The 72,089-nt window shown below is 45.0% G+C and overlaps 1 protein-coding gene, 2 long non-coding RNA genes and 1 pseudogene across 9 annotated transcripts; 3 read left to right on the top strand and 1 right to left on the bottom strand.

The window, feature by feature from the left end:
- Positions 1-34,592: 34,592 nt before the first annotated feature.
- On the bottom strand, positions 34,593-55,012 carry LOC141041613 (uncharacterized). Its single transcript, XR_012202281.1, has 3 exons — positions 54,551-55,012; positions 48,632-48,699; positions 34,593-35,742 (listed from the first exon to the last, which is right to left on the bottom strand). It is a non-coding gene; the product is annotated as an uncharacterized lncRNA (long non-coding RNA).
- On the top strand, positions 50,246-54,521 carry LOC120973241 (uncharacterized). 7 transcript variants are annotated; one of them, XR_005767653.3, is made up of 6 exons: positions 50,247-50,657; positions 51,180-51,254; positions 51,707-52,420; positions 52,774-52,959; positions 53,061-53,879; positions 54,220-54,521. It is a non-coding gene; the product is annotated as an uncharacterized lncRNA (long non-coding RNA). The 7 variants fall into 7 exon arrangements; XR_012202280.1 differs by having other exon boundaries at positions 50,246-50,657; positions 51,707-51,784; positions 51,925-53,879; XR_005767654.3 differs by having other exon boundaries at positions 50,246-50,657; positions 51,707-52,238; positions 52,323-53,879.
- A 4,481-nt stretch (positions 55,013-59,493) lies between the features above and the next one.
- LOC120973240 (uncharacterized) lies at positions 59,494-60,482 on the top strand. Its single transcript, XM_045233765.2, has 4 exons — positions 59,494-59,719; positions 59,785-60,038; positions 60,114-60,189; positions 60,266-60,482. Exons 1-4 carry the CDS (start codon positions 59,603-59,605, stop codon positions 60,377-60,379), a joined length of 561 nt encoding a protein of 186 aa, XP_045089700.1. The 5' UTR covers positions 59,494-59,602; the 3' UTR covers positions 60,380-60,482.
- A 345-nt stretch (positions 60,483-60,827) lies between these two features.
- Positions 60,828-62,352, top strand: LOC141041996 (uncharacterized; annotated as a pseudogene).
- The last annotated feature ends 9,737 nt before the right edge of the window (positions 62,353-72,089 follow it).

Genomic DNA, 72,089 nt, shown 5'->3' with positions numbered 1-72,089 from the left:
TGCAGAAATCAAAGTTCTTCAAATGCAGCAAAACTTTTTGATGATTTTTTTGGAAGAAAAGAGGCACTAGAAGCTTCGTGGGAGGGCCAAAAGAGCCATGAGGGCCCCACAAGGCACCAGGGCGCGCCAGGTGGGGCTAGCTCGCCCTGGTACCTTGTGGGCCCCTTGTGGCCCATCTTTGCGTGATTCGAACGCTGAAAATCCTATATATATATAACCCCCCCCCAAATAACCCTAGATCAGAAGTTTCGCTGCCGCAAACCTGTGTAGCCATGAAAAACCAATCTAGACCCCGTTCCGGCACCCTGTTAGAGGGGGAAGTCATCACCGGAGGCCAGCTTCATCATCCCAGCAGCCACCATGATGAGGAGGGAGTAGTCCACCCTCGGGGTTGAGGGTTTGTACCAGTATCTATGTGTTTAATCTCTCTCTTGCTCATGTTCTTGATTTGGCATGATATTGATGTATCGCGAGCTTTGTTAATATAGTTGGATCATATGGTGTTTCTCCCTCTCTATCTTGTCGTAATGAATTGAGTTTTCCCTTTGACATTTTGTTTTTATCGGATTGAATACTTTTATGGATTTGAGAGCACTTGATGTATGTCTTGCTATGAATACTCGTGGTGACAATGGGGTATCATATTGATTCACTTGATATATGTTTTGGAACTCAACTATCGGATTCCCGTGGTGACAATGGGGTATCATATTGATTCACTTGATACTTGTTTCTCCGGTAGAAATCTTGGGGCACTCTTTGAGATTCTTTGTGTTGGATTTTGTATTATGAATCTGAAATTGTTTAATGCATATTGTATAATCAACCCACGGATACTCGTGGTGACATTGGAGTATATAGGTGACATTAGAGTTGGTTGATGTGTATCATATGGTGTTATTTTAGATCGATTGGAAAGGATAAATTGGTGTTATTTTAGAACGAACTCTTGGATAGATCGATCGGAAAGGATAACTTTGAGGTGCTTTCATACCCTACAAACGATTTCATCTTATGTTCTCCGCTACCTTGCTGTTTTTAATGTTACTATTACAAAAATCAATATCTACTATCATTACTACACTTTTATCACCATCTCTTCGCCGAACTAGTGCACCTATACAATTTACCGTTGTATTTGGTTTGTTGGGGACACAAGACACTATTTGTTATTTGGTTGTAGGGTTGTTTGAGAGAGACCATCTTCATCATACGCCTCCCACGGATTGATAAACCTTAGGTCATCCACTTGAGGGAAAAGTGCTACTGTCCTACAAAACTCTGCACTTGGAGGCCCAACACGAGTCTACAAGAATAAAGTTGCGTAGTAGACATCAAGCTCTTTTCTGGCATCGTTGCCGGGGAGTTGAGTGCTTGAAGGTATATCTTTAGATCTTGCAATTGAACCTTTTAGTTTCTTGTTTTCTCACTAGTTTGGTTTATAAAAATAAAACTACAAAAAAATGGAATTGAGGTTGCCTCATACTATTCGTCTTTATCATGTCTTTCTTGAAAATGATGGAAAGGAAAATTGTGCTCAATTGATAGAAGAAGAATTCAATAAAATGTTTGGCATAGAATCTTTGAATGATGAGCATGATTGCAATGTTGTTACTATGAATTCTTTAAAAAAGCTTGGAGATGCTACGTTTGATGAAGATGATATTTTTGGTCCCCCAAGTTTTGATGAGCAAATTTATTATGATGATTGTATGCCTCCTATTTATGTTGATTATATTGATAAAAGTGGATTTGCAGAGGTCATGACTTTATTTAATGATGAACCCACTATTTTGGAAGAGGTTTCAATTGATTGTGATAACAAAGTTGTTATGTATGATGATTATGGTGATGGCATGTATGCTATAAAGAATATGATAACCATGAAACTTGTCATCACAATATTAATGCTCAAACTGATTATGCCTATCAAGCATCACAGGATAGTTATTTTGTTGAGTTTGCTCCCACTACTATTCATGAGGATAAATTTGCCTATGTGAAGAGTAATAAAAATTCTATGCTTATGTATCATGAAAAGAATGCTTTATGTGATAGTTATGTTGCTGAATTCATTCATGATGCTACTGAAAATTATTATGAGAGAGGAACATATGGTTTTGATATCTCAATAATATCAAGTTTCCTCACTTTATGTTGAAATTTTTGAAGTCATGCTTGTTTTGCCTTCCTATGCTAGTTGATTCTTGTTCCCAAAAGTTGTTCGCTCACAAATTCCTATGCATAGAAAGTGGGTTAGGTTTAAACATGCTTGCCATGTGTTTCATGATGCTCTTGTTATGTTTCAATTCATTACTTTTATGTGAGCATCATTGAAATCATCATGCCTAGCTAAAAAGGCCTTAAAGAAAAGGGCTTGTTGGGAGACAACCCAACACTTTTACCTACTATTTTTGTGTATTCACATGATTAAGATACTGTAGTAATCATGTTTTATAGCTTTTGTTTCAACAAAGTACCAAGTAAAGCCTTTGGGATAGTGTGGATGATAGTTGACGTGATTCTGTGCAAAAAACAGAAATTTTTGCGCCCAGTAACAGAATTGTTAAAATTCACTAGAGCGTGATAAAATTCTGAATTTTTCTACAGATAATGTATATACAAATTACCTATATTGTCTTAATTTTTCAGAATTTTTGGAGTACCATAAGTGTGGTCATTGTTCAGATCATTACCATGGGAAGAAGAAGAAGAAGAAGACTCTTTCTTTTTCTCCTCTCCTCTTCTTTATCTTCTTCTTCTTCTAACTAAGGTAGATAAAATGCCATTTTATGTCTAAGCTAGGTAAAAATGCTAAGTGTAGGTCATTTTAGAGCTAAGCTAGGTAAATAGGTCATTTTGGAGCTTAGTAAGGTTATTATATCATTTTCGAGGAAATAAGCTAAGTCTATATCATTTTGGAGGTAACAAAGATTATCATGCCATTTTTTACCTAAGTATGCTAAGTATGTCATAAATGAACTGCAGAAGCTAAGTATAGCTCATTTTTTGTCTAACTTAGGTAATTATGCCATTTAGGAGGAAAGTAAGCTAAGTATGCATTTGTTAAGCAAAACACTAGAGAAAACTTACCCTCGTCACAACAAATGCGATGAAGATCGCAACTAAGGTAACAATTGATGCAACGGCATAATGATACCAAGCCTCATTATCAATGCCATATTTTCTAATCTTCTTAATCTTCAAGCGCATTGCATCCATCTTTAAGCGCATTGCATTCATCTTCATCTTGTGATCATCGACGACATCGGCAACATACAACTCCAATGTCATCTTCTCTTCTTCAATTCTTTTAATTTTTTCTTTCAAATACTCATTTTATTCTTCAACTAAATTTAACTTCTCGATAAGAGGGTCGGTTTCAAATTCTGGTTCACATACCTCCTAATTAAAATATCTCTATGTGAACTTGATGACCATAATTTTCATAAATGCGAAATGCAACAAATAATTATGAAAGAGAATTTACCACATCCGAATCATAAAGCGGGCGAGGGCCGACGGGGACGGACATCAAGACCATGGCACTATGTATAAGAAACAATCATACAAAGTAAGAAAATTATACAAGTAACTATATAAATCATACAATCATACAAGTAACTATATAAATCAAGTACAACATAAAAAAATTGAATGCCCAATAATAATCTGGATCGTGGGGTTCAATAAATGCTCCTGGATCAATAAATGCATCATCATTATCACTATCGGTAATGATGTGCTGATCATCATCATTAATAAATGCATCATCATGTGGAAGGCCACCTTTATGTAATCGGTCAAGCATTGACAGGTCATCCACAACAGTAACCTCTTCTAGTTCAGGCTCTTCTTGTTCCGGCTCAGGGGTGAAGTCGTGTTTACTGTCGCTATCTAGTTCAATGTTCTGGGGTGAAGTAGAGCGGTTCTTAAAACATTTTTTGGAAAGACGTGTTTCTTGGAAGAATTCTCCTCCATATGTGTCTGGGTTAATGTGAGGTTCATAATCCTCTTCATTGGGGGGAGGTGGTCTAACACGTGGCGGCACTTCATAAACGACATCCCAACCATTGAGATTTGGATCACTTTGACAGGCCCACAGTAGATAGAAAACTTGGGTTGGCTGTTGAGCCATAATATAGACATCGGGAACAACCAAATGGGTGCTTTGTTTGATTTCCACTAGCCCTAAGTGTTCATGAGTCCTTCTAGTCTCCTTCGGCGGGAACCAATAACATTTGAAGACTACGACGTTTGGTGGGTTTGCACCATAGAATTGAAGTTCATAAATTGCTTCAACTCTTCCATAATACTCGGTATCCCCTTCGCCTATAGGAGAGACACAACAATTTGTAGACTTTCGGTCGGCCATAGATGGCTCTTTGCCATAGGTACGAAAGCGATACCCGTTGATGTCGTATTTGTCAAATGAACGGACCTTAAAGTCAAAACCATTAGCGACTTGTCTCAATTCGGTGTCCATTAAATCTGAATTAGCCTACAAGTTTAATACGAAAGGGATTGTTGCATTAGCCACAAATTAGATGAAGAAATGGAATGGTCTAATGGAAATTACCGTTTGTTCGAACCAAGAGATGAAACCGGGATAGCCGCCTCCATGCTTTGCCAGAAGCTCATACTCTTCAACGGAATCCTTTGGATCACCGCTCCATACGAGAATTTGGAAACGTATTGACTATATCAAATTTATCTGGGAATAAGAGCAGTTCAAAGGAATTAGAAGTTGCGAAACAATGTACCAAGAACTTACTCGATGTACGGCCGCACTTCTGTTTGGTTGGTGAAGATATACAACGAAATGATCTGCCATTCTTCGAATTCCAACGTTAAGGAATTAGAAGCACCGGCTGGTGCGAGATCCCCTTTGAATAGGTTGAGATTGGATCCAGCCTTTTTAGGGCCGTCAGCATTGTACCGACGCTTCGGATTATGCAAATGATGATTTTTGGCTTCGTAGTGTGCTGTCACAAAGTTTGTCGCCTCCTCAGTAATGAATGCCTCAACCATCGATGCTTCAATTCTACGTTTATTTTTACATTTTGCTCATAGCGTCTTCTGCATCCTCTCAGTTGCGTAGCACCAACGATTTTGCATGAGCCCCCCAATCTTGCCTCGGTTGGGAGATGCAAAATCAAGTGCTGCATTGGATTAAAGAAGCCTAGTGGAAAGATCTTCTCTAACTTGCAGATCAACTCCGGCGCCAACTCTTCCATTTCTTCTAGCAGGCCAGGCGATAGTTCTTTCGCACAAAGAACACGGAAGAAATAGCTCAGCTCTGCCAATACTAGCCATTCATCCATAGTGATGAAGCCACGCAACATCACTGGCATTACCCGCTCAATCCATATGTGCCAATCATGACTCTTGAGACCAAATATCTTCAAATTATCAAGACTCGCTCCCCTCTTTAGATTCGCTGCATACCCATCGGGGAACATCAACTGCAATTACACCCACAAGATAATTTCCCTCATAGCTGGCCTTCCAAGATTGAACCATGCCTTTGGCTTTGTCCAGTTCTGCTTTCCTTTTGGTTCTTTCATGTTTTGTAACGGCCTATCACATAGCGCCTCCAGATCGACTCTAGCCTTAGTATTATCCTTTGACTACACATCTATGCCAAACAATGTACCGAAAAGTGCCTCGGCGTTGTTCTTCTCAGTGTGCATCACGTCGATGTTGTGTGGGCAAAGGAGGTCTTTGAAGTAAGGCAGATCCCACAAGCACGTCTTGTGAGTCCAGGCGTGTTTCGAATTATACCCCTTGAAATACCCTGGATGCCCTGGATCTGGCTTGAGAGTGTTTAACTGATCCAGGGTCTCTTGGCCTATCAACACAGGTGGTGCAGAGTTTTTGACAACTCTACCTCTGATGAAGTTCTTCTTGTCTTTCCTGAACTAATGGCGAGGATCCAGGAATTGTCTATGCATGTCGAAGCAAGAAAACTTGCGACCAGCCTGAAGCCAACGAAACTCAAGAGCTCCCTTGCATGTAGGGCACAGGAACCTTCCATGCACACACCAGCCAACGAATAGCGCATACGCCAGCAAGTCATGCGTCGAGTACATGTACCATACATGCATTATGAAGTTCCGTTTGCTAAAGGTGTCGTATATCTTGAACCCATTATCCTAGGCATCTTGCAATTCGTCCTTCAGCGGCTGCATGTACACATTCATATTCTTCCCCGGATAGTTGGGCCCTGGAATTATCAACGTTAGGAAAATGTTCTTTCTTTGCATAATCTGTCCGGAGGGAGATTGAGTGGAAAGACAAATACGTGCCAACAACTGTATTGGGCTGTCGTTAGACCAAACACACTGAACCCATCCTTCATGATGCCGACTCGAGGATGCCTCGGCTCTGCCGCTTTGTCATCATGTAATGCATCAAAGTGTTTCCATGCTTCACCGTCCGATGTGTGCACCATCATCAGCTTCCCATCTGCATCTAGTTGGGTTCTTTTGCCCGTTTTGTGCCATGTCATCTGTCTGGCCGTCTCTTCGACCATGAAAAGATGTTGAAGTCTTGGTACAATTGGCATATACCAAAGAACATTAACGGGGATTTTGGTATGCATCTTCTCACCCATACCCTTGTCTACCACAACATACCTGGATGACTTGCAAATGGGATAATAGTTCAAGTCCGCATTTTGAAGCCTAAATAAGGCACATCCTTTCTCACAGGCATGTATCTTCTCATAGTGCATCTTAAGAGCACGGAGGATTTTGTCTGAATGGTACAGGTTTGCAGGTTGTACATGGCCTTTGGGTAGAAAACGTCCAAATACTGTCATCATTGCGTCATAGCATTCTCTACCCAAGTTGAATTGAGCCTTCAGAGCCATTATTTGTGAGATGGCATCCAGCTGACAAAGCTCAGTGTGCTCGTGGAGAGGACGTTTTGAAGACTGCAACATTTCATTAAAGGCCTTTGCAGATTCCTCCATCTCATCGTCCGAGTCCCGAGCTTCATCAAAGTCTTGCACCATGTCTCGCATCCCGGTACCATGCTCATCGGTGCGACGACGAAGCACCTTAGCTCTGGCACGTTGGGAAGACTCGCCATGAAATGTCCACGTCGTATAATCTGGCGTAAAACCCCTCTTCTGCAGGTGTTTGCCCATTTCATCCTCTGTCCTCTTGTGCCAATTGTTGCACCCGGCACAGGGGCACCATGTTGTCATCTGGCCATTTGCAAATGCGGCTCTCAGAAACCCCTTGGGTTTTGTTGATCATTCAATGGTCATGTCTTTCTGACTAGTGTGACCGGTGTACATCCACGCACGATCACTCATCTTGCCTAGCTACTGGACACATAAGAAATATATATATATTTCAGCATGTATATATTCATCAGTTAATGGAGTTTGTCACTTTTATTACGTCCATGCAACCTAGACGCTAATAGGTAAAGATAGGTCCTAATCCCACTCGAATATGTGTAGATTGGGTTCATTTTCCCATGCTCTGCTCCGGACTTTTATTACGTCCATGCAACCTAGATGCTAATAGGTAAAGATAGGTCCTTATCCCACCCGAGTATGTGTAGATTGGGTTCATTTTCCCATGCTCTGCTCCGGATTCGATGCAAAATTTCGGCAGCACCTCCCCGCTGTTCTCTTGATAAACGTCTCGGCAATAAGCAGAGAGGATGTGTACCCGGAGAACAATAGGGAGGCACTGACGAAATTCTGCATCGGATCCGGAGCAGAGCATATGGGAAAACGAACCCAATCTACACATACTCGGGCTGTCCATGGATAATGTTGGACAACTTGAAAGAATCACGGTTATAAATATGCAAATGCATGCATATTTATAGATGTAACCCTTTCGAATGGGAGACGCATACTGGTCACGCATACTAATGATTGAAGACACCTATAGCTAGCAAGTTTCATCGGCACGAAGACCGGAACAAAGCAAATGAAGGGGGAGGAGGAGATGTCATTTGTGCTCACCCACGAACGCAGGGGCGGAGCTCGTCGAACACTAGACCCTAGTAGCGACAAAAAATCTGCACATTTAAATCGAAAGATGAGTAACATAGCAATTTTTTTCCGTCAACCTAACTAAATATTTACAACAGGACGAGCGGGTTAGGGTGTTCCTCGGTGTCGATGGAACCCTAAATAGCAAGTATCATCAGTGCGAGATACATGTGGTGCTCGGCGTTGAACACTAGATCCACATCCCACAAGTGACACCGGCGCCCGGCGTCCCGCAACAATAGTTCTGGTGGCCGATGATGGTCGAACACCTTGGCGAATTTGTCTGGCAGCCTTTGCGATGAGGATTAAATCCAAGTTTTGAAAGTTCAAACAACCAAACCGACTTGAGTCGGTTTGGGTGTTTCAAGTTTCAACACTGGGCTTTTAATCGTCATCGCAGAGGCTGCAAGACAAATTCGCAATGGTGTTCGACCGCCATCGACGCCGAGAACTGTTGCTGCGGGATGCCGGACACCGGCGTCACTTGTGGGACGTGGATGTAGTGTTCGACACCGACGGCCACATGTATCTCGCACTGATGATACTTGCTATTTAGGGTTCCATCGACACCGAGGAACCCCCTAACCCGCTCTTCCCTGGGCGCCCTCAGGTATGGCGACGCACGGTCGATGGGTCAGCACTCGGACCGGGGGATTCTCGGCCTGGGCGACGGCGTCGGGACCGGCAGGACCCACTGGCTCCACCATCTATCCCCTAGGCTACCGGCGATCCTCAACCCTCTGCCCCGACCCTCGACCCTTCGGCGACCGGCGATCCCCGACCACTCGGCGACGAGTGATCCTCGACCCGATTACGTCGGTGACGCACCCCGAGCCTCGACCCGGTTTCGTCGGTGATGCACCCCTAATCTTCTTCTTCTTCCCCCTCCTCCTCTTCTTCTTCCTCCTCCTCTTCTTCTTCTTCTTCTTCTTCTTCTTTTTCTTATTTTTTTCATCTTTCATCTTTCTTCTTAACCTAAACTAAACTAAATCTAAACCTAAAAAACAGAAACAAAACCTAAACTAAACCAAGCCTAAATTAAACTAAAACCTATATCTACCATCCATATCGCACTTGTATCACCATCTCTTCGCCGAACTAGTGCACCTATACAATTTACCATTGTATTGGGTGTGTTGGGGACACAAGAGACTCTTTGTTATTTGGTTGCAGGGTCGTTTGAGAGAGACCATCTTCATCCTACACCTCCCATGGATTGATAAACCTTAGGTCATCCACTTGAGGGAAATTTGCTACTGTCCTACAAAACTCTCCACTTGGAGGCCCAACAACGTCTACAATAAGAAGGTTGTGTAGTAGACATCACTCCCCCCGTCGTTCCATAATGTAGTGCATATAGATCCAGGCCTGGACACTTTCTGGCTTCTAATGTTGACTTGCTACTTCTACGTACATATGTCCTTGGAAAAGATCCACGCATCAACCTTTTTGCGTATGGAGCAATGAGATATTCATGAACCAACATCAAGTGAGGAATCTGATAAGGATTATTAGCAAAAATATACGAACGGTGGCAATCAAATTATTTGTTTACGCTCTATCCAGCAAAACAGTGAGCTATAGGATGGTAACTACGAACTCTGTGGCCTTCTCTTTTTACTGCCCATAATAAGCTGTTAGACAACAATGTCTGAATATTTTTCGTTTGTAGTGGCTCCCATAGCGGTTTACTCAAGATTACAGTGATTGGTGGACATGCAATGAAGGTTACGGTATTTCATCGAGACTACAATGAGCGTCGAGAACTCCTAATGAAGACGGTGAAGGATGGGCGGGCAGCCATCACAAGGGGTTGGCCTAGAGTCGTGTGCGCATTACGCATGGAAGAGGGCCCAATATGAGCATCCCGCTTCACCTTCTCCAGCAACCAGAATGTCTTTCGCCTCTCGCTTTGCAGTCTTTAGTACAATTGTGGTTCATCATTCTTTACTTGGTGCTTCTGTAGTTCTTTAGTATATGTACCTGTGCATCGAATTATGCATTCGTGCTTGAACCTATATTTGTAATAAACATGGTTCGATATGAAATAAGTTATTGCCTACTTTCAAATTCAAAATATGTGATTTTTTAATGCAGGGATTAAATTAGGGATAAATTATGTTCTGCAAGCCAGTACACTGGCACTTAGCAATACACATAAACATCAAGATCAGACACGTTTCTCAAATCCCCTATGTGTGTGATGGATCTCTACTTCACACATGATCAACCAAGAAAAAATGTGTGAGATTAACATCAGCAGCGCACATAGTTCCTTCTTATTAAATATTTGTGAAAGTCACCTAATCACACACGCTTGGCAATTATGGACAGTTTATAATGTCATGCGCATCAGAAATATTTGCTCATAGAAGAACGCGTGCGATAGGCCTTCTTCTGACATGGGTACGGAGGATGGATCGTGTGGGATATATTCAAGCTTCGCATATAGTTTTATAGGGACAACTGTATGCACTCTTACATCGAATCGCATACAGTCGAGGAAATGTAAATGTGTGTGATTGTCTACTTATCATACACATTCTATAATCATGAACTGTTTGTGATGGGGCGCACATCATAAATGTATCACCACAGAATACCGATTGTGATGGTAATGCGAGCACAAACGAGTAGCAAGGATGGAGCGTTTGGGATATTCGAGATATCACAAACAGTTTTCTGAAGACTCACGTTTGGGATAGATGCTAGCATCGCATATGCTTAGTTATGAAAAATGTATGCATTGCTACTCCCTATACCCGACAGCTTCTAGGTCATGTCGGAAGGAACCCCCCCCTATCGCCCACACTGGCAAGGCGACAGTTTAAAATGTCGTCGTAGAAAGGGGTTAAAACCATTTGTATAGCAGCTCATTGTACCAGTGTTCGCTTCTACAGTCGAATCTAGTTCTTGGTTCAAACAAGAAGGAAGGGGAGAAGTTGTATAGCATGAATCTAGGATGTGGTTCAAAGAGAAAACGAAGGAGGAAAGTAGTACAGACTAGTTATCGAGCCGGCCTGTTGTTTGAAAAGAGAAAAGGGGGAAAGGGGAAAATGCAATACACACATCTGTAACTGTGGGGGTGGGGGACAAGGTAGTAGAGTTTGTGCAGGACTAGATTTGTCGCCCTCACATAGGAAAAAGGTTGAAAGAGAACAAATATGGGACCAACACAGATAAGTGATACATCTCCAATGTTTTTATTTTTTTATTGTTCCATGCTATTATAGTATCAATCTTGGATGTTTTATATGCAATTATATATCATTTTTGGGACTAACCTATTAACCCAGTGCTAAGTGTCAGTTGTTGTTTTTTGCCTGTCTTTGGTTTCCCAAGAAATCAGTACCAAATGAAGTCCAAATGCTCTGAAACTTTTTGACATTTTTTTCTGGACAAGAGAGACCTTAGGAACTTCAGGAGGAGACGAGAAGGCAAACAAGGAGACGACAAGGCAACTGGGCACGCCCAGGGGGTAGGCACGCCCTGATGCCTTGTGGGCCCCTCGTGGCTCCGTCTGACCTAATTCCACCTCTATAAATTCTCTAAAATTGGGAAACCAGCAGAGATGCACCGAAAATACTTTTTCCGCCGCCGCAAGTTTCTGTTCTTCTGCGATCCCATCAAGAGGCCTTTTCCGACACTCTTCCAGAGGGGGAATCGATCGCGGAGGGCTTCTACATCAGCCTTGCTGCCCTTCCGATGATGTGTGAGTAGTTTACCACAGACCTACGAGTCCATGGCTAGTAGCTACATGGCTTCTTCTCTCTCTCTCTTTGATCTTCAATACAATGTTCTCCTCGATGTTCTTGGAGTTGTATTCGATGTAATCTTCTTTTACGGTGTTTTTGTTAGGATCTGATGAATTGTTGGCTTATGATCAGATTATTCATGAATATTAATTTAGTCTTCTCTGAGTTATTTTATGCATGATTATTGCAATTTTGTATTTCCCTTCCATCTATCTGTTTGGTTTGGCCAACTAGATTTATTCATCTTGCAATGGCAGAGATGCTTTGTAATGGGTTCAACCTTCAGTGCTCTATATCCCAGTGACAAAGTAGGGGACATGACACGTATCTTTGTTGTTTCCATTAAGGGTAAAATGACGGGTTTTATTCATATTGGTTGGATTTACTTTGTCAACATCATGTCATCTTGCTTAAGGCGTTACTCCATTTTTATTAACTTAATACTCTAGATGCATGGTGGATAGCGGTCGATGGGTGGAGTAATAGTAGTAGATGCAGGCAGGAGTCGGTCTACTTGTCTCCAACATGACGCCTATATACATGACCATTTCCTTGAATATCATCATAACTATGCTCTTTTCTCTCAGTTGCCCAATAGTAATTTTTTTACCCACCGTACTTTATGTGCTCGAGAGAGAAGCCTCTAGTGAAAACTATGGCCCCTGGGTCTACTTTTATGATATACAAAATCCAAAAATACCTTGCTGCAATTTATTTCCTTTATTTTATTTTTCAATTTATTTTAATTATCTATCACTACGAGATTTGATCCTTGCAAATAACCGCCGAGGGGATTGACAACCCCTTGATCGTGTTGGGTGCAAGTATTTGCTTTTGTGTGTGTAGATGCTGTTAATGAGGTTTCGTGTGGTTCTCCTACTAGTTTGATAACCTTGGTTCTTAACTAAGGGAAATAATTATCTCTATTGTACTACATCATCCTATCCTCTTCGAGGAAATCCCAACGCAACTCACAAGTAGCAGGAAGAATTTCCAGTACCTTGTCGGGGAGACAACACCAAAACCTATCAAGTACCTTCGCACAAACTATCATCTACTTGCTCTTATTTTTATTTGCATTTTCCTCTTGTTTTCATCTCCCCCACTTCTAATTTTTTTTACAAAAACACAAAAATATTTGTGGTTGCTCATTTGCTTGCTTTTAATTGCCTTCGTGTGAACACTCTAAAACATAAAGGAAAAGTAAAGACATATGGATCCTCATCCACTTGCTAATCTTTTCAAAATATCTAATTATGTTGAACCAATTGCTAGTGAGTTGAGTGCATTTGATTATCTCTATGAAGATTTGCCTGAAAATCATGAATCTGAAAATTGTGATCAAGTGTTGGAAGAAAAAAAATCTATAAAGTGATTCATGATAGCTCCTTGAATAAAAAGCATGATTGCAATGATGTTATTATAAATTCTATTAATGTCGATTGTGCTAATGATATGCAAAGCTACAATCTTGGGGATGATAATCTTGTTATGTCCACTACTTATTGCAGTGATCATGATTAGGGTGATAATGCTTCTTATGATCTTGAAAATTTATTTAAGCCTGATGATGAATATGTCATTGATAATAATGTTTGCAATAATATTGAAAGTGGGTTTGGAAGAGCGTCAAATTTAGATAAAAATAATCCCACATATTCGGAGAGTGCTCAATCCTATGAAATATTTGATAAAAGTGGGTTTGGAGAGGTCATGACTTTAGTTGATGTTAATCCCACTATCTTGGAATATTATAAGACTTTTATGCATGTGAATCATGAAGAGAAAATTCCATATGGTAGCTATATTGTTGAATTTGATATGATCCTACTTCTAATTATTATGAGAGAGGAAAATATGGTTGTAGAAATTTTCATGTTACTAGATTACCTCTCGTTATGTTGAGATTGTCAATGTTTTATTCTTCTCCCTTGCATATGCTAGATATTTATTGTCTTGATCATTTGTTTGCTCATAAAATTCCTATGCATACTTAAATGTATTTTTCACATGCTAAATGATGCTCTCTTTGTGCTTCAATTATTATCTTCCATGTGAGCATCAATAAAACCTCAAAGCCTATCTTAATGACTATAAGGAAGAGCTTGTTGGGAGACAACCCAATAGTTATCATTTATATTTTAGTGTTCACACAATTATGCTACTGTTATGATTGTGTTTAAATTAGTGCTAGTTATACTAACGGATCTCATGAGTTTTCTGTTGAGTTTTGTGTGCTGAAGTTTTCAAGTTTTGGGTGAGATCACGATGGATGAAGGAATAAGGAGCGGAAAGACCCTAAGCTTGGGGATGCCCAAGGCACCCCAAGTTAATATTCAAGGACACCTAAGTGTCTAAGCTTGGGGATGTGATGTAGGGTGGAACCCTAATGGCCGATCTTTCACGATTTGGAGGGGAATTCCCGAAGAACACGATGAATACACAAGAGGAAAACATTCAAACCAACGGGATCCAATCACACATGTGCTAAATCCACATACACAAAAGGGGAACACAAGATCCAAAGTCAACAAGGGAGGATACACGGTAGCTAGTTGATAAAAATCTGATAGGAAAGAGGTCTTGAATACACTTAGAGGATCTTCTCCGTGAGGAGGTCTTGAATCCACTTGGGGGATCTTCTCCTTGAGGAGACCTCGGTATCCAAAGGAGTAGGGGATAAGTGGACGAGCAAAGCTCTATCTAAAATGAGCTATCACATTGCTAACCCTAGATGGAGAGGGGAGAGGTCTATTTATAGTGCTAGTACAAGTTGGGGTGAATGGTGGGTCATGGGTTGGTGGCCCGTTACTGTGCGTAGACAGAGTGGCCCGGATGTCTGGGTGTAGGGCCAGATGTCCGAGCTTCGCGTCGGGCTGGATGTCCAGGCTACTAGACCGGATGTTTGGGCTGGTTTTGCTTGGCTTCGGTTGCGTTCTATGAAGGAGGGGCCGGATTTTCGGGCTAGCACCGGATGTCCGGGGTCGTCGGGCCGGATGTCCGGGCCCTGTATCACTTCAGTTGCTGGGCTGCTGCTGTTGTTGATATCTTCAGGGGAAGGATGTCCGGAGCCTCAGAGCTTTCTCTGGTTCCTTTCGCCGTGCTCCTTCGTCCATGTACTTAGGGAGTTGTCCATCACCACGAGCATCTCCGAGATGGCATTCTTTCTACCTAAGAACACATATCATTTCAGCTTTAGGTAGTAGCCATGTCTCGCGTGGGCCATACGGAATATCACTAAGGAGAGATGTCACCTCGGTCTCGAGAGCTCTTGCACGTGCTTGTGTCATCGGTCCACTAGGCACTTGGGGCGACGTAGGTGGGTCCATGGGGATGGCTGTATGATGCTCCGCGTCACCCCCCCCCCCCGGGAAAGATCCGACCTCGGATCGGAAACCTCATCACCATGGTAGAGATCCTTAACATTGAAGATATCACTCACGTTGTACTTGTCGCGTGGTGTGTCAATCTTGTATGCATTGTTGTTGTAGCATGCGATCACCTTGAACGGTCCATTGGCTTGAGGTAGTAGCTTGGACTTGCATTCGTTGGGGAAGCGGTCCTTGCGAAGGAGTAGCCACACAAGATCTCCAATGTTGAATATCATGGGTTTCTTGTTGATGTTGAGCTTGGGCACGAGGCGGTCTACTTACGCTAGATTGCTTGCCTTCTATCTTCATGCGCCTTCTTGAGATAGCTCGCTCGTGCACTCATGTCCATGTTGATGCGCTCTTGTAGAGGCATCGGTAGAATGTCCAATGGGGACAATGGATTGAATCCATAGACGACATCAAAGGGGGACTTGCCGTTAATAGAGCGGCATGCTCGGTTGTAGGCGTACTCAGCGATGGGCAAGCATTCCTCCCACTCCTTGATGTTCTTCTTGATCAACACATGGAGGAGAGTTGATAGCATCCGTTTGGTGACCTCTGTTTGGCCGTCGGTTTGTGGATGGTATGCCGAAGAGAAGAGTAGCTTGATTCCGAGCTTGGTGCATAAGGTCTTGCAAAAGTAGCTAAGGAACTTGACGTCGCGTTCCGACACAATAGTATTGGGCACTCCATGTAGACACGAGATTTCCCTACAAAAGAGAATTACAACATGTGAAGCATCGTCTATATTGTTGCATGGAATAAAGTGTGCCATCTTAGAGAAACAGTCCACAACAACAAATCCTGAATATTTTCCATTTTGAATTCTAGGCAAACCAAGCATAAAGTCCATACTAATATCTTCATGGGTGATATGGAATATGAAGTGGCATATAGAGACCATGGGATTGATCTTTAGACATAGCTTTGCGACATGTAGAGCATCGGTTGGTGTAGCGGGAGACGTCACGAAATAGCTTGGGCCAAAAGTAGTTCTTGGAGAGCATAGCAAATGTCTTGTCGCGTTCAATGTGTCCCATAAGTCCTCTACCGTGAGCCTCTTGCAAAAGCAACAAACGAAGAGAAGACTCGGGGATACAAAGCATGTTAGCTCTCATTAGATAGTCATCCTTGATATAATATCGCTCCCAAGAGTGATGCATTAGACATTTTGCATAAGAATGGAAAATGAAACATCATGCGCATACATGTCTTTTATGTGCTAAATTCCTATGACATTAAATTTAAGTTGAGTTACAATCATGCATTTGCGGGAAAGAGTGTCCACCGCAACATTTTCCTTACCTTTGATGTACTTGATCACATAAGGAAATGACTCAATGAACTCACTTCACTTGGTGTGTCGCTTATTCAATTTCATTTGACCTTTAAGGTATTTAAGCATCTCATGATCTGTATGGATGACAAATTCACGAGGACAAAGATAATGCTCCCACACATGCAAGACTCTCACTAAAGCATATAGCTCCTTGTCATAAATGGGTAGTTAAGTTGCGCTTCAAAAAGTTTCTCGCTAAAGTATGCGATTGGGCGCTTCTCTTGCATCAACACATCTCCTATGCCATTACCACTAGCGTCGCAATGTACTTCGAAAGTTTTATCAAAATTGGGTAATGCAAGCAATGGAGCATGTGTAAGCAAATTCTTAAGCCCGTGAAATGCGGTATCTTGGGATGGTCCCCAAACAAATGATGCATTATTACTCAATGTGTGCAATGGTGATGCAGTAGTGCTAAAGTCCTTAATGAATCTACGATAGAAACCGGCTAAGCCAAGGAAGCTACGCACTTGTTGCAAGTTGGTTGGTTGTGGCCAAGTTTTAATAGCATCAATCTTAGCTTCATCGTCATGACCACCCTTAGAAGACACAACAAAACCAAGAAAAGAAGCTTGTCAACACCAAACGTGCATTTCTCCCTCTTAGCATAAAGTCACTCATTTCTACGAGTTTGCAAAACGGCTCGAAGATGGGTGAAATGATCTTCTAGAGATTCTCTAGACACAAGTATATCATCAAAGTAGACCACAACAAATACGCCGATGTATTTGCAAAGAACATAATGCATCACACGCATGAAAGTGCTAGGTGCTTCGGATAAGCCCATATGCATGACTAACCACTCATACAAGCCAAATTTGGTTTTGAAAGCGGTTTTCCATTCATCGGCCTCTTGCATGCGAATTTGCTAATAGCCACTTTTAAGATCAATTTTGGAGAAAATTGTGGCTCCACTAAGCTCATCTAGTATATTGTCAAAGCGTTGAGTGGGATGCCTATAGCGAACGGTGATAGCATTTATGGGACGGCAATCAGAACACATGCGGAAGGTACCATCCATCTTAGGCACAAGAATAACTAGAACGACACAAGGACTTAAGATCTCATGTACATGCCCATTGTCAATGAGGTGTTGTACTTGCCTTTGTATTTCCTTTGTTTCTTTGGGGTTGACGCGGTATGGTGTCTTGTTCGATAGTGGTCCGGGGATGAGGACAATGTGGTTTCTGATACCACGAACTGGAGGTAGTCCGGGAGGTAGCTCATTGAGAAACAGTCTGCGAACTTATGTAATGGATAGGACAACACTAGAGTTAGATGGTGAGAGGTGTTAGTTTGTGTCGCTTCATCTTTGCACACTAGAACATAGGGTAGAACACTTGATGGGCTTTCGCAAACATCTCTCATATCTCTTTTGGTGGCTAAAAGCACTAAGTTTTTTCTTGTCGCTCATCATGGAGGAACTCGACTTTGGCTTGTGGCGCTCACTCTCTTTTTGGTGGCTCACTCTCTCACTATTCTCTCCATGACGGGTGGATGCTTGCTTGTCGGTGATCACTTGACTTGGCGACATGGGTCGTAGCACGTACTCCTTGCCTTCATCTTGAAGCAATAGTGATAAGAGTTTGCCCATTTTGGATGAAGCTGCGGTCAAATTGCCAAGCTCATCCAAGTAGGAGGTGACAAACGGACATGGGAACCACATCACACCCCAATGTATCTCCATGTGCGCCAATCTTGAAGGAGACAACAGTGTGCTCCACTTGAATGGTGCCGGAGTCGCTAAGCCATTGGACCTTGTAGGGACAAGGATGCTTCATCTTGACCAACTGTAGCTTGGAACATAGCTCTTCACTTGCCAAATTGTGGAAAATTCCTCTGTCGATGATGACCTTCACGGAATGACCATTGATGCCCGCTTTGGTGTGGAAGATATGGCAACGTTGGTCTTCATCTTGTTGGTGTCAAGATGTAACGCCCCGAGACCGACGCTTCAGAAGACTTCCTTATTTTCGTGATCGCCGTGTGTTTCTTTTGTGCTTGCTCTTTTATTTTTGCATTGCATCATGTCATCATGCCATCATGTCATTTAATTTTTAAAACCCACCTAAATAAATTGCATGGATCTTCGGTCCATTTAAATCGAGGGAATTCACATGGTGATTTCTCTTTATAACATATCCTCCTAATATTTATGGAGCTATTATAAATATTCCATTAGTTTGGAATTAACCGGAACACACTTGCAAAATAATTCCCATGCCTATTTCCACTTCAAGTTTCACCTCCAAGCTTTGCCAACAATTATTTTCCCTCTTATCGAGGCCCTTCCTAAATGTTCAACATTTTGGACACTTTGTAATCCTACTCCTTGTTCAAACCATTTGAAGTAAATTCAAATGCATTTGAAATTAAACCGTGCAATCTTACCCACTCCGTTTTTCTTGGAACGAGCATATTTTTGTGATGTCCGGGAAATTATCCGCGTGTCCAACTTCTTACCCTAACCTCTCTTTCTTTTCTTCAGTTCTCTGTTGTTTTATAAAGAAAAGAAGGAAGAAGGGGAGAGAGCCCAGCCAGCCTCCCAGGCCGGCCCATCCTTCCCCGCGGCCATTTGCCCCTCCAAGGCCTACCAGCCCGTGCCCCCTTAACCCTAGCGAACATCTCCCCTCTCCCTCTTGTTCCCTCTGCCCGCCGCCACACACGCACGCACGCACCGATTCAGGGACTCCCTGCTCCCGATCCCCTCGCCTCCATCCTCCTCGAGCCGGCCTCCCCGCCTCTGGCTACGGCCGCCGCCCGTCGCGCCTCTCCGCCGCCGCCATGAATGCCTGCAGGAGCGCCAACGCCACCAGGCCGCCGTCCCGCGCCCAAGCTCCTCCGCCCCGAGCTCCGTTCGCTTCGGGCGCCGGCCGACTGGATCCGCCCGTCTTCGCTGTTCCCGGCGCTGTCGGAGCCATGCTTCGAGTCCTCGCCGTCAAGCTCCACGCCGCTCGCCAGCCTCGTCCGCTCCGCCCCTTCCTCTGCTCCACCTCCTTAGCATCGAGCGCCGCCCTTCGCGCCCCTCCGTCGTTTGCTTCGGGCGCCTCCGACCTTCCTCACGCCTGATCTGCTCCAAGCCACGCCACCGGCCGAGTTCCTCGACCTCCGCGCGTCCCGGAGTCCCTCGCCCACTGCTGCACGTTCCAGTCGTTGCTCCTCTCGGCTGCGCCTGTACGTTGACGCCAAGTTCCGTTGCCTGCTCACCGCCATCGCCCTAGCAGGAGCTCCGCCTCCCTTGCTTCATGCCAAGACCAACGTCGGTCACTTCTTCCAGCCGCTGCTCGGCCATGCCCCGACGACCAGCAGCTCGAGCTACCTCCTGTGACCTCCCGAGGCAGGGCCTTGACAAGTCCCTCGATGCCCCTCCAGATGTGTCAATGCCTCTGTTTGACCCATGTACAACTATCCGGTGATGCGCCAAGTACCCCCCTTGGATCGTCAAGTTCGACTACACGGAACCGCCAAGTACCACTACGATTGCCGTGTACATCTACGGACGCCAAGCCCGGAACAACAAGTACCCCGACAACGTGGGTAACTCTAGCGTCGACCCCGTGGACGTCAAGTACCTCTACCGACGACCCCAAACATTTACGAAAACGTGTACCACTACCGTCGCCGTGTACCACTACTTCCCTCGGCGACCCGTGAACAACTACTTCCACTACCGTCGAACCCGATCCACTCCGAAAATGCACGCTTCGAAGGTATAACCGCCGAGACGACGCCCGTGAATGAATGATTGTGATGTATGAGATGCTCGTGTTTGCACCGTGTCCGAATTGTCACTCGTTTCCATGCCACTAACCCGTGGGAACCCGGTAACCGGGATCACCCCACCATCGTTTGCATGTTCCGTTCATCCACAGTTTCTTTTGCACCGACATCTCAACGAGTTTTCGGATCACCGTTATGTTGCCGTGGCATCATTTTTGGATTCGTTGCCGTGGCACCCCTTTCTTCCACCACGGTAACAAATGCCTCGTATCATTTTATACCAACACTTTCATAAAATTGCATATACCTTGCATATGTCATCCACATCATGATAACAACATTTAAAATGTCTAAAATTGATGTTTGCATTAAAATTGCTAAATGACATATGGGGATTTTCCGGTATTGTCGTTTGTTATTTCCGGCTCATTTAAACTTGCCTAGATAGGTTGTTTAATTATGCTTCACCCCTTGCCATGGTTAACAACATTTAATATTGTTGCGTACTTAAACAAGAGCGAACTAAATAACTCGAATGTGGCGTTTCGTCAATATGCAACTCGTTGCATATTGAGCTCCACTTAACTTGTAGTTTCGTATGTGCACTTTGCCATGCCATGCCTCATTAAACCGGACATGCATCATACTTGATTGTGCATCATGCCATGTTTATGTGGTGGTTGTTTACTATGTTGTTTGTTTCTTTCCGGTTTGCTTCTCCCGTTAGCTTCGGTTTCGTTCCAGAGTTGTGAGGATTTGTTCGACTACATCCGTTTGTCTTCTTCATGGACTCGTTCCTCTTCCTTGCGGGATCTCTGGCAAGATGACCATACCCTCGAAATCACTTCTATCTTTGCTTGCTAGTTGTTCGCTCTATTGCTATGCCGCGCTACCTACCACTTGCTTTTCAAGCCTCACAAATTGCCATGAACCTCTAACCTTTGTCACCCGTCCTAGCAAACCATTGTTTGGCTATGTTCCCGCTTTTGCTCAGCCCCTCTTTTAGCGTTGCTAGTAGCAGGAGAAGATGAAGATGGCTCCATGTTGGATTATGTTTATGTGGGATATCACAATACCTCTTATTTAATTAATGCATCTATATACTTGGTAAAGGGTGGAAGGCTCGGCCTTATGCCTGGTGTTTTGTTCCACTCTTGCCGCCCTAGTTTCCGTCATACCGGTGTTATGTTCCTTGATTTTGCGTTTCTTACGCGGTTGGGTGATTTATGGGACCCCCTTGACAGTTTGCTTTGAATAAAACTCCTCCAGCAAGGCCCAACCTTGGTTTTACCATTTGCTACCACCTATCCCCTTTTCCCTTGGGTTCTGCAGACTCAAGGGTCATCTTATTTTAACCCCCCGGGCCAGTGCTCCTTCGAGTGTTGGTCCGAACTGAGTAGACTGCGGGGCCCCCTTGTGGAAACTCGAGGTCTGGTTTTACTCGTAGGATGTCTCATCCGGTGTTGCCCTGAGAACGAGATATGTGCAGCTCCTATCGGGATTTGTCGGCACATCGGGCGGCTTTGCTGGTCTTGTTTTACCATTGTCGGAATGTCTTGTAAACCGGGATTCCGAGACTGATCGGGTCTTCCTGGGAGAAGGTTTATCCTTCGTTGACCGTGAGAGCTTATAATGGGCTAAGTTGGGACACCCCTGCAGGGTATTATCTTTCGAAAGCCGTGCCCGCGGTTATGTGGCAGATGGGAATTTGTTAATATCCGGTTGTAGAGAACTTGACACTTGACCCTATTTAAAACGCATCAACCGCGTGTGTCGCCGTGATGGTCTCTTTTCGGCGGAGTCCGGGAAGTGAACACGGTTCTTGTGTTATGTTTGACGTAAGTAGGAGTTCAGGATCACTTCTTGATCATTGCTAGTTCACGACCGTTCCGTTGCTTCTCATCTCGCTCTCATTTGCGTATGTTAGCCACCATATATGCTAGTGCTTGCTGCAGCTCCACCTCACTACCCCATACTTTCCTATAAGCTTAAATAGTCTTGATCTCGCGGGTGTGAGATTGCTGAGTCCTCGTGACTCACAGATACTTCCAAAACAGTTGCAGGTGCCGTTGAGACCAGTGCAGATGACGCAACTGAGCTCAAGTGGGAGCTCGATGAAGATCTTGTCCGTTGTGTTGTTTCTTTTCTTGTTGATCAGTAGTGGAGCCCAGTTGGGACGATCAGGGATCTAGCAGTTGGGTTGTCTTCTTTTCTTTTGGTTCCGTAGTCGGACCTATGTGTGTACTCTGTATGATGTATGATTTATTTATGTATTGTGTGAAGTGGCGATTGTAAGCCAACTCTTTATCCCATTCTTGTTCATTACATGGGATTGTGTAAAGATGACCCTTCTTGCGACAAAACCACAATGCGGTTATGCCTCTAAGTCGTGCCTCGACACATGGGAGATATAGCCGCATCGTGGGTGTTACACAAGACCTTGGAGAGAACAAGAGTGGGGCTCGAATCATTGTCACAAAATACTTGGTCATCTTCATTCACTCGGCGGTGCATGGCCACGTGCTCAAATGCTTCAATTTCTTCCTCGCTCATGGAGTAATAGGTGTTATCGTCGTTGGCTATCATGGTAAGCCAAGTGGGGCACTCAAATGTCTTGTGGCCTCGGCCTTGACATGTGAAGTATTTCATGGAACTCGTCTTGATGGTCTCATTCGTTGGAGTATAGGTGATAATGAAGCTCTCGGCTTGAGGTTGCTTATAGTTGGAGGATGACTTGAAGATGTCGAAGTTTTCTTGTAACTTGACTTATCGTCGTTGCTTGGTGTAGGTTTCGTCGAGGTAGAAAGCGTCATAGTCGTTGAAGTTTGAGTGTATGAACCGTAGGTCTTGGAAGAGTACTTGGCGTACTTGTAATCATCTTGCACTTGTCACTCCGCCTTGGTAGCTTGGTGCACTAGCTCGAGGAGGTTCAAATACAGTTGGAAATCCGCAATCTTCTTGACAGGATGGTTGAGTCCATTCAAGAATCATGCTATAGTTTGCTCCTCATCTTCTGTGACATTGGCTCAGATCATGGCAATCTCCATTTCCTTGTAATACTCTTCAACAGACTTGGTGACTTGCCTGAGTAATTTCAATTTCTTGAATAGGTCACGGCTATAGTACGTGGGTACAAAGCGCGCTCGCATGACATCCTTCAGTTGATTCCATGTTGTGATTGGCGGGTCACCTTTTGCTTCTCGCCGCTCAGTGACTTGTGCCCACCAAATGATGACATAGTCTTGGACTCAAGCGATGCCATGGCGATCTTCTTTTCTTCTTCATAGTTGTGTGGGCAAAAGATCTTGTCGACCTTCAATGCCCATGAAAGCTGACTTGTGTAGCCCGCGGTAAGGTGGCGCCTGTCGGCCGGGTCTCCTTCAACCTCCCGCTCGACCGCGAGATAGACGCAGGGCGCGCACTGCGAGCGCCTGTCCCGACAACCTGGGTCGTCTCCAGTGATGCTCCGCACACCGGTGAGCCCGGGGTGAAAAGGCGCTCCTGCCTGGACAGCTCACGCTCACTGGGGTGCACTGGCGTGAGCACAACACTGACTGAGGCGGACGGCGGCATCGGCCAAAGTTGGCCACGGCGCCACGGGTCACTGAAGGAAGAGGTGGTTGTGGGGAGAGCTTTATGGTGGTCGTGCATGCCTCTGGTGGTGGTAGAATGGAGGGAGGGGGCTTGGTTCGCCGGAATTTAAGCGGAGTCCAACAGCGGTGGCTCGGCCATAGGAGGGACAGAAGAGCTCTTTGAGCTAAATAGAGTAGCTAGGCGAGGTTCTGGGAGGTGGAGGAAGCTAGTGGTGATGAGAGACGCGCCCGGGGAGGGTTTAAATAGCCGGGGCGAGGTGCTTTCTCAGGATGCCACTGCAGGCACGATGCGGAAGCTCTGGCGCAACCGCGTACGCGTAAGCCGGGGCTCGGACAGTGATGTGATAGAGCGAAAGGAGCGCCAGCCAAGCAGAGGGGCAAGACGCGGAGGGAGAGAGGTCCGGTCGGCCACCATGGGCACTGTGCACCCGCGGGCAGGGTCGCCGTGGCGCGCCGGGAAGGAAAGAGGAGGGGAGAGGGGTCCATGGCGAAGGCATGGATGCCACGGAGCTGCTGGACATGGTGCCGTGGCGAGGGCGCGAGGAAACGGACGAGGCAGAGGGCCCCAATGCACAGAGCGTGTGCATTGGCATGCCAGACGCGTAGTCATTGATACGTCTCCAACGTATCTATAATATTTTATTGTTCCATGCTATTATATTATCATTCATGGATGTTTTACAATCATTTTATAGCAACTTTATATCATTTTTGGGACTAACCTATTGACATAGTGTCCAGTGCCAGTTGATGTTTTTTACTTTGCAGAAAATCAATACCAACCAAAGTCCAAACGCAGCGAAACTTTTTTGGAGATTTTTTCTGGACCAGAAGACACACGATGGGCCAAAGAAGTACTAGAGGGGGGCTCCGAGGGGAGCACAACCCACCTAGGCGCGCCTGGGGGCCCAGGCGCGCCCTGGTGGGTTGTGCCCACCTCGGCCGCCTCCCGCACGGCCTCTTTGCTCTATAAATACCCTGAAAATCCAAAAATACTAGGGGAGTCGACAAAACACAATTCCAGCCGCCGCAAGTTCTAGAAACACCAGATCCAATCTAGACATCATCGCGCAGGGGTTCACCATCCTCATTGGTGCCTCTCCAATGATGCGTGAGTAGTTCATTGTAGACCTCGGGTCCGTAGTTAGTAGCTAGATGGCATTCTCTCTTTCTTTTGATTCTCAATACAATGGTCTCTTGGAGATCTATTTGATGTAACTCTTTTTGCGATGTGTTTGTTGGGATCCGATGAACTTTGAGTTTATGATCAGATATATTTTATCCATGAAAGTTATTTGAGTTTTGATCTCTTATATGCATGGTTGCTTATAGTCTCGTATTTCTTCTTCGAATCTTTGGTTTAGTTAGGCCAACTAGATCGACTTTTCTTGCCATAGGAAGAGGTGCTTTGTGATGGGTTCGATCTTGCGATGCTCAATCCCAGTGACAGACGGGAACATGACATGTATGTTTCATTGCTATTAAGGATAACAAGATTTGGTCTATTTCTACATGAATAGATCTTGTCTACATCATGTCATCGTTCTTATTGCATTACTCCGTTTCTCCATGAACTTAATACACTAGATGCATGCTAGATAGCCGTCGATGTGTGGAGCAATAGTAGTAGATGCAGGCAGGAGTCGGTCTACAAATCTTGGACGTGATGCTTATATAATGATCATTTCCTAGATATCATCATAATTATTTGAAGTTCTATCATTGCCCAACAGTAATTTGTTTACCCACTGTATGCTATTTTTCTCAAGAGAAGCCACTAGTGAAATCTACGGCCCCCAGGTCTATTCTTTATCATATTTGCTTTGAGATATAATTTATTCGCTTTTATTTTCAGATCTATTATTCCAAAAACCCAAAAATACCTTGCTGCAATTTTTTATTACTTTTTTATTTCGTGTTTTATCGAGATCTAGTTATCCAATCTATCACAATTTTATCCCGTCAACTTGCTAATTTCCTACGCCATTACCCGTAAGAGGGATTGACAACCCCTCATGAGCGTCGGGTTGCAAGTATTTGTTCTTTGTGTGCAGGTACCATTTACATAGTGTTGCTTGGTTCTCCTACTATATTGATACCTTGGTTTCATCACTAAGGGAAATACCTACCGTAGCTGTGCTGCATCATCCCTTCCTCTTTGGGGAAATACCGATGTAGTTCAAGCCGCATCAAAAGGAATTTATGGCGCCGTTTCCGGGGAGACATCATCAACATCTATCAGGTTCCTAACCACAAATATCATCTCCTTGCAATTTATATTATTTTCCATTTGCCTCTTGTTTTCAACTCCCCCACTTCACAAAAAATTGCCTTTTTATTCGCCTTTTTTGTTTGCCATTTTCTCGATCAATCTTTTCTTTGCTTGTGTTGCCATGTGTCCTCTATTTGCTTGCATCTTTGCTTGCTAAAACTCTATTGATATGGATCCTCATCCACTTGCTAATCTTTTGAAAATATCCAATTATGATGAACCAATTGCTAGTGAGTCAAGTGCAATAGATTATTTTTATGAAGTTTTGCTTCAAATTCGTGAATTTGAAAATTGTGATGAAGTGTTAAACGAAGAAATTTATAAAGTGATTCATGATATCTCCTTGAATGAAAAGCATGATTGCAATGATGTTATTATAAATTCTATTAATGTCAATTGTGCTAATAATATCCAAAACCCCAAGCTTGGGGATGCTAATATTGCTATGTCCACTACTTATTGCAATGATCATGATTGGGGTGATAATGATTCTTATGCTATTGGAAATTTATTTAAGCCTCATGATGAATATGCTTGAGATAATATTAAAACTGGGTTTGGAAGAGTGTCAACTTTACCTAAAAATAATCCCACATATTTCGAGAGTGTTCAATCTTACGAAATTTTTGATAAAGGTGGGCTTGGAGAGGTCATGACTTTATTTGATGATAATCCCACTACTTTGGAAGAGTGTCAACTTTGCATGCATGTGGATCATGAAGATAATATTTTATGGGATAGTTATATTGTTGAATTTTATTATGATCCTACATGTAATTATTATGAGAGAGGAGAATATGGTTGTAGAAATTGTAATGTTACTAAATTACCTCTCGTTATGTTGAGATCGTCAATGTTTTATTCCTCTTCTTTGCATATGTTAGATATTTCTTGTCTTGATAATTTGTTTTCTTATAAAATTCCCATGCATAGGAAGAGAGTTAGACTTAAATGTGTTTGTCACATGTTTCATGATGCTCTCTTTGTGTTTCAATTATTATCTTTCATGTGAGCCTCGTTGAAATCTTAAGCATATCTTAATGGCTATAAAGAAAGACCTTGTTGGCAGGCAACCCAATGAATAAATCTTATTTTTGCCTTTTACTTTCTGTTCTTGAGTGTTTGCACAATTATTCTACTGTTATGATTGTTTAATTCATGTTTTAACTATTGTTTGTGCCAAGCAAAGCCTTTTGGATCATGTTGGGTGATAGTTGATTTGATCTTGTTGAAAAATAGACACTTTTGCGCCCAGTAAAACAATTTTAGTTAATCAAAGAAGCACGATAAAATCCTTATTTTTGTACACAAGATTGATATACATATTGCCTAAGTTGTCCTAATTTTTCAGAATTTTTGGAGTTACAGAAGTATTCGAAGTTTTCAGATTGCTACAGACTGTTCTGTTTTTAACAGATTCTGTTTTCTTTGTGTTGTGTGCTTATTTTGATGAATCTATGGTTTGTATTGGAGGGTATAAGCCATGGTAAAGTTGGAATACAGTAGATATAATGCAAAAAGAAAATATGAATGAATTTGAAACAATACTTAGAGTAGTGATTTGCTTTGTTATACTAACGGAACTCACGAAGCTTTTGTTGAGTTTTGTTTGATTCAAGTTTTCAAGTTTTGGGTGATATCACGATGGACGAAGGAATAAGGAGTAAGAAGAGCCTAAGCTTGGGGATGCCCCTGGCACCCCAAGTTATTATCCAAAGAGGAACAAGCAACTAAGCTTGGGGATGCCCTGAGTGGCATCCCCTCTTTCTTCTAACGACCATCGGTATTTTACTTGGAGCTATATTATTAATCATCACATATCATGAGTTTTGCTTGGAGCGTCTTGTATTATATGAGTCTTTGCTTGTTTTTATCTTTAGTTTGAGTCAAGTATCCTTGCTGAACACACCTATTTGAGAGAGCCAAAATTATGCTATGATTTGTTAGAATTGCTTTATGTGCTTCACTTAAATTTTTTGAGATATGGAATTGCTCTAGTGCTACACTTATATCTTTTTGAGCACGATGTGCTGTAATATTTTTGAAGAAATGCTCTCATGCTTCACTTAGATTTATTTGAGAGTTAGTAAACTTTTAAGAAATTCTCTCATGCTTCACTTAAATTATTTTGAGAGAAGAAAATTTTATGCTCATGTTCTTCACTTAGATTTTTGAGCTATCAAAAGCAACATATGAAATTAGTCCCAAAGTGATAGATATTCAAGAGGGGTATAATAAAAACTTTGATGAAGATCATTGGACAAAATAAACTTGATTCTTTGTAATAGTTTTGCGATATGATGATTCCTTATGCAAGCACAAAAGTCAATAGTTATGCGATGAAATTACATCCTACTTGTGGTGCATTATTCGGTGTTAGTTATGCTTAATGCTCGCTTATGAGATTTTTCGTTTCTTGGTTGGATGCTTCTCAATCTTTTGCTAGCCTTCACTTGTACTAAGTGGGATTACTACTTGTGCATCCAAAATCCGTAAACCCAGTTTTGCCATATGAGTCCACCATACCTACCAATATGTGGTATTTCCGTGTCATTCTAAGCAAATATGTATGTGTCATCTCTAATTTTCAAAATAAATTTCCTTGTTGTGTGCTCGTACTGCTCATGAAAAGGTAGGGGGGGGCTGATATTTTCCCATGTTAGATGTGTTATTCTCAAGATGAGTGTTTATTCACTTGTCATTGCACGAGAGTACAACAAAGGTATTAGGGATGCCCAGTCCCGAAATAAAAAATGAATTTACTATATGTTGTCAAATAATAAATTCCTTGGAAAGTGTTGGTATGGACGGCACCCGTGGATTCGGTTAGCCGTGGAATGTGAAAGTATGGTGGAAAAAGGAATAAACTTTAATTTCTGTTCGGGAACCGCCTATGATATATCTAGCATGGAAAGTATTGGGAACTACTCGATCGTTTTCGTTGACAGGAAAAGCATGCCATCCAAAATGTTTTATCTCTACCTTTTCCGCTTTGAGCTCTGGCACCTCTACAAATCCCTACTTCCCTCTGCGAAGGGCCTTTCTGTTTACTTTATGCAATTTTTATTTTTATTTGAGTCTCCATCTTCTCTTATAAAGCACCAACTAAGGGGCACTATGATCGTACTTGAGCATTGGGTGTAGCTAACATGCGAGTGTGTTTCATGAATGAATCAATGATTGAGCATAATGGGCTAAGGATAACTCGCGTTAGTGTTGATATTTTGAAAGACATGGTTGCTTGTTGGTATGCTTGAGTATTGAAATCTTCATGTCAAAACTAGACTATTTCTTTCAATCATATAAAAGTCCAAATGTCCATGCTACAAAAGAAAAGAATATGTGATGAACATGATAGGCAACATTCCACATCAAAAATTCTATTTTTATCATTTACCTACTCGAGGATGAGCAAGAATTAAGCTTCGGGATGCTGACCTATTGATTGTTCCATGATGTTATATTATCATTCTCGAATGTTTTATACTCATTTTATAGCAACTTTATATCATTTTTTGGACCAACCTATTGACATAGTGCCCAGTGCCAGTTGACGTTTTTTGCTTGTTTTTTACTTCGTAGAAAATCAATACCAAAAAGAGACCAAACTCAGCGAAACTTTTTGGAGATTTTTTCTGGACCAGAAGACACAAGATGGGCCAAAGAAGTACCAGAGGGGGCTCCGAGGGGAGCACAGCCCACCTGGGCGCGCCTGGGGGCCCAGGCGCACCCTGGTGGGTTGTGCCCGCCTCGGCCGCCTCCCGCGCCATCTATTTGCTCTATAAATACCCCGAAAATCTAAAAACCTTAGGGGAGTCGACAAAACACAATTCCAGCCACCGCAAGTTCTAGAAACACTAGATCCAATCTAGACACCATCACGGAGGGGTTCATCATCCTCATTGCTGCCTCTCCGATGATGCGTGAGTAGTTCATTGTAGACCTTCGGGTCCGTAGTTAGTATCTAGATGGCTTCCTCTCTTTCTTTTGATTCTCAATACAATTGTCTCTTGGAGAGCTATTTGATGTAACTCCATTTGTGGTGCGTTTGTTGGGATCTGATGAACTTTGAGTTTATGATCAGATCTATTTATCCATGAAAGTTATTTGAGTTTTGATCTCTTATATGCATGATTGCTTATAGCCTCGTATTTCTTCTTCGAATCTTTGGTTTAGTTAGGCCAACTAGATCGATTTTTCTTGCCATGGGAAGAGGTGCTTTGTGATGGGTTCGATTTTACGGTGCTCAATCCAAGTGACAAAAGGGGACATGGCATGTATGTATCGTTGCTATTAAGGATAACAATATGGGGTCTATTCCTACATGAATAGATCTTGCCTACAACATGTCATCATTCTTATTGCATTACTCCGTTTCTCCATGAACTTAATACACTAGATCCATGCTGGATAGCGGTCGATGTGTGGAGTAATAGTAGTAGATGCAGGCAGGAGTCGGTCTACTAATCTTGGACGTGATGCCTATATAATGATCATTGCCTGGATATCGTCATAATTATTTGAAGTTCTATCAGTTGCCCAACAGTAATTTGTTTACCCACCGTATGCTATTTTCTCGAGAGAAGCCACTAGTGAAATCTACGGCCTTCGGGTCTATTATTTATCATATTTGCTTTGAGATCTATTTTCATTCGCGTTTATTTCAGATCTATTATTCCAACAACCCAAAAATACCTTGCTACAATTTGTATTACTTATTTTATTTCGCGTTTTATCAAGATATATTTATCCAATCTATCACAATTTTATCCCGTCAACTTGCTAATTTCCTATGCCATTACCCGTAAGAGGGATTGACAACCCCTCATAAGCATCGAGTTGCAAGTATTTGTTATTTGTGTGCAGGTACCGTTTACATAGTGTTGCTTGGTTCTCCTACTGGATTGATACCTTGGTTTCATCACTGAGGGAAATACCTACCGTAGATGTGTTGCATCATCCCTTCCTCTTTGGGGAAATACCGACGTAGTTCAAGTCGCATCAGTCATCACGTGAACAGGCACACGCGGTGCGCTCTGACATGCAAAATGTTGTCTACCATGTAGTCCACCCGTCCTGGGACCCCCTTGAGGTGATAGCTCAAACAAAATAGCTCTGTCCTAATGGGATGCATCAGCTAAAGTTTGATGTAGCAAACTTGGGCCAGATGCTAAGGTAAAATACGATGGTTACTTGGAGTAAAAAGATCTCACAGAGGCTTAAGGTAGGAAGGACTACAATCCTTGAAATTTGAGATGATTTGGACAAAGATTAAATATAATTGCTTCACAACTGCCAATCTGTTCCAGAAAATGAATTTGGATGATGCACTCACATGGGGTGTTGGATTAAGCTGAAATGTTGTGGAGAGGATTTATTTGGGCATATGAAGGCACTGTAAAAATATCATACCATTTGTTATGCCAAAATGGTACTTCCTTCACATTGGTTTCCTTTGAACAGAAACTTGAGAGAATTCTTGAGAATTATTGGCTCAATCAAATGAGCTCAAATTTGGAGGAGGGAGGTTATATACGTAGAAGATGGTTCTGGCAAAATTTCAGAATTTATGGAGAAATATAAAATATAGTTGCTTCACAAACTGAAAATATGACCAAAAACAAAGATTAGATGGTGTGCTCACCATGAGCATGGAATCTTGAATATTTTTGTATATCCAAGGTTCATATGGTCCAAGGGAATTTTGAGAATTTTGTGGGAATTTTGGGAATGACAGAAATATATGTTGCTTCACAACCTAGGGCAACAAGGATTATTCCTTTATTAGAAACAGGAATATTCCTAAGAAAAATAATTTGGGATTGGGCTAAGATGGAAATGACATGGTCTTGGGAAGGATTTGAGAGTGACAAGCCACCTGGAAGAGTAAGAAGAGATAATCTTCCCAGGTCTCAAGACCATAGAGCCACAGAAAAGAAAATCCAAATCAAAATTCAAATTCAAATAAATCCAACAGAAAAAGAAAGGACCAAAATTCAGGATGTCACACCCCGAGATATGTTTTTCGTGCGCTTGGGTGGTCATGTTTGGTTGTTGCTTCCCCTACCGGTCCGATGGTGCTATGGCACGACGCGGCCTCATCATTGCGACTCTCCTGTAGGCCCCCCGTGGGCGCAGCCCAGCTTCCCTTGCTGCACGTGCTGCTGGTGACCATGGGGACAGGTATGGCTTACGCGCCCGAGCAAGAGCCGTGGTGGTCGGGGCCTGCGGGCTTGCCCCTTGGCGGTTCTCCTTGTCCCCTGGCAGTATACCTGGCCATACCTCGGGGCGGGCCGGGCTTCGGGCCGGGCCTAGCCAAGCCCGACGCAAAAAACCCAGGCCCGAGCCCGGCCGAGCCCGGCCGTCGGGCCTGTTTTCTGGGCCCGAGCGCGGCCCGAACATGTAAAAGCCCGTCGGGCTTCGGGCCGGCCCGGCCCGTCCTTCAGGAAAACGCGAAAACGATGGGCCCGGGCCCGGCCCGGCCCGGGAGCGGCGTCGGGCCGGGCCGTTCGGGCCGGGCTGCCCATGGCCAGGACTGCCTGGCAGTGTCTCCCTTCAAGCTGCGGCGACGGCTCTGGCATGGTGGCTTGTTGAGGTCATTGTGGTCATTTCCCAGCGGCGATTGCCTTCGACGGCGCGTCGGCTTGGTCGTGTGGAGGGTGTGCGCAGCCTCGCAATGACTCTTTTTTCGGCACTGCTCCGGCCCCTCGCGACCTTCGACCTACGTCTTCCGGTGTCCACGGTTAGTCGACGTCTCTGCCGGTGCGGCTCTGGCCACAGCGATCTAGTCGCTACACCCATTCCAGCTTCATCGGCTCGCCAGTGTCCTGGCGGCTCCGACCCGACGGCTCGGATCTGCATCCTCTCCAGTTCCCTGCTCGTTGGCGTCTCTAGTCGTCGCCGCTTCCCCTGCGCCGACTCTTTTTGCCCTACCGGGTCCCCGACCATGTCCTCCTCTACATATCATCTTGCGCTAGATCCAAAGCTCGTGTTCGGCAGCGCTTAGTGCCTCCCTCTAGCGGCAGGTCTAGCCCCACCCCCTCCTATGGTGGCGGTTCCAACCGATGACGTGACTTTCTCATCTCTGGTCTCCATTCCGGTGGCTATGGGATTGCTCAGACTCAGGCCAGGGCGAAATCCCTGCTCGGCTTGCCGATCCTGGCAGCAGTGACACTTGCGGGTGTTGTTTCCCTTCTTGGAGGCGTTGTTATGGCCTTTATCTGCACCCTTCTTCGAGCTCAAGGGAAACCCTAGGTCCGGCTCTTCGGATCGGATGGCGACGGCATCACGGCGTCGTTCTCCTTCATGAAGGCGTCATCTTGATCACTCGCGTGTCCCCATGGATGTCTCTGCAGATGTTAATGTCTTGTTGGTGTCGGTTGCCTCTCTTGTTTGGGCATGGTGGGTTTAGCTATGTTGTTTTCTCCGTTTGGGCCGAGCATCCCTTTTCGCTCTACTCTGGGCATCATGTTCACGCCTTTTGCATTCGTGCCATGTGTTGGATCCTTAACTGTACTCATTATCTTTCCTTCTATCAATGAAAAGAAATGCAAACTTTGCATATTTGCCAAAAAGATGCTACTATCCGCACTTGGAAGATTTGGGAGTCCCAAAACCACTGTTTTTGGAACTTAGAATATTCCAGCTCTAGCACCGCCTAGAATTAAACATTAGCTCTTATTTTGATTTATAGACTCGTTGGTTTTCAAAACCATCTGGTACGAACAGAATGCCCATTTCTCATTTCCTTGTTATCCAAAAACTTTTTCTACGTCATGTTAGAAAAAAAATAAGCATAGGGCAGGAAGCAGGTAAATTATAATCCCGTGTAAAAATAAAATAATTAACAGAAGAAAAATATAATTGTAGCCTTAGAAGAAATTCTCTAAAATTCCAAAAATCGCTGTAACTTTGCCGTGCGGCATGATTAATCGTGAACCTCCATCAGGATTGGCTAAAAAAACAGCTCGACGCCGGTCACCTTTTTAGTAGTGAACGACACACTGCCCGTGCAATTGGATAGCACAAGAGCGTTAGCGCTGTAAGGCTTTCTACTGAACGTTCAGCGAGAAGATTATCCAGAAAACAAGACCTAATCATGTGCGGCGCGAACGCGAGTGAGTGCAATCCCCGATAGTGGAGAAGGTACGGCGGAACAGTTGGAGCTCTGAATCGAATGGACGACTTGACGTGACAGCTCTCATGACACATGAGACCCGTAGCCCGCCCCGTCTCCAGTGCTGCTGCTGCAGGCCAGGCCTGGCTTGCTAGGTGGCCGGTAGGTAGTGCTGCCGTTGCCCACGACGCCACTGTTGCGATCCCACCGGCCGGGCCTCGTCCCGATCGCACGCACCTGCATGATCCTCTGTGCGCCTGCCTGCCGCTGCACCCCAATGGCCACCCGTGCCAGTTCGTGTGCGCGCACAGAACGAAACGAGCTTGTGGATAGGCACCACAGCAGACATGCTGTTAGAGTATATGTCCGTGTATCGCTTATCTAAACTCCTAAGGGAGCAATTTGTAGTCTCGCTTCCAGGTTTTTTTAGTCCCACCTCCCACGGTTAATTTTGGTACCTCCTCCCACCTCTGACTAAGACATCACAAACCGAAAAAATCTCCTCCTGGGGCTAGAACCCGCACCTATCCACATGCGACCCTCAAAAGACGTACGACGGTTAACCTGCGACCAAAAAAACCTACGACGGTTAACCAGCGACGACTCCTGTTCTCGAGCGAGGCCTCCCTTTGTGGCCGCCCTACATCCCTACATCCCAGGATCCTCGCCCTTGATCCAGGGTCCTGGATCAGGTCGCCGCCGCCCTCCATCCTGGTCGAGGTCGCCGCCGCCCTCCATCCTCGCCGTCCTGCATCCGCGCTAAACACCTCGACGATCCGGCGCGGGTCCTGGATCAGGTCAAGGTCGCCGCGGCCCTCCATCACTTCGCCGCCGAACACTTCGACGATCCGGCGCGGGTCCTGGATCAGGTCGCCGCCGCCCTCCATCACTTTGCCGCCGCGCTGAACTCCTCGCCCTTGATCCAGGATCCGGCGCCGATCCTGGACGAGGATACGCGGACACGTCCAGGATCCGGCCAGAACAGGTCCTGGATCTGAAAAATAGGTATACAAACCATCTCATACGTCTCAAATGCCATACAATCGCATCTCATACATCTCACAGCCCATACATCCATCGCGAGGCATACTCTCGCCCTTGATTTCTGTTCTACACAGTTTAGACTCAAGTACACATGTTTACAGATGGCAATTGGCAAAAAAAAATCCAAGGGGTATCCTGCATCCTGCACTTGTATAAATATGGCAAAAAAGAAAACACAAACCTTACAGGACCCTAGAGTATGTTTCCACTTGTGCTGAACTGAAGATAGAACAAAAACAGGAGTCGTTCTAAGAAAGTACAGAGATGTAGAAGATGTAGATGAAAGTGCCATTGCAGTGTTTATGTAGAATAAAATACAATAGCAGTATATGCAAGCAACAGATAAGCGGACACGTCCAGGATCCGGCCAGAACACGTCCGAAAAATAGGTATACAAACCATCTCATACGTCAATCGCATCTCGTACATCTCAAATGCCATACAATCGCATCTCATACATCTCACAGCCCATACATCCATCGCATGTCATACAACCATTACAAGTGCTTTCACTGCAATGGCAACAAACAATTACCAAGGGTTATCCTGCATCCTGCACTTGTATAAATATGGCAAAAAAGAAAACACAAACCATACAGGACCATAGAGTATGTTTCCACTTGTGATGAACTGAAGATAGAACAAAAACGCTTGCATTCTAAGAAAGTACAGAGATGTATCCTAAAATGAAAGTGCCATTGCAGTATTTATGTATAATAAAATACATTTGCAGTATATGCTAGCAACAGGTTGCAGGATATATGTAGAACAATAACCCTTCTAGAATGTCATCAAATAACTACCATTTCTGTCTTCATGATTTTTGCCATTCAATAGTTGCATATGGGGAATTCAAAAAGCACGGTTGGCGAACATTCACCTGAAGATGACGTAACTACAGGTATGATGCAACCTACCATGTTTTCGTTTAGTTGCGAGACCTGAATATATGACAGGATGCAGGATGTCTTCCAGGTCTTACAAGCGGGAGAAGTGATGCAGAACACAATGCGAGCATCATACCCGTAGCTGAAATTGTTGATAACGTCTACTCGACGGAATCAGGTATAATAGTGTCCGGGGATTGGTTATAAATGTTGGTTCACATCCATTTCTGAAAGTGGCAGAATGCATTATGTGTTGCAGTCCTTACGGGCGGGATAAATGTTGGAGACTACAATGCAAACTTCATACCCTTACATGCAGGCATAAGACTGTGTCAAGATTGCTGCTAATGTTTCGTGCATACCGTATATTTTGTTGATTGCTAAGATGTAGGGGCGGGAACCTTCAGACGACGGGATTCCGTCGTATTCTAAGAATAATAAGGGTGGTACGACTAAGCTACGAGATGATACTCAAGGTATTCAGAGGCATGCTTATACAGCTTCCAAATCGACATCTCCCAGATGAGCTTAATGGGCTTTGTGGTTTTTACGCTTAACGTAATGCAGATGACAAAACTTTCGAGCAGCATGGAACAGTAGCTGTATTTAATGAAGAAACAAAAAACGTTGGCGAAACAAAGGAGCGGTTCAATGCACAGAGGCGTCAATCTTATCGGATGAAAAAAGAGGAGGATATGGTCAGGTTACAAGAGTATAATCAGCCATCCCTTTCAAAGACTGGTAAGTATTTAAGCGTGATTTTGCTGACTACTCTTGGTTTTTTCTGAATACCTATAGTATGCAGATTAATCGTTATAGTAACCTGACTTCATAGATGTTCCCCGTGTTGGTTTCATAGATGTTGTATCATCATCGATACATTTTTTGTTCTCTAACTCTCATACCTATTGTTAAAATGGTAGACCATAGGGATCTTATCAACGCGTGGAGGCGGGCATCTTATCGCCCTAAGAAGTCAGATGGTTTTATAAACCATCTAGACGATGGGCCGATTGTTCACCGTCGTACTCTATGTGATATCACAAATGTTCAACAACCTTCATATGTGATCCCTGGTACTTATTTGGGAGATTTACAATGTCGTTAATTATATGTGCGTATTTGACAATCATACTATTTGTGATTATGTTTAACTTCTCTTTGCTTTCTGAACGCCCGTGGTGGATAACTATAGGAACTAATGTTGGGGCGGATCATATGTTGGGGCAGCTAATCAAACCCACGCGAGATGATAAGCATAGGAAAGTTGATCTTCATCCCCTTTGTAATTCAAGTAAGCTTATTTTATGTTACATCCTAGCATTCATGGTTCAGCCATTTTAATAAATACTAACCAAGCATGTTATATCAGATGACCCAGCTAGCTCGGTTGATACATCAATCTCGCATAATGAATCAACATATCCTCCTAAAGCTACGGGAGCGTCTGATGTAATTGCAGATGAAAATATAAAAGGTAAAATGATTGTGCTTTTTCCATACTCGTTTGCTGTCATGTTGTTTTTACCTTTCGCTTTTGAGATAAACCCATGGAAGACATCAGTAGATAACTTGAATGATAGCACAGAAAATAGGCAAGTAACAGAAGAAGAACGCAAACGAGACCGTAAAAAAGATTTGAGGAGAGCTGCATATCGGCAGAGAAAAGATCGGAATCTCCAAGATGAACATGCACAGGCCCTTATTTTATCTGGTAACCTCTAAAGGTTTTCACCTTTTTATTCAGTACCCGACTTCGTGTCTTAATGATTAAGTTTTCCGCATGTTTTCATCAATTTGTTTAACCAGCCAACCCAACTAGCTCCAACTATAAATCATTCTCGGTTGATGCGACGACATTTCATGCTACAACTACTGTCACATCTGGTCTCATTAATGACATGGAGGTACAAGGTAATCGATTTGTGCGTACTCCATCATCAATTGCTGTCATTGTTATGTTTTATTGCTGTCATTGTTAAGTTTTCCGCATGTTTTCATCAATTTGTTTAACCAGCCAACCCAACTAGCTCCAACTATAAATCATTCTCGGTTGATGCGACGACATTTCATACTACAACTACTGTCACATCTGGTCTCATTAATGACATGGAGGTACAAGGTAATCGATTTGTGCGTACTCCATCATCAATTGTTGTCATTGTTATGTTTTATTGTCTAATGTCCTGATCGAAATCAGATGTGGTCTTGAATAACACCCAAGAAACAAAGCAAAAAACCGACGAAGAACTCAAGAGAGATCGTAGAAACGCCCTGCGGAGAGCTGCTTATAGGAGGAAAAAGGATAAGCTTATCCATGATGAAAACATACGTCCACTTTCGTTATCAGGTAAAACATGATCTATATTTTCACCATGACTTACATATCTTGTTTTGCTGCTCGTAGCTCAATATTCTTATAGCCACCATCATGCTCGATGCGTAGAGTTTAATGTTGCATATTAATGCACCATCATGGTTTTTTTCCTATAGACGTCTTAAATAATATTGGTTCTAACTATGTTTTAAAATCATTACGAAACCAGCCAACCCTAATAGCTCCAGCTATATAGAATTCGAGGGTGACGCAGCAACATTTCCCCATTCAACATTAGATGCGTCTGTTGTCACTCATGACAATGATCTAGCTAGGAGGCAACGTGATAATGAGCGGAAAAGAAATTTAACAAACGCGCAAAGGGAGCAAATAAACGCACAGAGGCGTGCAGATTATCAGCGGAATAAGGACAAGGTATCTGTTGATGTCAGAGAAACAGTGAATGAAAAAGTACGAGAGAAGCGAATGCAACGTCGCAAAAGCATGTCAGTGATTGAGAAGGGGGAGTCAAGTGCTGAGAGGAAGGCCAATTATGCCAGAAGAAAAAACACCCCATGCAGCGAATCCATCGCGCTCCCACGTCCAGACCTAGCAAACTCAACCTCTGAATGTCCCACTTTAATCTCTCGGGTCGCCGAAGATGATTCATCTGATGGCGACCCTCCGACGAACAAGACGAATTACATTGTTGGTATCGAAGGTATGAAATTGGTAATGTCACTTTCTTCTGCTCATTATCAGCAACCATCTTCTAACATGATGTTATCTACTGTGACATTCGCAACGACGATTGTGCAGAGGACATCGAATTTTTACAAAGCGGCATCGTGGGCGATGAGCCGACAGCAGCCGAATTGATGGATGATGAGTACTACATGTTTCGCAACGAAGGTATGGTCAGATATGAAGTAGGACGACGTGCATCTATATCGTAGTTAATTTTTTTTTGTAATTTTTGTTTTGAACGTTATGTTTCAACAAATGCTCGTAGGGTCCGATCATGACAACATGGATGATGACGAGGAAGGGAGCATGTCGTCTGCTATACCTAGCGAGGTTGATCCATTAGAATTTGTTTACACAAACATCCCCGACACCACTCACATCCTGAAGCTCGACGCAAACTGCAAACACTGCAAGGCCAAAAAGTTTGTCTCTGAGACCGACGGGTTCTGCTGTCGCAATGGCCAGATCGAACTTAAACAACCGGAGCCAATCCCAGAGCTGATGAGGCTATGGTCAAGCATGGATGCAGATTCTAGACATTTTCGGGAGAACATACGGTTCTTCAACGGGCATTTCGCCTTCACAACCCTTGGCGTTAGCCTTGATGAGAACTACACAAACATGAAGTCTGGGGTGTACGCATTCCGTGCGCACGGCTCCATCTACCACAATGTGCATTCGTTCGGGCCTAGCTCCCGTCCAGAACATCTGCAGTTGTACTTCTATGATGACGACCCAACCATAACTCATCGTAAGGTGGCCACCAAGCAATTAGACCAGGATGTCGTGAAGAAGTTAGTGGACATACTCAAAGAAAACCCGTACTCCCAGCAATTTAGGAGTTTGGGTGCACACAAGGACAACCTCGATGATTATAGGATAGACCTAAACACCGATAAGAGGCTTGACCAAAGAAGATATAATAGACCGTTGTCATCTGAGGTCGCTGCAATTTGGGTTGAGGGCAACGACCTAGCAAAAAGGTTTGACCGGAGGATAACACTTTGTGGTAACAACAACGAAAGGCATAGTATACGTGTGACCTCCGGAGCATATGACCCGTTGTCTTATCCCCTATTCTATCCAAGGGGGGAGCTAGGTTGGCATCCAAAGCTACTTAAACGTAATGTAACGGACGAGGTTGTACTACATTCTCAACTGGTCCATGATGATGATGAGGATGCAGGTATGCCGTCTGCATATCATTTTGCTACAAATAATATCTTATTTCTCGAATATATCCTCATTTTGATGGTACTCAATCATGTGCAGAGGGCAACAGCAGGTTGTGCGTCTCTGTCAGAGACTACTACTGTTACATGCTGCAGACCCGGCCTGGAATCTTCAATCCCATACTCTGTGGAGCACGCCTCTTGCAGCAATGGGCGGTCGACATGTACGTCAAGATTGAAAGTTGTCGGTTGAGGTGGTACAGGAAAAACCAATCGCAGATTCGTGCCGACTTGTATAAAGGAGTTGTTGATGCAATCACATCGGGGGAGACGCGAGCAAGCGCTGTTGGGGTACGAATAGTGCTCCCTGGAACATACCCTGGTGGCGACCGCGACATGAAGAAGAGGCATATGGATGCCATGGCAATTGTCCATACATACGGGAAGCCTGACATCTTCTTGACCATGACTTGCAATCCTAAATGGGAAGAGATAACGAATGAGTTGCTGCCTGGTCAGACGGCGCAAGACCGACCTGATATTGTGGCTCGCGTGTTCTACGGAAAGCTAGAGGCTATGAAGGACATGTTGTTCAAGAAGCATATCCTGGGTGTTGTTGTCGCATATGTATACGTAGTCGAGTTCAAAAAAAGGGGCCTCCCCCACGCACATTTTTTGTTGATCATGGACTCTAAATATAAGCTTATCGTCCCGGAGCAGTATGACCGACTCATTTCCGCAGAGCTCCCAGACAAGCATAAGTATCCGGAATTGTATGCTATGGTGGTAAAACATATGGTGCACGGACCATGCGGTGCTCTCAACCCGAAGAATGTTTGCATGCAAGAAAATAGATGCAAGTGCAGATACCCACGGCCGTTCAATGAAAACACATCACAGGGGAAGGACTCGTACCCAATTTATCGGCGTAGAGACGATGGAAGGCGTGCTAAGGTCCGAGGGAAGATGTTGGACAACAGATGGGTTGTGCCTTATAACCCATACCTGCTCCGGATGTTCAATTGCCACATCAACGTTGAGGTCTGCTCCAGCATAAAGGCCGTCAAATATCTTTACAAGTACATTTACAAGGGCCATGATAAGGCTTCTTTCAGCATCGACCATCCCGACGCCGATGGTAACATTGATGAGATCAAGAGATACGTTGATGCAAGGTGGATCACCCCTCCGGAGGCTATGTGGAGGATATTTGCCTTTCCACTTTGCGCCAATTACCCACCTGTCTTGCAGTTGCCTCTTCATCTCCCGAATATGCACAGGGTCGCATTCAATGCGCAGGCTGACTTGAAGAATGTTGTCGCCTCCGAAAATAATTCAAAATCCATGTTAACGGAGTATTTCAAGGCTAACCAGGAACACCCTCAGGCTAGGCATATATTGTACAAGGATTTTCCCGGAAGCTTCACGTGGCAGAAGAAAAAGAAGTTTTGGAAGCCGCGGGTCGAGCGTTTTCAAATAGGTCGCATCGTGTCTGCCAATCCTGCCGAGGGTGACCGATACTACCTGCGTGTGTTGCTAAACCATGTTACGGGCAAAAGATCCTTCGACGACTTGCTCACCGTGGACGGCGTTCTATGTGGGAGCTTTAGAGAAGCTGCTGAAAGGTTGGGACTCATCGAGGCAGACAACACGCTCGACAACTGTCTTACTGAGGCTGAGCAGTGGGCGATGCCATGTTCTCTTAGGAGGCTCTTCGCAACCATCTTGGTGCACTGCGAGCCAGGCGACGTGCGTGGTTTATGGGATAGGCACCTCGATCCTATGTCAGATGACTATCGTCGATCACGCACGTCCCCTATCGAGGTGGAGCAGATGGTGTTGCTTGACATTAGGGGTATGTTGCAGTCCATGGGTAAAGACATTGTTGATTTCGCTCTTCCAAGCATAGATGATGCGTTTGACCCAACCGAGGGTGAGGCAAGAGAGGTCATCGAGGAATAACTGTTGAGTTTGACGTGGATGATACTAAATTGGCATCTTCCCTGAACTTGGAGCAGAGGGCCGCATACGACGAGATACTAGCGGCTGTTGAACGCGGTGATGGGGGTGTATTCTTTGTTGATGGCCCTGGAGGTACAGGGAAGACCTTTCTATACAGGGCGATGCTTGCCAAGGTGAGGAGCGATGGCAATATTGGTATCGCTACCGCGACGTCGGGCGTCGCCGCTTCTATCATGCCTGGCGGCAGGACTGCCCACTCGAGGTTCAAGATCCCATTGAGTTGCGAGGATGGAGCCTCGTGCAGCTTCACGAAGCAGAGTGGGACCGCCAAGCTACTTAGGATGGCCTCATTGATAATATGGGACGAGGCCAGCATGACGAAACGACAAGCGGTCGAGGCATTGGACAATAGCATGCGCGACATCATGGGAATACGCGACCGACCCTTTGGAGGAAAGACTGTTGTTTTTGGCGGGGAATTTAGGCAGGTGCTTCCGGTCGTCAGAAGGGGGTCGCGGGGCCAGATAATTGATGCAACCCTACGAAGTTCTCATCTATGGAAGGGTATGCGGCAGCTTCGGCTCATCACCAACATGAGGGCTCATAATGACACGTGGTTTGCAAATTACTTGCTAAGGGTCGGCAATGGCACTGAGGAAGTCGACGATCAAGGAAACATACTACTCCCTGAAGACATTTGTCTGCCGTCTACAGGCGAGGTTGACGACCTGGAGAAGCTTATTCACCACGTGTTTCCGAGTCTAGATGACAACATGTCTGATTCAAATTACATGACATCTCGAGCAATCCTTTCCACGACAAACGACAATGTCGACAAGATAAACATCCGCATGATAGAGCGTTTTCAGGGAGATGAAGTAATATACCATAGCTTTGACAGTGCGGAGGACGACCCATATGGCTACTACGCTCAAGAGTTTCTGAATGGATTGACTCCTAACGGTCTTCCTCCGCATGCACTCAAGCTAAAGCTGAACTGCCCTGTCATACTTCTAAGGAACATTGATCCAGCAAATGGATTGTGTAACGGCACTAGGCTTGTTGTTAGAGGTTTTGAGAGGAACACCATTGATGCAGAAATCGTGATTGGACAACACGCTGGCAGGAGGGTCTTCCTTCCTCGAATACCTCTCTGCCCATATGAAAACGACATGTTTCCGTTCAAGTTTAAGAGGAAGCAATTTCCTATAAGGCTTAGCTTTGCTATGACCATTAACAAGGCTCAAGGGCAGACAATCCCGATTGTTGGTGTCTACCTACCCAATCCCGTGTTCTCTCATGGTCAACTCTATGTTGCTTTGTCTCGAGCCACCGCAAAGAGAAACATAAAGATACTCATTCAGAAGGAGAAGCCGAAGGAGAAGTCCAACAAGCAAAAGGACAATCCAAAGAAGCGAAAAAGACCAACCGTGTCATTACTAACCTCGATGAAGAACATCGTCTACAAGGAAGTCCTTACAGGCTGAAGTCCGGTCTTAATAGACCGGCAGGTTATGTAATGACACAACATTTACTCTTGTGATGGTCAAGATTTATTGTAATTCGTTTTTTTTACATATATCTTTTTTTTATTTGGTCAACATTTACTCCTTACAGGCTTAGCTTTTTTATTTACATAAAGTTTGTGTAGCTTTTCAAGATATATTTTGCATATGTACATCTAATAAATAATAAAATGGTAGCCTGTGTACTTGCAAATATGTTCAAATGCCCGTGCGACTCTGGAGAATGTGACAATGCACGTGTCTGATCGCTGAAGTGTGCAATCTTTGGAAAAAAGATTGATTACTTGTATTTTCACGCGTCTGAACTAATTATTTATCAGTTCAATTCAAGTTTCATTTTTATTTTTTTGCATTGGTTCATGTACCTTCATGAGTTTACTGCGGATCTGAAAGAGTTCTAACCTAAAAAATTGTACAAGGCTGCATTAATCTAGGACCTGGCGAGGATTGGTTCAGAGAGCAAGCATCGTTCTGCAGTATCTTAAGGACGCTGGTTGGGCTGAGTGTGGTCGACTTATAGGTTGCACCCAGCCAAGACGATTGGCTGTGCAGGTATCAACTGTTTAAATGTTCATCAAAATGTGTATCCTTCTCTAGATGGCATGTAATACTAGGTTTCTCTTTTTACCTTCTGATCAGAGCATGCACCAGATTATTCTTTTGGGTACGTCCCTAGCAACTAGCATGGCGAGTAAGGATCTTAGCTAATTATCTAGAGCAAGCTTCTGTATTACTTATGGATATTCTGGTGCAACATGAATCAAACCCGGGCAACATGAATCTAAAAAATAAATTATTAGAGATAGATAACTCCTAAAAGATAAGCCTGGAGGACTTTCGCAGAGCTCCCAGCCACGAAGATTTATCCAGCTTCCCCTTTGTGACCTAGCCGTTTGTGACAGGGTTGCCATGTGGTAGTGGCCATAGTGCCCAAAAGTGTGTCTGTAACAGGAGACTTCATCCTGCAAAATTATTCATGTGCTCCGGCAGTGATTTCTGACATCCTATACGGAGCAGTCAGCTGATAGAACCATATCTGTACTAATTAGAAGATGGTAGCTGAACATTTTGTTTACTGCATTGGTATTACTAATTTCCAAATGTTTGAATTTTTTTACAAGGTAGGGGTTGCGTTCTATTTTACATTTGTTGTCAATGTATTTTTTATGTAATACTATGTCACTACTATATAACACTGATTTTTAGCGTAGATATCCATGAAGCCAGCCTCATGACACTTGACGAAACACGTGCGTACGTTAATGGTGTTGTTCAAGCTAGGAACAATGGAGGCTAGAAGTATCTGTGTACACAAGTGCACAATTTGTCTTAGATATAAAAATGTATGAACGCTCTGCATGCAACATTTTGTTGCCAATTGTCACATTATGAAGTGTTCGCTTATGTCTTGGATGTTTAATAATATGTGATATTCAATAAAAAAAATCTATTTAACAGTGTCGTCATATTTCGGAGCCATATACTGTGAAGTTCTGAACTATATATTTGACTAATATATATTTGATGACCAAACTGTCAATAATGGATTTCAAATGGTAACCTGTCTACTCTCATTTGAGCTACACGTATGAATCTCTTTTAGTGTAGGTTCAAATTTTTTAATATACAATGCAGCGCAAAAAGGAAAATACGTTTACCTTGACAGATGCTATCGCATGCTATCATGCATTATGACATTCCAAAGATAATATAATTAATTTTGTACATGGAATCAAGGATTGCCGTATGCCCGTGCGTTGTGTTTCTTTCTACACACGGAAACAATAGTTCTTCAAGTGGCGCGGGCTTTTTGATCGTGGTGAGGAGGACAAAAACAGAAGAAGAAAAAACGTTGTGTTTCTTTATATTTCTCGGACGCCCGTGTTTGACGTATATTTGGGAAATAAATTAATTGTTTCTTTCTATATATCTGGAGGCAAAGTTTGGAAAGGAGACATAAATTAGGAAATATATAATCCGGCGTTGATACATTTGCCGGGTGGAGCATGCAACCAAAATAATTTTATTCCATGTTTTCCTATAGTTTTTGTTATGGAATATTGTAACTACGGAAGGATATGGCCACCTTCCAAGTACATGCCCACGATTCCCCTCCGACACTCATATATATGGTCCGGCTGTGAGTCCACCGTTGTCCACTGCCCCCTCGCTCGCTCGTCCTGGTGCTAAGACGACTTTCTGCCCGTGCCAATGGCTGCAATGCCAATTTTTGATGGAGTGAACGACGCAGTCGAGTACATATACAACTACGTCATGCTTTCCTCAGTCGAGGAGCAGTTAGAGTTTGTTCTGGCAGCCCTAAACTCTATCTATAATTTATTTGCAATTGTTAGCTGCAGATCAGTACCATTATATTATGCATTATCGGCTTCTTATTTTAAACCCGAGTAAAAATCTGTTCTTTCACCTAATCCACGTCGATGAGTTGGTCACGTTCATAAGTTGTTGCATGCATGCACGGGTTAGGATCATGCGATCCTTTCTAAGTCCATAAGGTTCTTAAGATCTAACGTAGTGGTTGCAAAAATCTGGTCATGCGCTAATATTATCCTTTTACATTACGCCATGTTAGTACCATCCACAGCACGTTATTTTAAACTACAAATTTTCTATGAACTGTAGTATATTGCAACGGGTCCTGGTGCATGATACATGTACCATCTATAGATTTTATCATAACTGTAATAGGAACAAGTTGCAACCGAACATATCATAATAGTTTTGGTTATCTTACGAAATAGTACTTATGTCCTCAAATGACACTACAACTCCAATTTTTAGGTACATACATTTCAGACCTTTCTAAAGTTTTGAAAAAATATACTATTGTTTGCCCACACATTGAAGTACAATATTTTTATGATACCCTGATTTTATCATGCCGGTTTGTTTGCAGCACAATATGGATAAGGAGCCCTCGTCCATTCATGATCGAGTTAAGTCTACGGACTATCCAAGACACCATGCGAGGTGATACATGGGTCAATCCGAGCTGCTTCGATCTTGCAGTGCGTAAGCTTAGTAGCGACGCGATACAAAGGAACGCAGGAACAGACTTCGTTGGCTCCACGCATATGTTTGATTTGCAATTCCATGGCCTAGCACGGGTGCTGAGTCAGACTGGCTTATGCCAAGCTGAACGCACCAACTTGTTGATTAACAATGTCATTGTACGGCCTTTGCCGAAATACAACGTGCTCATGACCCCGTCCATTGTAAGGATTTTCCTTCTTAAAAGTTGGTGTGTATACTATCTGTTCACCATTAACTTTGTATACCTATTGCAGTACCTATTGCCGTTGTATTTGGTGGATTCCTCCTACGGCCTCCTTGCAGTTAATATTGAAAATAGGAGGACTCTCCTGATTGATCATTCTAACGAGTCATTCCTAGGCTCAGAGGACTTTCATGACAAGGAACTTAAGAAGGAAGCCCTGATAGTTCTGAAAGAATTTGGCAGTGTATTGCAACAGGAGAGGCCTGGTTTGAATCCCCAACTCGTGTATTGGCCACAAGATCATACCTATATTACAGCCCCGCGGTAATAGTTTTAATTGGTCATGCACAATACAGCCTCACTGGTATAGGTTCTAACATATGGAGTTTTTTTTGTCACAGCCTGGACTCTGGATTCAAACTCCTACAGGAGATGGCTCACCAAGATGATACTCTCGGGCATAACATTTCCAGGACTTCGGTAGGTGCATATATAACAAGTTTCTCTCTTCCATATCATTGTTGAATATAAATTTATGTTCTTCCACTCACATAGGTTTGTTGTGCAATTCATTCTTCAACAATTTATTCCCTACATATATATATAAAACAATTCATTTTTTTATGTTTTCTAGGATCCAATACAGCTCAGAAAGAACTTGCTGGTCCAGATGCTGACGATCAAAGGCAATGAAGCAGCTGGAAACATCCCAGCTGAAATTACAGCGGCCTTGAGGTTTTTGGACGAATGACTATGGACTGATGCATATTGAAATGTCGCAGATATAATAAGCCAATAGAGCTTTGTTAGGGATCAAATATCAGATTTATCCTTTTGGCAATATGAATAATGTATTGGATTATATATATGTAGGGAATAAATGCTTCGATGGCACCCTCTAGCTTCGTATTCGCTTCAACGTTGTCTGCTTGTTTTGGTTCTATCTATATAATTTGGCTTGTATGTATATTTTGTACTATAATACCTGTGCGGTCAGGAGCAGGTTTGTTGCTCCCGGTGAACCGGAGGCATTTTGAAGGTAATAATCTTTTTGAATGCCCGTGCTGATCAGATGATCAGATGACATTTTCTGAAATATTTTTAAAGTTTAAAGAGTGATTGATGGTGGCATCCACTAGCTATGTTGGTTGTATATCTATCTTTCCTTCTATCTAAATTTTATGGTTGTAGACCAGACAGTTTGGACCAGGTTTGCTCCAGGTGAACCTAAGTACTTTTGTGTTGGACCATGGCAGGTTCACAACGTACTCAAAGTCCGGCAGGTGATGTTTTCAGACATTCCGTGCCTCGCATCATATACTACCTCGTATAGTATAACTCCATCCTATACGAGGTTTTCTTCATCGGAAATAATCAGCTAGAGAATAGTCAACAAACATATGACGGTCATACAGGCACCATATACTACCTCGTATAGTATAACTCCATCCATACACGCACTGTTATACTATACGAGGTTTTCTTCGTCCGAAATAATCACATTCCAGCTAAAGAATAGTCAATAAACATATGACGGTCATACGGCACGTACCTTGCATATATTGTTAAATTTTGAAGTTGTCCTTGATCTTGCTCTCTCGCCGTTGCCTTTAATTCCAGCTAGCGAATAAACGCTGATTATCTTTTATGTGCTCTTGAATAGAGTAACAAAAATGAGAGAGGAATAGTTTTTCTTATTGATCAGTACCTACAGTAAAAAAGTAAAACCAATGTGATTAAGATGCCAAAATTATGCATCCTATGTTTTCAAAACGACTTCATTGAAGAGGGGGCTTGGGGTATTAAGGATTAAATGAAATAAAACATATAGATATAATACTTCTTTCATTTTCAAAATAGATGATGTTCTAGAAACTTATGTTCAAGTGGATCATACAGAGAAGCTAGAGAACTATCAACTCACTTATGTTCTAAATTTGATTTCTATCAGACATAGATACACATGGTCAATAAAATAGTAATTATAGGAATGACATAATTGATAAGTTCATCTTGAAAATTATAATAATATTACTTGTGGTTGTACAATTGTATTATTTCCTACCCATATATAATGAGAACATTTACAAAATCACAATTCATTTTCCAATCAATTAGTAGTTCAAAAAAAATTACGCCGCCCTTGCATTTGCGACGGTCAAGTGACACAGGTCAGGATGTGGGATGTTTGATACTTGGTAAAGAACAAAGTTTATATATGAGTCATCTCATGGAGTTCTAAGTTAATGCTCAACACACACTAACAGATTGCATGTTATTCAGTGCCTCCTTAATTACTCCATTATATTTCATTTATTGTGGCGTCAGAGATGGACTACAATATAAGTTCACTGACAATACATATGTATTCAGTGCCATCTCTTACATGGAAATTATTTGGACATAAAGTTATGGACCGCATTACGGAAGAGGTTTATGGTGATGTTACATTAATTAAGCATATCAAGAGATGTATCTTTGGACAGAACATGGAAAAAAAATGGTTGCAAAATAGAACAATTGAGATAGAAGTGACACAAAATGAGAGGAGGCATGCACACTAGACTTGAGGAACCAAGGGAAAAGAGAGGAAACAACAATATGAAGACATGACTTTTTTGGATTCTACATTTCAAGATAGCCATGGAATCTGCAATAGTTGTCATACAATAGGAACTTTTTATATAAAAATGTGTTTCTACATTTATATTTTATACCTATGCTTTTTGGTATGAGTTCCTGTAAAATGAAAACATGTGAAGAAGGAATTAGTATATTTTAAATCTCGAAAAAAGGATATCATATTATATATCATGTAAATCACAATGGCTCTTCACAACGTTTATTCATTACATCTTATAGTATGAAATATCTAATTGGGATTATACTATTAGATTTTTTTGAAAATAAATAAAGATGATTCCAAAACAATGTTTGTGAAAGGTTCATATTTGTCAATGTCCTCACATTTGGTTGCAATTTTCTATAGACAAATCAAATAATGTCTACTGATGGAAATAATTATAAAATTCTAGCCCGGACATCTGCCCCCACGGAGTTTTATCCAAGGAATTTAATCAATCAATCAATTAATGGAAAATCACGGTGTAGATGGTAATCGGTCATTCAATCAATTAATGGAAAATCACGGTGTCCTAAATTTTCGTCACTTTCCATCCCAAGGCCCCGAATTCGTCCTCCGCACGCCGATCTATTCCTCTCCCGATGCCTCTGCTCCCCACCTCCATCGTCATCGCGACCACTAAGGCCATCGCTATCTGTCCCCTCTCGCATTTGTTCTTCCTCCGATCGATGCATCCGCTCGTGGGGGCGCTGCTGGTGGGGGCCAGGGAGCGTTGGTGGTGGCCGTGCTAGGGCCCGACGGCGCGTCATGCGGCGGCGTGGGAGGGCGCGCTAGAACTGGCCGTGTCGGTAGCGTCGTTCGCGCCGGAGACCATGTTCGTGTGGGTGCTGGGCAGCGGCGGGTGCGCGGCCGGGTCGGTGCGCGTGCCGCTCGACGGCGGCGGGGACGATACGAATCTACTCCGCCTCCAGACATCACTCCCTCCGCTCCTGCGGTTCGTGCCTCTTCCTCTAGCAAGATCGGCGGTGGCTACACCTCCTGAGGATGTCCTTGCGCTCTTCCTGTCCCATATAGGAAGAGGCGACCAGTTTCTTCAATGTATTGTAGACCCGTTATTGATAGGAAATAATAACAAAAGGGAAGTATATGTCGCTAGGCTTACTAATCATTTGCCACTCTTTTCTTCCGCTTTCCAAATTCTTTTCCCTAGGAACGAGATGTTATGAGGTTCCATGTCTGTATTTCTGATAAAAGAATAAATTTAGCCCAATTATGTTTTCTTGTTAGCAGCTCTTGGTAAATCTTGCAGGTTAGGAAAATTATATGTACTCCAACTGTTTAGGATAGGTCGAGCAGCCTAGCTCCATATCTCACAATAAACTCATGCTATGTCTTGTGCTACCACGTTTGTGTTTTGTAAGTTGAGAAGCTATAATTGGCTATTGGCTATGGTAGTTCCTTGGCGGACTTTATTTTTTTCTGGTTCTGCTCAACAATTGTAGCTTGTGAATTGCAGGTCATATCTGAAGATTTACCTACTATTATTTCTGATGTTTCATTCCCCAAGTCTATGATGCCTGAAACTTTAAATGTACGTGTTTCTAATTTTGTCCTGTACAAAATACCTAAAACATTTCTCAACAAAGGTGGTAGGATGTCATTGCCATTGCTAATGCTAATGCTACAATTCTTATTGATACGGATCATCACGTTTGTTTTTCTGCAAATAAAATCATAACATGATCATTAGTTACTATATTTCTTTTGACATGCATTGGATAAAAGCACTATGATAGAAATATTCTTATTTTAATATATTCTAATACGAGTGTAGTTTGATGTACAACTTACCTGTGGGTAGTTGGGCTTTTGCAAAAGTGACTATTTTAACATTTTAAGAAAGCAACATTTTTAGGGGAACAATTAGTTATTCTTTTTCTTGAATATTGTGCTTTTTAGATCACATCACATGCTTAATTCATATTCGCATGCTATTCAAGATTATGGTCTGTAACATTTTTGGGGTTATTATATTACTTGCAGGTTCTGTTTAGTCATACTGTGGATCATGGCGATTCATGGAGATCTTGTTGTGCCATTTTCTTTTGCTGGCATCTCAAGGTGATATTTTAGTGGCCACTTAATTTATATATTTTTCCAGTATTGATATGCCAAAAAAAGCCTCAATGGAATGAAAGCTCTACGTCTTTTGTTGTATTTTTGTAACATAAGTTTAACAATTATAATTTGCTATGGGGCAGTAGGAGCCACTCATTCTCCTCTTTTGTGAATTTTAAGGTACACATTGGACTATCATGTGTATTTTGTTTGTTTTGGTTTCTTCTTATGATTTCTATTTTGATATTCATTCTCCTCTTTTGTGAATTTTAAGGTACACATTGGACTATCATGTGTATTTCGTTTGTTTTGGTTTCTTCTTATGATTTCTATTTTGATATGAATATTGATGTTTAAACTCACAAGTATCATATCCAATTATCCACTATGTATTGCAGATAGCAATATTGAATGGCTTTAGTAACATTTCCCTTTTCAAGGCATAATGTCCGTCCTGGTACTTGCACCGGACATAAACTATTGTAAATATAGTAAAATCTTATATTTCTATTGTGGGATTTCACTCTTTGGTGTGTGACAGGCTGGCGGTTGTGTTTGCTGTCTCCAGTGTTTAGGTGGAAACTACATAATCATATTTGGTAACTTTGGGGAGAAGTTGGGATTTTTGTTGGTATGCAGGTCAGATACAACACTAACCAATGTGCATGTATTGCTCAAATATTTCACTGGGCCTATTACATTACTGTACTTAGTATAACACATGCTCTGGCACTGATCGTACAACTTTGCATGAATACTCCAGTAGGTCGACCCCTCTAATTTATGCCATGAATGTAAATAAGTTATACTATTAAACTGTCTGGCCTTAGTCTTTTATGCATTAATATTAATTATTAACTAGGAATGAGATGTTATGAGGTACCGGACATAAACAATTGTAAATATAGTAAAATCTTTTTTTCTCTATTGAGGGATTTCACTCATTGTTGTGTGACAGACTGAGAATTGTGCTTGCTATCTCCAATGTTCAGGTGGAGACTACAGAATCATATTTGCTAACTGTGTGGGAAAGCTGGGATTTTTGTTGGTATGCATGTCAGATACAAGACTAACCAATGTGCATGTATTGCTCAAATATTTCAGTGGTCCTATTACATTACTGTATTTACTAAAAACATGCTCGGGCTCTGATCGTACAACTTTGCACTAATACTCCGGTAGGTCGGCCCTTCTAATTTATTCCTGAATGTAAATAAATTCTATTAAATTGTCGGGCCTTATTTTTTGTGCATTAATTATTGACTTTTTATTTTTCCAGACAAATGTGGCCCTGCTTGATCTTAGGTTAATAATTTTATATTGCTGACGGATTAATTCATATAGCTCTTTAACTTTTGGAAGAGATAACTCAGATGACTTATGAGAAGATGCTCTGATAGATGTGCAATGTACCAAAAAAGAGTTCTTTTGGCAACATAATTTCATGTAATTTGTGCGGAGCTACCTTGAAAGAGCAATAAAACTCTAGAAGGAGCAAGGACCACCACATGGTGAACACTTGCACCTGTGCATGAAGTGTGCCAGCCGTTGAATGGCGTGGCACATCAAGTCAGGGAAACATTACTTTCTTCACTGGTCTCCAATATGTGCTTTTGCTTTCTCCCTCTTCCTTATTTATTAGAGCTTTTATCAATATATTTAAGAAAAGGCTCTACGCCTTTTCAATCAGCTATTTGTCAAAGTGGAATTTTGTGAGTTTATGGATGAGAATTAACAAAATAGTTCTTCCATATTTGTTACGTATACATGCATATAACATGTATCATATTTGTCGAAGGTGCCATGGGAGCTAGCTTATATTTCAAAAATACCAGTACATCGTGTTCGTCCCTGAATATATTGTTCGGTTTCCTTACTGTTCTCCTATAAATGGTTCAGTTTCCTTGCTGCATTTTTTCCAGATCTGGCCTATTTTTTCAGATGGCTTACCATCTTTATACGGCTTCAATGCTGTGAAAAAACTCGCATGAGATTACAGTTGCAATCTATTATTTGTCTAATGTTTACACACAGGCGAAGTCACACGAGGCCATCGCGGATGTGTCCCATGTTATGTATATTACCACCGTTCCTAAGCGTAAGTCTTTTTAGATATTTCAATGTAGACTACATACGGAGCAAAATGAGTGAATCTACATTTTTAAATATGTTTATATACATCCATATATAGTCGTCATTGTAATTTGTAAAAAGACTTGTATATCGGAATGGAGGGAGTAAAATCTAAAAGAACCTGATACAACAAAAATCCAACGTGTGTGTTCTAAGCTACTGGTTCTAACAAAGATGTGTTTGTAAAAGTGATCAGATATAACTATAGTACTCTTGTATCATCAAGAAAGAAGTAAAAGTACATTCTAGGTTTGGATGGAACAATTATCATGAAAACTTGATTATGTTATTTTTTTAAAGCGCAGATACTTCTCCCAGGTTATCGTTGAAACAACGATAATGCTAGAGCCTTGAGAATTGTGATGGAGGGGGTGGAGGAGCAGGGAGAATGATGACGTGTTGTCTTTTGTGCAAGAGGAGAGGGTGATTAAGGAGAGGCACACACTATCTTTCTTGCAAGAGGAGAAGGTGAATAATGAGAGACACGAGGAATGAAGCGGTAGAGGGAATCAGTATTTGTCGCTATGAATGGAAACCATGTGCATCCCTGCTGGACACATAATTTTTCTTGCTACTATACTAATCAAGTCACATTTTGTTCAATTTGCTACCATGTAGTTGTGTACAAGGATGTACCTGGCTGGGCAAAGTCGCTCGAGTCTGCTCTGTCTCACCATCAAAAATCACCACCGTGGCCGTGTCTTGGCCGTCGGGGATATGTCTTCGCCCTGGCCCTTCCTGTGAGGCCGGGTCACGGCTCCTCGATACATCAGCGAGGAGGATATCAGGTCATGGAAGCAAAAAGGAAGAATTTTCTTCAAGTTGCTACCATGTAGAGGATGTACCTAGCTGGGCAAATTCGCAGGAGTCTGCTCTGTCACAGATGGGCTGCAGCAGTTCCACGCCCCCTTGTGACCTACGGCCGCTCGTACTCAGTCGATGTCGACCTTGCAAAAGATCGATGATGCATTAGGTGCATTTGTGTTTTGATTGTGCAAACAACAAAATTCGAAGGCTGTTAATTGCCATCTTTCAGAAACAAAACATTTAAGGTTGTTTGTTTGTTAATTTAACTTGATTTATAGTACATGTTGAACTAATTAAATACACATAAAATATATAGAAAGTTCTTGTTTACCTCTTCAAATTGAACAATATTAAAAAAAGAATAAATATTTAAATAGACAAATAAGATATTTCGTTTTTATATGGGAAAATTTTAGAAGAACAAACAAGTAACTTAGTGGCATGCAATCAATGATAAGTTGTTTATTTAATTAATACAACAATTTAATTATTTAGTAAGTTCTGATTTCTGACATATTTTCTAATTTATTAAGAGGTGTGCGTTTCATGAAAAAGGAAAGATATCTGCACGATACATAAGTACATATCTGAAAAAGGAAAGATATCTGCACCATACATAAGAATATATCTGGAAAAAGGAAAGATATCTGCTACCCAGCCTTCCCTTGCATGGCCTACCTATATATGTTAACCTCATGTGCCATCCCTCATCCCCCTCCTTACTCTCCCTTCCCCCATCACAGATATCAAAGGATCAAAATACCCAGACTTGGAGGACAAATTCCCGAGGAGTACCTTCTGTAAGCAAGGGGCATCAAGAAGGCGAGTTCCTCTAGGTATGCAAATTTCTAGATCTTCCTCTTCTGTAAAAGGGTAACAGTTATTATATTAGGATCATGTTTGGTCAAGCATACCATCAAATTCCGAAAAAAACACCAGTGGAGATAGTGCCATCTTATAAAAAGATCATAGCCAATACAATTGATGGTCATGGTTGGCTGTCAATTAGTGTCAGTGTTGGGAGACAACGATACAACTAACCAACGAGAAACGAACTTGCTACTTAAATTGCTTCCTGGTTAGAAGAATAGATCCTTTAGAGATTAAACAGAAGCTTTTAGAGAGGAAGACTCATCTTAGCACCGTCGTAGGTCCGACCGATGACAGCGTTGGGGACTTGGTGACGAACTGGCAAAGCACGCCATGCCGCAGAGTTGGGGAGTCGTCGCTCCTTGCCGTGGCTGTGAGGCCGGGTCACGGCGCCTCGGCTCATCAGGAAAGAGGAACCACATCAAACCATGATCTAAAGGAAGAAGAAGAGGAGGAGAGGGGCGGGATCAAGAAGGGGGGCGACGTACCTGAGCTACTGGCGATGCAGATCGAGGAGACGAACACCACCGCGGATGCGAGGGGAACGGGACCGGACCGAGCACCCGCGCCCGTTTCATTGAGCTCGCTGCGTCCGTCCCCGTTGGTCGCGCCGCACACAGCTCGTCGGATCCCCTGGCCGCACAGGTAGGTGGTCGGTGGGCGGAGTCACACGGTCGACGCGCGCAACCATGCGGCGGGGGGAGTGGAGATGGCCGAGCTGTTGGTGGGGTGGAGAGGACCGGTGAGGCCGCCCCAATATCTGCCGCGGCATGGGATTGATCCGGCGGGCGGAGTCGCGCGGGCGCCGGCTCGTCGAGGCGCGCGGCCATGCGGCGGGGGGAGGGGAGAGGGCCGAGCTGCTGGTGGGGGTGGAGAGGGCCGGTGAGGCCGCCCCAGGATTTGCCGCGGCATGGGATCCGGCGGTCGGCGAGTGGAGTCGCGCAGGCGCCGGCTCGTCGAGGCAGGCGGCGGGGAAGGGGAGAGGGCAAGAGGAAATGAGTGAGTGGAGTATGGTGAGTGAGTGGGGTTAGGGTTTGGATGCGGCGGGGGGACGGGATAAGGCCAGGGTTATGTTTTGGGCCCAGTGTGGTGAGTGAGTGGGGTTAGGGTTTGGGCCCAGACGCCAGCGTGCCAGGTGGGCCGCCGGCCCGTTAGGCAACTTTATAGTGCCTGGGCCATGGAGGCCACCACGCGTTTCTGGCCGGTAAGTGCCGGCCCATTTGTCCAGTTATAATGTAATCCCTCAGAAAAAATATAATGTGGATAAGGTAATTTATTTTATAGTTATTTTTTTATGGGGCTAAGTTTGGGTGCAGGTTCGGCCGTGCTGGGTAGCTAATTTGGGCCTTGTGTGCAAATTTTGCTCAACGATAGAAATGCTAGACTCGCATGTGTAGGATTTTAAAAGTATACATACCTCACAGAAACAATAAAAGTATATATATATATATATTTATTAAATATGGTTCATAAAAATAAATATTTTTTATATTTACCTTTCATATACTAAGGGTACCACAACAAAACTTGGTTGATGTATAAATAAATCTACTTGGTTGAAGAATGTTTGTTTGCATGTTTTTTTCTTTTGTTGGACAAATTTCCATGGCCTATATAAATAATTTAAATAATGTTCATATGACTACTCATTATATATGAACATTACAGTTTGTTGTTTTCCCCTAATTTTGTGTTAGTACAATTATTTAAATTATTTAATCAACATATTTTCCTAATAATGTCAATTATGTTTTTATAGAGAAAATAGTGTGTTATTTTCACTACTATTTTTTCAGATATTATATATGATTATATTATGCAGTAGAAAACATCATTTATATTTCATCATATATATTTCATCGTAGATACAAAGTGATTGCTTCCGACATATGCACTGATGTAACGATGACAGACCGCACTGAAACACTACGAGAAGATGTGCATATAGCTAACCTTCCTCTGTATGTATATTATACATGAAAACACGAAAGGTCTATTTTTATATTTTTGTTTTTTCGGAATATAGGAGACATGGATATGGACTTTGGAGATGCACGGAAAGAATCCATTGAGGGTTCAGATGCGATGTTGCTGAAAGGGGACGAAAATTCACAACATAAAAATGTCGAAGAGGTTATATCTCATAACAAACCAAAAAAGGATGCTAATTTACATGTTATCCCACAAGGTATTTTTTAATATTACTATCAATCTTATTTTTGTGATATTGCTTTTTGTATTCAACTAATTTTGCTCAGTTTGATTGCTAAATTGGCTCATTTATTTATGAATTCGACAGACTATGTTTGTACCCCTAGGGATATTACAGTCATCGAATCAATCAAGTCTGCCCCCAAGAATACCCAGTTCGTGGACATTGGAGATGCCTTGTTATCAACCGACGATTTGGAATGCCTTATGAAAGATGATATGTTCTTACGTGATGGTGTAAGACCAATTGCACAAACTTTATAATTAATAATATAAACAATATTTAATATAATAAAATGTACATATAATCTAAATGTTGATTACAGGTGATAAATGCTTACATATATTGCATGCTTGCTCATGACCATCTACAAGACAGGGCTGGTGAAAAGGTACACATTGTTAGCACGTTTGTATCTGGCCAGATAAAAGAAGACGAGGAAAGAGACATAGACCCATCAAAATATCACCGCATTGTGCATCATGTTAATACTTATCTACAGCAAGACATGGTTAGTTTTTGTCTCGTTATCCATGCATATAATTATGGATTGTTTTTTAATTCATATGTATAATGATTTATTAATATTTATATCTAATTGCGACCGTGACTTGTATGATATTTACACCAGTTATTCATTCCGATTAACATGCCGGGCTACCATTGGTATCTAGCAGTCGCCAATGCCAAAAAACGTGAGATTCAAGTATTGGACTCACTTGGTTCTCGGGTCAAACGCAATGACCTTGCTACTACGGTAACTATCTATTATTTTTATTCATCTTAACATATGTTTTTGTTTGCCTTGATCCCTAATATTTCTTATATATAAAATAGTTACTAGGACTCGAGAAGTGTCTGAAACTTGTAGAGCATAGACCGGATTTTATCAGAGGTCATAAGTGGCCCGATCTGAATGTTACAAAATGGACGGTTGTAGAGCAGTTTCATGAGGCAATACAAACCGATGGGTAAGCACTTGTTACAATGGTTTGTTTATTTGATCCATCTGTGTGGTATTCTAAAGCATTATTTTATAATATTATAGCGTATCATGTGGACTGTTTATGCTAAATTATATGGAATACTGGACATCACATGCACTGTCAGACCAATTCACCCAGGTATTTCGTTTTTATACATTATCTCGTTATTTTATCTCAAAATAATATATAAATTGTTTTTATATATATCTTGTAGGAGGATATGAAACATTTTCGACAAAAATTAGCTGTCATTTTGCTCGATTCAGAGCTGAATAAGCTAAAAGGAGGTCCCATATACCATCAACCTGACGATCAAGAAAATTTAGCTAATTCTGATCTCGAGATACTGGACAATCCATCTGACGTAGTCAAAGACAAACGTCCTGCACCAATCACTATCATACCCACGGACCAACGTGAATTACTTGCCGGCCTCTGCAACTACGTCATGTCGATCGATGATGCCGGGTGTTTGGAGTAAGTATCATGTATCAATATTTAATGTGCGGATGTATATTATTGTTCTTCTTACCGTCCAATTTTTAGGAAGGTATGGGTCCGGAGCTCGACACCCGAGCCAATGGGCTTAAGTCTTAAGAAACTTCAGTGCATAATTAACATAGAGCAGCCCATGGACAATGATTGCTTCAACACAGCCGTGCGTATGCTGGCATGTGACGAGGGAGTATTGTTCACAGACCCTCCTGTGCACTACATGGATCTACGATTTTGCGTAAGTTATCGTAACTCTTCATTCTATGTGTCATTAGCATCAACATGTTGAAGCAATATTTCTTTTTTTTTACTTAGTCCATGATGCTAGAGTCAACACGAGGTCAGAAGTTTTGCGAGAAGAAAACTATCCAGACGTTGGCAACATTATTTGATAGCTGGCCTGGGATGGACAATGACATCTCATCGTGCAACAAGGTAAGTAAAGTATTTTGTCCATTGTTATCATGGTTTATTGTTGTTTCTAATAGCTCCACTTGTAGATTTATCTTCCCTATGCATCCATCGGCCGATACATCTTGTACGTCATCGAGAAAGAGGCACGTCGTCTATATATTCTGGATCCTATTCAAACATCACAATCGTTAGAGGAAAAAAAATTGAGGCATGCACTGAAATTAAAAAGTTTTGCAAGGGATTTCAAAGAAGCACTCGAAATAAAGCTGCCTGGTTGGAATTATGATATATCTAAATGGCAACGTTTATTTCCATTCGGTGTTCCAACCAGTATAGACGGGTAATGGATTCATAACAAAAACATTTACTTTTGTTATCACTATATTCTATATATTATTAATCTAAAGTTTTGCAGGAATGTGTCTGGCTATTTTGTTTTTCATTTTATGCTCTGGTGGAATGGTAAAGAATTGGTCAAGCCGATTTGCACGGTGAGTATTGTCAGTTACATGTTTTAAGACCTTCGGCGTGAAATTTTCATAATAACTACATGTATTGTTTGTGCAGGATGGGTATGAATTGAGGAAGCAGTTTTTATTACACTTGTTAAAACATCGTGGGAATGAAGCTAAAGGAAACTTTCCTGATATTGTGAAAGAATTACTTAAGCGCATCATCTAGATATTAATAGTTTTGTAATAGATGTTTAGTTGGAACATCGCTCGGTTTGTTACATGGACATGTCGTTAATTTTTCTTCATGTTATCAATTTACATTGCAAAAATGAACTTCAGTTATTAAATAATTGTATTTGTGTTTTATTGTTTGTACATGTGGAATTTAACATGTAACTCTTATAAACTATTTCAAGAGCCCGTGGCAACGCACGGGCACTCTACTAGTGTATAGGAATATCCCAACCTACCTAATTTTATATAATATGGTTGTGATCTTCCTTGGCCTTCAAGGCATGTAACTCTCATGTATTTCCATATATATGTAACATGAGGGCCGCCCCATGTGTGGCGTATTGCCTAATCATTCTCGTTTACTTGGTATCAAATAGATCGATCATCCTCCTAAACCCTACCACGCCGCCGGCGGCCTCCCTGATCGCCGTCACCTTGCCATGGCAGGAACCGGCGCCTCCACCAACTCCTCCCTCACCTCTCCCTCCCTACCCGCCTCCAACTCCACCACCGTCGGCCCCCTCATCAACACCACCATGCCCGCCTCCACCTCGCCGGTTGTGCAAGTCGCTAGCGTGCGCACCCACGTACCCGTCACGCTGGATCTCCACACCTCCAACTTCGCCTAGTGGCGGATGCTCATCCGCGTCCTCCTCGGCAAGTACGACTTGCTTCCCCACGTCACCACCGTCACGGCCGCGGCGGACTGCATGCCGGACTGGACCCGTGAGGACTACGTAGTCCGATCCTGGCTGTACGGCTCTATCTCTGACGAGATTCTTGATATGATCATGGCAGAAGATCAAACGGCGCATGAGGCCTGGAATCTCATCTCCAACCTCTTCTAGATAACCAGATGACCCGCGTGGTCTACCTCGAGGCCGACTTCCGCGGCCTCGTACAAGGCGACCTCTCGGTCACCGCGTATTGCCATCACTTGAAGGCCCTCTCCGACGCCTTCGCCGACGTCGGCACTCCGGTCACGGACCAAACCCTCGTCCTCAACTGCCTTCGCGGCCTCAACCCGCGGTTCGCCGACATCACCACGATCGTGACCATGCAGAACCCGCTCCCGACCTTCGGGCAGACGCGCTCTCTGTTGGTTCTCCGCGAGACTTAGCTCGCCAACACCTCCGCCATGGCGAACTAGACCGCCCTGTACGGCGGCCACTCCTCCCAAGGCTCCGGCCTTGGCGGCTCCAATTCCAACCGCGGCGACGGCAACCGCAGAGATGGCAACCGTGGCGGCGGCAACTCCGGAGCCGGCGGCAACCGCAACCGCAGGAACTGGGGCAAGAAGCGGCAAGGTGGTGGTTCCAGCGGCAGCAACTCCGGCGGTGCCCGCGTCGGTGCAGGCGGCCAGCCCGCGGTCGGCCCGTGGATCTGCTTCAACCCATACACGGGCCAGCCGCTGCAGCCTCAGGGCGCTCCCGCGCCGCGCCCAACCGGTGGCGCCGGCCTGCTTGGACCGCATCCCCCGGTGCTGCCACCCGCCCAGGCGTTCACTTCCTTGGCTCCTCTCCATGGCCAGGCTTTCGGCACCAACGCTCCTCCGGTCCCCGGCTACAACCCGGCACCTCAGTGGGCCTGCGCCGCACTGATGGCCGCCTTGAACAACGCTGCATCAGCCTCCAACGTCGGTGAGTTGGTCATGGACTCCGGAGCCACCACCCACATGGCCTCCGACCCCGGTATGCTTCGCCATCTCCTTCCTGCTTCTTCCTCCTCCCTTGTCACCGTTGGCAATGGCTCCACCTTACCCGTCTCTCATACTGGTGATGTTGCTATTCCTACTTCCGCTCGCACACTTTTTCTTCACAATGTTCTACTCGTCCCTCATATTGTTAAAAATCTACTTTCTGTTCGTCGTTTCACTATTGATAACTTATGCTCCATCAAATTTGACGCCTTTGGCTTCTTTGTGAAGGACCTTCGCACCAGGGTCGTGATCCTTCGCTGCAATAGCCATGGAGATCTCTACGTGTTGCCCTCCTCGGTCATCAACCATCACACCCATGGACTCATCGCCACCAACTCCACCGAGCTTTGGCATCGCCGTCTAGGACATCCAGGTCGCGACGCTATGTCGCATCTTCATAAACAGTCATCTATTCCTTGTAATAAACCGGCATCACACATTTGTCATGCTTGCCAACTTGGCAAACATGTGCGCTTGCCGTTCACTAGGTCTACCTCGCATTGTGTCGAACCGTTTCAGTTAATACATTGTGATCTTTGGACATCTCCTGTTTTGAGCAACTCTGGTTTTAAGTATTACCTTGTTATTGTGGACGACTTCTCGCATTATATCTGGACGTTTCCTCTTCGCAACAAATCCGACACCGCCGCCACCCTTATTAATTTTGTCGCCTACGCCCGCCCACAATTTTCCCGTCAACTAGTAGCAATGCAGGCCGACAATGGCACAGAGTTTCTCAACTCCACGATCACCACCTTCTTTGCCTCTCATGGCATTCATCTTCGTCTTTCATGCCCGTACACCTCCGCTCAAAACGGCAAGGCTGAACGTGCCATCCGCACCCTCAACGATGTCACAAGAACCCTTCTCTTTCAGTCCTCGATGCCACCGCCCTACTGGGCGGAAGCCTTGGCCACCGCCACCCACCTCATCAACACACGACCCTCTCAGTCCATCGTGTTCGCCATCCCCTACATCCGCTTACACAATACCATTCCCGACTATTGCATGCTCCGAGTCTTTGGATGTTTATGCTACCCTAACTAATCCTCCGTTGCCAGCATAAGCTAGCGCCTCATTCCGTCGCATGCATATTTCTTGGTTATCCCGCCAACCATAAAGGATATCGGTGTCTTGACCCTCAAACACGTCGTGCCATCATCTCTCGCCATGTCGTCTTCGACGAGATGATCTTTCCCTTCTCCTCCTCTCCGGATCGCCCGTCTAACCCCCTTGCGTCGTTGGATTTCGTCCTCCACCTCGTAGCCACCGACACCACACCCGCCCTCTCTCCTGCGGTCCAACCCACTATGCATGCACCCGCTATGCATGCCAACCCTTCGCCTCCCCCTACCCCTCTACCCGCTCGCCCGCGAGCGCGCCCAGCCCCGCTGGACCGCCTAGCCCGCCGCTCTGCTCTCCCATTCTCGCTGGCCCATCGAGCGCGCCTGCCTCCCCCAGGCCTTCGCCCGCACCCGCCTCTGGTTCGAGCGCCCCTTCCCCCCTATCATCGTGCACTGGCCACCCTCCCCTAGCAACACCCACACGATGCTTACTCGTGCCAAGATCGGTCTCTTTCAGCCCGTCGATCGTTTGAATCTTATGGCTTCACGACTCTTCTATTTCTCCTCTTCCCAAAACATGTCGGGGTGCTCTCAACAACCCACACCGGCGTCGTGCCATGCACGAGGAGTTCGAGGCGCTTGTCACTAACCGGACGTGGTCACTTGTTCCATGGCCACCTCGTGCTCATGTTGTTTCAGGGAAGTGGATTTTCAAGCATAAGTTTCATTCAGATGGACGGCTTGCTCGCTACAAGTCTCGGTGGGTGGTCCGCGGCTACTCTCAACAGCCGAGCATCGACTTCGACGAGACGTTCAGCCCGGTTGTCAAACCGGCCACCATCCGCATTGTCCTCACCATTGCGGTCTCCCGTGCATGGCCGATCCACCAGCTTGACGTCAAGAATGCCTTCCTCAACGACAACCTTGACGAGGAGGTTTATTGCCAGCAGCCGCCTGGTTTCGTTGATGCCCGCTGCCCCGACTATGTGTGCCGTCTTCACAAGTCGCTCTATGGCCTCAAACGGGCACCCCATGCATGGTACCAACGGTTCTCTCTCTACGCTCATCACCTCAGCTTTGTTGCATCAAAATCAGACGCCTCTCTATTCATCTACCACCACAGACACCAGCTCGCGTAAATCCTCTTGTACGTTGATGATATTGTGATCACCGCTTATACATCCACGCTCCTTCAGCACTTGACGCAGCGGCTACACTCGGAGTTTGCCATGACAGATCTTGGAGACCTCTCATTTTTCCTCGGCATCTCGGTTACCCGGGACGCCAATGGCATGGTTCTCTCCCAGCGCCAATACGCCTTGGATCTTCTTCAGCGTGCAGGCATGGCCGACTGTCATCCATCACCCACTCCAGTTGACGTCAAGGTCAAACTCTCGGCCACTGATGGTGCTCTGCTTGATGATGCTACTACCTATCGGAGTTATGCTGGTGCATTGCAGTATCTCACTCTCACCCGTCCGGACATCGCCTATGCTGTGGAGCAGGCCTGCCTCTATATGCATGCTCCCCGCGAGCCGCATCTACTCTTGGTCAAGCGTACTCTTCGCTACATCATGGGTACCCTCGACCTCCGCCTGCACATTCCTCGGTCATCGTCCATGACTCTCAAGGCCTACTCCGACGCTGACTGGGCGGGTTGCCCTGATACTCGGCGGTCTACCTCAGGTTACTATGTCTATCTCGGTGACACCTTGGTCTCTTGGTCCTCCAAGCGCCAGACCACGGTTTCCCGATCGAGTGCTGAGGCGGAGTATCGTGTTGTGGCTCACGCTATTGCAGAGTGATGTTGGATTCGTCAGCTTCTTACCAAGCTTCATCACCCCTTGACTACTACCACGATCATTTTTTGTGATAATGTCAGCACAGTGTACATGGCCTCCAACCCAGTGCAACACCGCCGTACCAAACACATCGAGATCGACATTCACTTTGTTCGCGAGAAGGTGTCCCTTGGTCAGGTTCGTGTGCTTCATGTGCCATTATCTCGACAGTATGCTGACATTATGACGAAAGGCTTATCCTCGCAGCTCTTCTCGGAGTTTCGTTCTAGTTTGTGCCTCTTGCCAGCTGATGCACCAACTGAGGGGGGATGTTAGAGTATATCTCCGTGTATCGCTTATGTATAGGAATATCCCAACCTACCTGATTTTGTATGATATGGTTGTGATCTCCCTTGGCCTCCAAGGTATGTAACTCTCATGTATTCCTATATATGTAACACGAGGGCTGACCCATGTGTGGCGCATTGCCTAATCATTCTCGTTTACTCAGACACGTATATACGAGTATTTCTTTTTTTAAACAAGACAAAAGACTTGCCATTTTCATTCATTAAGGAGAAGGTTTAGACATAAGCCACAAAGCGGTAAAAAGGAAAAAACTACCCTCGCGATATAAGAAGACTCAAATGCTTGGCTCCCGCCAATGCCCAAAGATGGGTTTGCTCTTTGATTTTACTGACGACGATGGAGGTTGAAGCTGCTGTGTTGCGAAAAAATCTTGCGTTTCGTTCTTTCCAGATTTCCCATGAGACAAGCATCATAACCGAAGCAATGGCCTTCCGGCTTTGACCTCCGGCACTCACCGCCTTCTGCCAACATGCTCGGACTGAATCTTCATGCCTCCACAACATTGGTGAGTGGTCTTGAATGCCTATACGAGTATTATACTCCTACATTGAATTCCTCTGCGCTGCATCTATAGCAGCTTGTGGAGTCCTATGTCATTTTGATAACAGTTTTCTTAGTTGAGCTAACTGGCCACAGTTTGGTTTGCAAACCCATTTGGTGCATAGTGGGCGCACACACGATTGCCGGCTCGGTAAAGAACAGTGAGGCTGAAGCCAGTTTTACTGCGACGCGTCACGGATCTCACGATGAATGATTCTAGCTGGAGACGGGAGATAGCTGGAGCCTAGAGGCAGCTCCATGTCCATCGATGCACAGTACGTACTACGAGTAGGAGACGGCAATCGGGACAGGGGCACTAACTGATGACGTGTCGATCTCCGGTAGGAAGCCTATGAGAATGGCGTCTCTAGGCGCGTACGGCAGCAGCTTCTCAGGGCGCAGGTCAGAAGCAACACCCTCTTCAGTTGCGAGCGCATCCACACCGTCTTCAAGGGCGAACTCCACGATCAGGTCGTCCACATGGTCATTCACCCAGATCGTCAGGTCGCCCTGGGTGACCCTGGGCATGGGGGCTATCACAGCATTAAAGTCGAAGTCGGGGTCAAGGCTAAGAAGGTAGTTGAAGACACGCGAGAACGCGTGCCCAAGAAGGCCCCGACTTCTCTCTTCGACGAGCTGGCATGCCCTCGTGGCCTGGTCTTCCAAACAGGCCATGACTTGGGTGAAGAAGTGGAGGTAGCGGGCATCATCAGCTTCGTGCGGGCGGGAGATGCTCTCTTCGCAGATGGTGTCCAAGGCCCGGTTGGCCCTGACACTGAGGTCCTCGAGCATCAAGGAGTGCTCACGCTGCATCGTCCGGCGGCGGCTCGCTTTGTTTGTAGCCTTCTCCACAAGGGACGTGACGCCTGCGACCTGTTGCTGAAGTGAGGACAACCGGCTTGGGCGGAGGCCCGAGCCTCCTCGGCGGCCTTCTGCGCCGCTCTGCTGCAGCCAGCCTCGCCCTGAGGGCGTCGGTCTTGCCCTACAGCTTGACCTGCCGCTGTTGGAAGCGGGTCTCCTGGAGCCCCAACTTCCGGTGGTATTCATCAACAAGAGCCCCGCGGATCCCCGCCACCTTTTGGTCAATCTCCTGCTGGACCCTAGCCTCCCGAGAGGCAAGGGCCTCCTCATCCATGGCTACTTGGTGCTCCCTCACCTCCAGTCGCTCGAGCTCTAGGCTGTGCTCCAAGACCTCAAGCGCTAGCGTGTCCTCGCGCACCTGGGCCCCCTTCTCGTCTGTAGGGGCCCCGGTTGGCGATGCCGCCAGGGCGGCCCTGCGCGCCTGGACCTGCCGCTCAAGGGTGGCGTTCGAAGCTCGAAGCTCCCTCTCCCGCTCCTCGGCCGCCTCACGGCGATGGTCGGCGGCCTTGGCCTCCTCCAAAGCATGGGCGCAGGCCTCACGAGAAACTGTGAGGGACTCCGCGGCCTCCGTGCGGGTGCGCTCATGCTGCAGATGCCCGAAGTTGATGGCGACCTTCAGTTGATGCCACTCGCGCACTAGGCGGAGGCCCTCCGCCTCGAGGCGTGCATCGACATCGGCAAGTTCTCCCCCAAGCCGACCCAGCGCGCTCACTTCTTCCTGGAAAAGGTCATGGCGGACGATGTTGCGCCCGCATGCGAGTTCCAACGTGCGGCTGAGTCCTTCTTCCGTGCCGGGGGCTGTCGGAGAGGCGCGGAGTGACTCGCCCGTCTCCGGCAGGGGGCTGGTGGCCGGAGCTCCTTCGGCCGTTTCCCGGACCTCGGCAGAGGCGCTGCACGGCCTGGCCCCTTCGCTCGAAGATGAAGCCGACGCTGGGGTCGCCCAGTCACCGGCAAGAACCAATGGAGGAGCTCTCGGCACGCCCCCTCCCGTGCCCCAGAAATGGCCTTGGAGGAAGGAGACTAGAAGAGCAGGCTCGCAGCCTTCCAGCAGCACCTGCGCCTCGCGGATCGGCACCATGTCCCGCGCGGGCGCTCGACCCGAGGGGCCTGGAGTCGCGGGCGGACCAAAGGCCCCCGAAGGTCGCACCCTAGGCGGCCTCGCCGCCGCAACCGAAGGGATCCTGAGGAGCCAGAGTCAAGAAAGGACGCGACATGTGAAGATCCATGAGGATAAGGTACTTACTCGCCACAGCTATCCACTTCCTCTGTTTCAGGGCCCGGGGGCGCCGCCACAGCAGCTCCAGAGCCCCTTCCTCTTGCGGAGTGCCCCGAGATTCAGAAGGGGTACGCCGAGGGCTGGTACGTTGCCCTTCACGGCTGGGGCGCGGACCGCCACCTCAGAACCACCCGGTGATGCCTGCTCCCCAGCAGTCACCTCAGGAGCACCTGACGGCACCTGCTCTCCAGCGGTCACCTCAGGAGCATCCAACGGTGCTCTCCCCCTGCAACCACCTCAGGGTTGCGTGCCACAGGATCGACAAGCATGGGAGCCCAAGACGGGGTTCTCATGAGGCCCCTCGAGATCCTCTGGGCACAGCCCCCACTCGTCGAAGTGGGGTATCTACTTCGCGAAGGCCTCCCTGTTCGAGCAGTTGTACAAGAGGCACCCCTCTGCGGAGAGCGCGGCAGGCACTGGGTCGCCCGTCAGGAGCTGGAGCACCACATGCAGCATCTTCGAAGGATGCGAGGGCACCTGGAGCCGCATGGGGTCATGGGGCCCGTGAAGGCCCACATGGGGCGAGAGTGGCGCTGGAGCAGGGCGATGCGCCGCCAGATGAACCCCCTCACTACCATCGACACCGTCACCCCTGCCTCCTTCAGCTTGGCCAGCCTAGAACAGACGCGGGTGAGCCACCGGTCGACGAGCTTCACATGTCCCTAGCCGGAGCTCGGTTCCGCCGGTGCTTGCAGGAGCAGGAGTAGGGGGTTGTGCGTGCTGGTGTCCATGTACACCCACTGCTTCCGGAATCCCTTTACATCCGGGCGGAGCATGAAGTCGATGACGGAGCCAGCTGCCGCCACCACAGCCTGGAACGCCACGCATCCCGAGCATTGTCTGTCATCGACTAGATGGAGTGAGAAGAAATGGCGTAACATGGCCACAGACGGAGCAACACCCACGATAGCCTCGCACAGAAAGGCAAAGGCAGTGAGGAGGACGATGGACCCGGGGTCCATATGCAGCGCTTGGATCTGATAATGCGAGAGCACGGCGTTGAAGAAATCAAAGAAAGAGGGGACCAAGCCGGCCAGGAGAGCGTGAAGGTGAATGGGGATCTCATGGCTCCATGTCGACCAAGGCCCGGGAGGTAGGCCAGACCGTCGTCGCCTTCCACTCGTTGGAATCGGCGGCGAGGGCCGGCCGGACCTTGTCTAGTCCCTCCTGGTTGATCACCGTCGACCGGCCGAGCGCGGGTTCCAACCCCGGCGAGGACTCCGCGGGTGCGCGAGCCTTCTCTTTCTTCTTCAACCTTGGAGCCATGGCGGCGGAAGTGGATTGGTGCTGGTGCGGAGTCTAGAGAAGGAGGTACAAGCTCACAAGAAAGGGGGGTAGAGGACGAGCGCGGGAGGCAATGATGGATGGGCCGCGTTTGCAATAGGCAGTCATCAAGTATTGCAGTTGCCGAGGCTACATGGGGAAGTGGAGACGCCCACGTCCCATCAATTGCCATGCGTAGACTCGGTCCGTAGGCGATTGGGGCCCGCGGCGCTTTGCCCTTGCCCTTTGGCTTTGCTCCAAAGCCAAGTCCGAGCGCGCCTTGGGCCTGGGAGCTACTGTCGGCATTCTGGGAACCATGATACCCAGACCTGCCTGCCTGCGGCCCGCGGCATGGCTCCATCCGCGGCCTGGTACGGCCCATCTTCGGCATCAACAAGACAAGACCCTCGGGAGGGGCCAAGCCTCACGAGGTGGACGACGCCAAGACCTCCAGAGGGAGCGGCCTCCTCAGGCTAGCTCCCGAGGAGCGCAGATTCCTATGCAAGCACCCACCTCCAGAGGCTCGGATTACGCAAGCCATGACGAGGAAGGCTAGGCGGGCGCTAGCAAGCGTAGTACAGCAGGTTTCCTCTTTGGTGCTAAGGAGGCAAGCGCAGACGCGGGGTCCCGAGGAATCACCCAAAGGTTTCCATTCCCGTGCTACAAGACCAAGACCGCCATGACGGCAGGACGGATGTCATCGCCGAGCCCACCACAACGTCACGAGCAGGAGCTTTGCAGGCAAAGACCACCTTTCGTCAGGATAAGATGTACTTCTTATCCCCCTTCAAACTTGGCCAATCTGGGATTCCTTCTCACCTTCGTTTGGGAGGAAGAGGACTGAGGCCACTATAAATATAGGCTAGCCACTACCATGGAGGGGGGCGGATCCTAAGATCACACCCACACAAGAACAGACCTCCTGAGGTTATCCTTCCCATGTACTAGTTCACCTTCAGCCCCCCGCGAGGCTAATCCACCCCAAACCAGGAGTAGGGTCTTACACCGAAAGGTGGCCCGAACCTGGGTAAACTATTGAGTCTCTCTTCTTCCCATTCATCGAGCTAGGCCGTGAGAGCGATGAGTTGGTAGGATGGAGAGATTGAGTTCTTCGCACACCCCCCAGAGTTCGAACCTTTCTTGGGTCTGCGGAGACCTGAATCCGACAGCACCGATTGCGTCAACTCGGTGGGACCAAAGTAAAGCAATAAGGCAACAGAGAAAATGTCAAGCCCACTTGGTGAGACCGATCGCTATTTCGGTGAGACCAAAATAATTGCAACAGGCAATAGAGACTTGGCGGGGCCATCTCGGTGAGACCGAGATCCGTATCGATGTGAACGAACTGTTAGGGTTTCTGGCTGTTGGGGATATAACTATTGGGTATGACCCACCCAGGAGGGGCCGGGTCATACCACTGGCGACTTAAAGATGATGATGTGGGTCATGAAGCAAGCCTATTGAAGCCCAAGACCCAGAGGCAACTTGAGGCCCAAGAGGATGAACCACCATATGTGTGACTTGTATTGTAAGGCAAGCTTAGTTAGTCACCGAGCCGGACACTTTGTGTATGAGTGTAACACCCCGCATGTAACTTGCCATATTTGTAACTCCGACTCTTGCCATTTCCGGCTATGTGTTATGTTTTTCCCTCCGTTGTCGGGTTTTGTCTTTCGTTTTGTATTTTGTCATGTCATGCATTTTTATATCATGTCATCATGTGCATTGCATTCGCATACGTGTTCGTCTCATGCATCCGAGCATTTTCCCCGTTGTCCGTTTTCTAATCCGGCGCTCCTATCTCCCCCGGTGCACCCCTCTAGTTTTCTTTCGTGTGCGTGTGTCAAACTTTCTCGGAATGGACCGAGGCTTGTCAAGTGGTCTTAATATACCACCCGGAGTCTACCGGTCAAGTTTCGTTCCATTCGGAGGTCGTTTGGTACTCCATCGGTTAACCGGGCCTCCGCAATGTCCATTTGAGTATCCAGCAAAAACCCTCTCCAAAACCAGCCCAAAGCCCACCAAACTCTCTTCCATGCTATAGGTCGTTCAATCACGATCGTGTGGGCGAAAACCGCACCTCATTTGGAGTCTCCTAGCTCCCTCTACCTATAAATGAGTGGGCATCCCGAAAAACGAAATCTCAGACGAACCCTAACCCTCTCCCTCCGCGCCGCGCCGGACGCGTCCGCCGCCGCGCCCCGGCGAATCCGCTATTGCCACGTGTCCCGCCGGCCTCTCCCTCCGCGCCGGCCCGCGAGCCCGCCGCGGGCCCGCCCGAGCCCGCCGCCGCCTCCTCCGCGCCCGCGCGCGCGCCGCCCCGCACCCGCCGGCGGACCCGCGCGCCGCCGGGTCTCATCGCCGCTGCGCCGGGCGAGCTCGTCGCCGGCCGCCGCCCGTCGCTCCTCCGGCGCCGCCGCCTCCCCTCCGGGCCCCGCCGCCCCCGGGTCCCCTCCTCCTCCGCCGACGCCTGAGACCGCCGGCCCTTCTTATCCTCCGGCGAACGAGCCCGAGCAGCCGGCCAGATCCGATCGGTACTGTGGCCCCGTTGACTTCGCGCTCCCCCTCTATTTCTCTAAGTCTGGAGATTCCATTAGCATGTGCCCCTGTTCTCGATGCGATAACTTTGTGCATGTAGCTCCGATTCGCGCGTATAATATGTCAAATTGTTCGACTCGTGATGCTCTTCCTTTTGTTCAATTGCACCATTTTCATTAGAGGCCATCTTTATGCCCAAATATTCGTTGGAAGAGGGCTAGTTGCTGTTAATCTCTGGTTCTTATCAGAACTTGGAGATTTGTCATTTTTGTATCATTTATTCTGTGCATCTTTTGAGCATGAGCTCTACA

Source organism: Aegilops tauschii, chromosome 2, assembly GCF_002575655.3.
Source record: "Aegilops tauschii subsp. strangulata cultivar AL8/78 chromosome 2, Aet v6.0, whole genome shotgun sequence".
Classification (NCBI taxonomy): Eukaryota; Viridiplantae; Streptophyta; class Magnoliopsida; order Poales; family Poaceae; genus Aegilops; species Aegilops tauschii.
Note: the sequence above shows the minus strand (reverse complement) of the source record. Positions and strands in the feature narration are given on the sequence as shown.

Coding starts and splice junctions, on each gene's coding strand:
- LOC120973240 (XM_045233765.2), top strand. CDS start 59,603: ATGATGCTAGAGTCAACACGAGGTCAGAAGTTTTGCGAGAAGAAAACT. Junction 60,039..60,113: donor GTTCCAACCAGTATAGACGG/GTAATGGATTCA, acceptor AAAGTTTTGCAG/GAATGTGTCTGGCTATTTTG. Junction 60,190..60,265: donor TGGTCAAGCCGATTTGCACG/GTGAGTATTGTC, acceptor TTGTTTGTGCAG/GATGGGTATGAATTGAGGAA.